Source organism: Cibotium barometz, chromosome 9 (assembly GCF_041138505.1).
Source record: "Cibotium barometz isolate CiBa-2024 chromosome 9, ASM4113850v1, whole genome shotgun sequence".
Taxonomy (NCBI): Eukaryota; Viridiplantae; Streptophyta; class Polypodiopsida; order Cyatheales; family Cibotiaceae; genus Cibotium; species Cibotium barometz.
In genome coordinates, this window is record NC_141054.1 from 30,913,076 (window position 1) to 30,985,164 (window position 72,089).

Below are 72,089 nucleotides of genomic sequence, written 5' to 3' on the forward strand. Positions count from 1 at the left end.
AAAAGATAAGGTCACTAGAAATGACTAGGTTTCTTCTTTACCAATCTTGGTATCATAGTCATTCGTGATTTCTAATCTATTGGAAACACTCCATTGTTTTTTCTAAAAGCTTTGTTCTCATGTATGCATATATATATATATATATATATATTATACATATGTGTATACATATATTATATATATGTATATTATATACATATGTATATACATACATACATATATATATATATATATATACGTATCTAATATATATGTATATACATACATACATACATACATACATACACACACACACACACACACACACACACACACACATATACATACATTCATATATTATACATATAATATATATATGTATATACATATATTATATACATATGTTAGTATATTTTTTTTAAATCTAATTAAAATTTTTAACATAGTTAGCATTTTTAATATGTATGTATGTTTTTAACATATGTATATATATGTATATATATATATATATATATGTATGTATATACATATGTATATATATAATAAAGAAACTTTTGTGTCCACTTTTACTTCGCTTTATGAGCATAAAGCAACTATTGTGTCCACTTTTATTTTGAACTATTATAATTATTTGTGGGCCTATCTTGGCATCTCCTATGTAAGTGCTAAAGATTCCTAGTTTTGAGAGTGGGTTGGTGATTGGAGAGCATGAATGGATATAGAACATGGAGTGAATCAAACCCTTAGCTAGACCACTAGAAAGTGCCAAAGCCATAGAGAAATATTCACAAGTTCTATCCATATTTGGCAACCATGCCCTAAGTCTTGATTTAAATCAGATAAGAGAAATCCCGAGGAATCATAACAACAAAGCTTTTAGAAAAAACAATGGAGTGTTTCCAATAGATTAGAAATCACGAAAGACTATGATAGCAAGATGTTAAAGAAGAAACCTAGTCATTTCTAGTGACGTTATCTTTTATCATCTCAAGATTCTATAAGTGAAAGGACCAAGATAAGTTCTATGAGCTCTTCTTAACCCTTATGTGATCTTATGTGCTCGTAGGAAGTCTTATGGATCTTATGATCTCATTCAATCTCTAACAAGATTTTAAGAAATTATATTAGCTCTTACATGAATTATATGAGCTCTTACATGAATTATATGAGATCTTACATTAATTATGAGATCTTAAGAAAGATTGTGAGCTCATGTATGGTCTTTGAGATCTTAAGAGCTTCTACCATACATATGTGGTCATAAAAGCTAATCTTAGACATTAAAGGGTGATCACATTGATCTAGGAAATTTCATGACCTCATATATGGTCTTATGAGATCTTAAGAGCTTCTACCATATGCACTATGTGGTCATAAAATTTGAGCTTAGACATTATAAGGTGATCACATTAATCTAAATTGTATACATGCAAGCAAAATCATGTTAAAGATTTCCACCTTAATATGGAAAGGAAGAAGCATAGTGGCAAATGTATATTAAGTTTAAAGAACTCTTATGAGTATAAAGCAACTCTTGTGTTTACTTTTACTTCTCAAACGATTCCTAGTCATGCAATAAAAATCATGTTTATGACTACCGCCTTAATATGGAAAGGAAGAAGCACAGTGGCAAATGTATATTAAGTTTAAAGAACTCTTATGAGCATAAAGCAACACTTGTGTCCACTTTTACTTCTCTTATGAGTATAAAGCAACTATTGTGTCCACTTTTATTTTGAACTATTATAATTATTTGTGGGCCAAGCACTCATGGCATGATATCTTTACTTTAAGACTCAAGTCTTTAAATATAATTCTGTTTCCTAGCAAGTTCCTTGCTTCTCTAGCTTGTCACTTGCATATGTGTTTTTGTAAGGTTTGACTTGGGCAGCATAATAACGTTTTTTTGAATGCTAAAAACTTATTCTCATCTAAGTCACACAGAGTCATTAACAATTGGGGGCAAAAAAATATCACTATTAGAGCTATAGCTGCATTGGTTTTGGTGGATTAATTTATCATGGCTATAGTTATGCTAGTGTAGCGCTAGTTGCTCTCCTATCTTGGCATCTCCTATGCCAGTGCAAAAGATTCCTAGTTTTGAGAGTGGGTTGGTGATTGGTTTAGATGACACAAGAAACATTGTATCTCCACAAAGTAGCAATCTAATGAGTGGGACACTGGCATCACTCTCTCAATGTTGTTCTCACAGCTAGCATACCTAAGACTAGGAGAAAATCTATTGTCTGGGTACAGTCCTAGAAAAGAGAGATAAAGGCTATTGTATACGTTTTTATTATTATTTAAATTTACATTCTAAGAGACGTTTGACACAAAGTGAGAAAAAGAGATGGACATGAACACACTAAGAGGGGGAGAGAGGGAGACATTTTCGCTAAGGTGTAAAACCTTACTATAATCATTAATTACTACTGCGACACATTAGAGAGACATAATGATCTAAGGTTTTGGATTACGTATGAGAGGGAGAGAGAGAGAGAGAGAGAGAGAGAGAGAGAGAGAGAATATCTGTCTATTTGATGAGGAGAGAGGATACCTTAGTTTCTAAGGTAGGTGGCCGTTTAGCTTGAATATGGGCATGCTAGTATTGGTAAAATAATTCTCTTACTTTTTGATATAAGATGAGAGGACATACCTACATTTTAACATACGTTGCATTGAGTTTTGTGTGTGTGTGTGTGTGTGTGTGTGTGAGAGAGAGAGAGAGAGAGAGAGAGAGAGAGAGAGAGAGAGAGAGAGAGAGAAGAATTTAAGTATTTCAATTTGTAATAATATTGATGCTTGAATAATTAAGTATAAAAGTTTCAAAGTAACCAATTTTTTAAAAATAACTTACTCATTTGTGGTTCAATTCTCCACATATGCAATCCATTCTCTATATAAGAAATTGTATTATCTAGATAATAGCCTATATTTCTTATTCATTCTCTATATAGGAAATTGAATTACCTAGATATTGGCCCATATTGTGTATATAGTAAATTGAATTATCTAGATTTTGGCTCATACTCTCTATATAGGAAATTTAATTACCTAGATACTAGCCCATATTTCCTATATATGAAATTGAATTACCTAGATATAAGCCCATATTTCCTACATATAGAGGATTGAGTAAATGGGGTGAGTAAATGGGGAATACAATTGTCTAGATATATATAGGAAATTTCCATCAACATAACCAAGAAATCTCTCAAAATTTCCTATATATGGTAAAGTTTACTTTATAGGAAACCACCAAAAGTTCCTTGTGTGATCCTCGGCCCATCTTTCTTGATTCCTGGATCTTGGATCACCCTTCTCTCCTTGAGCAAACCATTTCATTCTTTCGCTCCTATCACGACATGTTCGTCTGGTCCTACAAAGACCTAGAGGGTGTCCCAGTTGACATTGATGCTCACACCATTCCTCTCCAAGAGGGAACCCACCCAGTACGTGGCCACGCCTACAAATTGAATCCCACCCAGTACGTGGCCACCCACCTAGTACGTGGCCACGCCTACAAACTGAATCCCAAATATGTTGAGGCTATCAAAGTCAAGCTCGACAAAATGGATGCAATCGACATCATTGCTCCCGCCAAGCATTACAAGTGGCATTCCCCTATGGTCATCTCGCCCAAGAAGAAGTGCAACAAGATCATAGTCTGTGTGGACTTCCGCGCTCTTAACAAGGCCACCATTAAGGATGGTTTTCCTAACCCCTTCATGGATAGGGCCCTAGAAGATGTTGCCGCTCACGCTCTGTATAGCTTCATGGATGGCTTCAGCGGTTACAATCAAGTAGCCATTGACCTTGCAGATAAGGTCAAAACCGCTTTCATCACTCCATGGGGCACCTACAGATATCACAAAATGCCATTTGGGCTTTGCAATTCCTTGACCACTTTTCAGCACATCATCACAAGCATCTTCAAGGATTATCTCCTCAGCTTCTTGCAAATCTTCGTGGATGACTTTACCAACTTCAACGGCACATGCCTCTATTCTTGCATAGAGGCCTTCAGTGCGCATCTCTCTCAATTGGCGCTCACCTTCGTGGATGACTTTACCAACTTCAACGGCACACACCTCTCTTCTTGCATAGAGGCCTTCAACGAGCATCTCTCTCAGCTTGGCGCTCATCTTCGACAAATGGAGAGCCTCTCAGTTACGCCTCAATGCCAACAAACGCCACTTTCTTGTCATTCAAGGTACGTTGCTTGGTCACATCATTTCAGCTGAGGGTCTTGCTCCTGATCCAGAGAAGATCGTGGCTATCCTTTGTTGTTCACCTCCGATCAATCCCCAGGGCACACACAGCTTCATCGGCCACACGGGTTACCATCGTCGCTTTATCCGCATGTACGCCAACATAGCCCTTCCTCTCACCAAGCTCACTAGCCCCTTTACTCCTTTCATCTGGTCCCCTTCTGCCTCCAATGCCTTTTCTTATCTCAAATGTCATCTCACAGAAGCCCCTACCCTAGTGTTCCTAGATTGGTCCCTCATTTTTCATGTACACACAGCCGTGGGTGATGTACTAGCTCAACTAGACAACGTGCACAATCTTGCTCGGCCCATCTACTATGCCAGTCGCCTTCTGACTTCAGTATAATAGAATTACAGCACTACAAAGAGGGAAGGACTAACAATAGTCTGCGCGCTTCAGAAGTTTGCCATTATCTCTTGGGCGTCCATTTCATTGTCATCAGTGACCACCATGCCCTAAAGTGTCTCCTCAACAAACCTCAAGTCACTGGTCACGTATGGCATTGACTCCTATTCCAGGAGTTTGACTTCGACATCCTTCTGTGCCTCAGGAAACATCATGTTATGGCCATCTTTGAGGCATCGACTGCGGTGATCCTGCTTCAAGTATTTCTGATTATCTTCTGGATAGTGTCTGATTTAAGGTAGATGTTGCCCCCGATTGGTATGGGGATGTTCTTCAATTGCTAGCTACAGGCTCCTACCTGTCCATGGCTACACCAAGAGATAAACGCTGCCTCCTAATCAAGAGTAGGCCCTTTCAATTCATCGGAGGACAACTTTACAAAGCCGATGCAGACAATGTTTTGGCTAGCTTATGTTCTTGAAGCAATCTCACCATTTAAATTTAACCGAGGCTCTACTCGTGTTGGCATCACAAAGTTCCCTGGCTTTGCTATCGCATGTACAGTATCCCGCTTATCATGCCTAGAAGAGACCAGACTCTTGGCAGCCCAAGCTTTCAGTGCTAAGAAACATCGCCGCAAAGCCTAACATGATTGTCACCTTTGCAGACTATTGTTCCAAGAGGGAGACCAAGTACTCCTGTACCAGGCCAAATTTCTGAAAAGGGCCAAGAAGCTGGTTCTGGTTGGCAAGGGCCATACATTGTCAGAGAGATTCTTCCGCGAGGCGCTGTTCAACTAGCCCATCTTGATGGAACACAGCTTGGCAAGGGCCATATGTTGTCAAAGAGATTCTTCGACAAGGCGCTGTTCAACTCGCCCATCTTGATGGAACCCTGCTTCCTTTGATCAATGGCTCCCGCATCAAGAAGTATACTTCTCACCCCAATTAATCCTTTTCTTTTCTCCACTTTTCTATTATTTCTTATATCTACTTTTCTTTATATATATAAAAAAGAAACCCTTTTAGCTCTCCCCTTTACCATTATTTTCAGTTTATTTTACCCCCCCCCCAAAAAAGAAGCAAAAAAGCAGCAAAAAACGAAAAAAAAACCTAGCGCCATCATTCTCACCCGCCTACCCCTCGCCCTTGCCCCCATCGCCTTCGCCCACCCCGGTCTCGCCCACCTACTCACCTACCCCATCCCTACCCCCTCTCGCCTACCCCATCCCTACCCCCTCCCCTCTCTCCAACCCCATCGCCCCCTCTCACCTACCGTCAGCCCCACCCCCTCTCACCTACCCCCCTCTTGGGCTCGCCCTACCCTCACCCACGCTTGCCCTTGCCTTGAGCCCCGCCTCACCCCTCGCTTTCGCCTCACCCTTGCTCATCGCTCTCACCCCACCGCTTCGCCACTAAAAGAAAAAAAAACAAAAATCCTCGCCCACCACGTGTCCCTGCCTCCTTCCTCACCAATAAAAGCTTTACGCCCACTTTAGTTTAGGTGTTCTCGGTCCGCGCACCACCCTTGTCGTTGGACACACACAGCTGCCCAGGCATGAACACAACTCCTGCTGCTAACCATCCCTCCTCAAGGCGCAATCGTCGAGGCGGATGGGACAGGAGCTGTAGCATAGGAGAGGTTTGGAGCAGAATAGGAGGGGGCAAAGGTGCGGACCTCCCGATGATATGAAAAGGGCGCTCGTATAGAGGGAGTTGGGCGAGCCGTTGAGGGGTGTCCTAAAACACCTTGGAGCTCTTGTGACGTGCGGAGGTTGCTGACGAAGAGGCTGGTGCAGAGGGTGTGGAAGTGGGTACTGATGAAGAAGTTGGTGTAGAGGGTGTAGCAGTGGTTGCAGGGTGGGCGGAGGGTGCTGACGAAGAAGCCGGGAAAGGGGGTGCTAACGAAGCTGGGGGAGAGGGTGTAGAAGTGGTAGCGGGGCGGGTGCGACGAAGTGTGCCCTGCGGTGCCGAAGCTCCAGGAAGACGAAGGAGAAAGGTGATGAATGGAGCAGGAGGGAGCGTGAAGCGAGAAGTGGCCGACTTTTTGAATTGGGTGGTGAAGCGCTTGCTTCAATCCTGAAGGTTGGTGTATATGAGTTTGGGAAAGGGATGGGGTTTGACTAAGCAAAGGCGTAGAAAAGCATCTGCAAGAATGGGGTTGAGGATGGATGGTAATGAGGGGGGTTCTCTAAGAAGAAAGAAATAATGAAAAAGGCGGAAGATTTGATGAAGCGAAAATAATTTGAATGTCGGGGATCAAGGTAAGCCTTGCACTGATCCATCAAGGCAATCAATGGTAAACCACAGAAGGAAGATGCCGTAGGTTGAGGAACATAGGGAAAGTGTAGAGCATGAGAAAGACTATCAAGGGTAATGTAGCCGACGGAGAGGTGAGGAAACTGATGAAGATAGACACAGAGAAGGGGTTCATCAATGGTGGGAAAGGCTAGAAAGACTATCAGGGGTAATGTAGCCGACGAAGAGGCGAGGAAATTGATGAAGATAGGCACAGAGAAGGGGTTCATCAATGGTGGGAAAGGCTAGAGAGACAAGGGCTTGACAATTTAGGGTAGTGATTTTAGGAGAAGAAAAAATAGAATTGAATGAGGGATCGTGATTTTAGGAGCAGAAAAAATAGAATTGAATGAGGGATCGGGAGAAAGGTCTGAAATTTGAATTGTGAAAGGGGGAAGGGATGTGCATGGAAGAGATGGAGATGCTAAAGTGATTCGAGAAAACTTACTAGGAGATTTGGATTGGCTACGAGAGGGAGCCTTCTCAGATGCAAAGGAATCAGATGTCTATCAAGAACTGGAGTGGCCTCCATGACTTGGGCGATAGGCCTCGTTAGGAAGGAATAATCACCAGAGTCGGAGGTTGAGGAGGGGGCTTACATTAAATTTCGGGGTGCCACGATATTTGGCACCTCGCGGGCCCGATCACCCGGTCAATGGCCGGTGACGGGCCCATGTCTAGACATGTGTCCATAAGATGTTATGGACATGTGTGCATATCACGCGTTTCTGGTGGGAGCATATATATCACATCCTCATCATCAGTTTTGTATCTCATCCTGGAGCACTTAGCCCCCTTAGTTTTCCTCTGTAGCTGTAGTGATTCTGGAGCACTTAGCCCCCTTAGTTTTCCTCTGTAGCTGTAGTGATTTCTCTTACAGTAGTCTAGCTTGGTGCCCTCCCTACGCATCCCCCGGTTTCCCTTCAGCCATTGGTCTAGCTGGTTTGTGCAGAGACAATGGCCACTCTTGTACTCTTTGGGATATATAGTGGATTGTCTTGGCTTGGCTATTCTCATTTCTTGCTACTGTTCATGGTTGTTACAGTTCACTATTGTTTTAGTACTTGTGCACTTATGTTCACTCATGTTCACTTATGTTCACCTAGGTTCACTGAGCACTTGCATGTGAGCACCTTGCATTTCTCTCTTCATCACAGGCTTGTTCTCACTACGCACTTTGTAGGTATTTGAGCAATTCTGGTGAGTAGACTCCCTAGCTTGACATACTGTCATCTAAGAGAGAGAGAGAGTCCACAGTGAGTAGGGACCTGAGCCACTCAGGCTAGCTACAAGTACACTAACTTGGCAAGTAATCGGCCATTGATGGCGATACTCAGTTGGCCATTGATGGTGATGCGCTTAGGCCATTGATGGCGATACTCAGTTGGCCATTGATGGTGATGCTACTCAGTTGGCCATTGATGGTGATGCGCTTAGGCCATCTACCCATGGACTACTGGAGTCGGCTACTCACATACCATTGACTATTTTGGTTGACCTCTACCAAGGGCTACTACACACGTTCCTGGTGGGAGCAGATATATATCACATCCTCATCATCAGTTTTGTATCTCATCCTAGAACACTTAGCCCCCTTAGTTTTCCCAGTAGTTGTAGTGTTTTCTCTTACAATAGTCTAGCTTGATGCACTCCCTACGCATCCCTTGGTTTCCCTTCGCCCACTGGTCTAGATGCTGGTGTGCGGAGACAAAGGCCACTCTTGTACTCTTTTAAATATATAGTGGATTGTCTTGGCTGGTGTCAACTCTCCTAGCCCTGACTTCCACATTGCAACACTTTTCCACACACGTTGGCCTTCATTAAGCATCACGCTTTCTACCCTAGATAACCAAGCGTTGCATCATTCATATGTGCATGAGAGAGAGAGAGAGAGAGAGAGAGAGAGAGAGATCCATAGAAAGATTTGTGCACCAGTCTACAAACTATCCCTTGCTTGATCTCCTATAAAAAGGCTGGGAAAAACATAAGCCAACATGCCACCACAACACACAAAGAGAAAAAGGAAAGGGAAAAAGAGGGGATGGGGTGCATGCGTGGGGTGTAAAAGGAAGATTAGATCTCATGAAATCTTGTAAAAGCTTAAAACAATTGCATGCATCTATTGAAGAAAAATCGAGCACCAAAAAGTTGTTTTACCTTTTCATTAAATATATTTTGTGAGTTTCTCAAGGATAAAAGTGTTTTATAAAGTTTCATTGTAGTATGTGATGATAAATGCTTTAAAAAGTAGATGAAATGATGACCCTCCTTCCCTTTCTATTTGCATGCATGCACCCACATTCTTTGTATTTAAAGTTTCTCTACAAAAGACCTCAAAGGGCTCATTCTGAGTCGAGGGAGGGAGAGAGGAGGAAGCGAGGGATGGGATTGGGGGGAACTCATGTACTCAAGTTGCATTAATTAAATGCCATGCCAATAGCATTTAATTAATACAAATGCTTGAAAAAGTCGATGAAATGATGACCCTCTTCCCTTTCTATTTGGATGTATTCACCCACATCATTTCTATTTAAAGTCTCACAATTCTCTACAAAAGGCCTCAAAGGGCTCATTCTATGAGTAGAGGAAGGGAGAGAGAGGAGGAAACGAGGGATGGGATTGGAGGGAACTCATGTACTAAGGTTGCATTTATTAAATGCCACACCAATGTCATTTAATTAATACACCTACAAAAAGTTTTGAATATATACCTACAATTATGTTTGGATGCCCAAGGTTTTTGCATACAGAGGCCCAGATCTAAGAGAGAGAGACAAATGAGAAAATTATAATTACCATAAGCTCTCGCTTGGCACTTGCAAAACAATAATACTTTATTGAAGGATCAACGACTATGGTCGTTCATCAACCAAGGGAAAAAAAAAGGGGCTAAATGGATTGCAAGTGCTACAAATATATACAGTCCACCTGGAGTAGATGTTTTCAGAAACAAAAAACAAAGCAACTGCAAATGTTAGAAAAGAGAAATTACTATGTAAGCAAAGGTTATTTGGTTAGACAAAGGGCACCCTTATTGAGGATGTAAGGCCCATCCCAATAAGTGTGGACCTTTTGGTAAATAATGGCCAAAAGAAATTTCAAGTCTCCTCTAGAGGTAAGAGAAAGTTTAATCTCCAACTCACGTGAACATAGGAAAATTAATAGACTCAGGTTCCTCCTAAAGTCTAATGGGCTTTCCACACATACCAACCCCATCCACTTTTTGTCAGTGAAAGCAAGGGGTGGGGAATCGTCCGCCGAAAGTTGCGTGGCACCTATCCCTTCCAAGTGTGTAAAGCCCCTAAGTTAAGAGGCTTGTAGGGTGCCATTCTTATCAAATCATTCCTGCTTGTAAGTTGTAACAATAAGCTTCTTACAAAGAAGCCTTATGAGGGTTTGGAAAAGGTGGGGGGATGGTTAGTTCTACTCTTCCAAAAAAGGGCCTTGGATATGTATCAAGGTAGGCTAAGGCTTGAAGTCAAAGCCTTATAATTTATCAAAGCTAATGACGATCTCTTCCTTCATCTATGTTAAATCATTCCTACACCATTCAGTTATCTTTCACATTGAGTTGCTGGTGGGCAATTTTGAGGTGTCTATTGCCAGTTTATTTCTACATCAGCTCCACCACCATCAACCCACTGAACATAGTGCTCTGCTACCACTTAACCTTACCACCAAAATCACACCAACTCTGTCAGCTGGATTAATAGGTATGCCCCATGTATTCATGCATCCTCTTTTGGGCTACCTTGGAGATTGTTGTGGTCACTAGCTCCATCGTTGGAATTCCGGAAGATCTACCAGTCAAGTGACTGTTTAGTGACATGACCAGCAGGTTGCCTGTGGCAGAGTCAAGGTGCTTCTTGTTGTTTTTTTTTTCTTCTTTAGTTTTTTTGTTCGTTTTCTGTTCAACCATACCATCCAAAACAATGCTGATGGTCACCCCCATCCAATCATGAATATGTTTGTACACGGATAAGGAGATGGGTTGGCAATTTGAAGCATCTTCCGTTACACTAGTTCAAGCACCAACTCTTCCATCAACCGACTAAATATGGTGCTCTCTACAACCTCAGCTACCTCTTCAGCCTCACAGCCAAAATCCTGCCACCTTCCCATGGTGGCATTCATCTCTTTCTCAACCATATCATCCAAGTTCATGCTGATGGTCATCCCCCTCCAATCATCAATCTGTTTGTACACTCTACTGAGGACATGGGCGGCTGATGAATGCCCAGAAAGACGAGAAGAAAACCCATATAACTGTCCACCCACGCTCTTGAAAGCCTCATTGATGCAATCAGAGAATAACTTTCTGTTCTGAACTGCAGCCTCTTCACACTGGCTTGTGAAACTTGATTCCGTTTCTGACCTGTATAGGCTGTCTGCATCTTCATCTTCAGCTGACAGGTTAGTAGAGGAGATGGAAAGTCCCCAGTCCAAGTGTTGGGCCTGCTCTTCTAGCTTGTCAAACAAAGCTGGACCAATCAACGGCCCAAGCAAACCTTCACCAGACATGCTAGCAGCTTTTACTGTCTCCTTGTCATGGTCATGATTCTGGCGCTGTATTGCTCTTACATTCAGGCCAATGACATCAGGATCTATATGATGTAACCTAGATATGGTGTCCATGAGTGTGTCACAATCCACAACACCTATACTCTCGGAAGAATCTTCATCCTCCAGTTGGCTTCTGGCCATGCCTGTCCTGTCCACAAAATCACCATCTGCTACTTGGGTTTCAGATATGCTTGTGCAATCCATGCTCTCAATGCTGTTAGACTCACATTGTTTCCTTCCTGGAACAGGCATCACCTTGCTGTTAATGAACATCAACTTGAATTCCAAACAAGCTGACACATGCAAATGAGGCCTTGTTTAAGTGCACTTTGTGAAGGCAACAAGGGATTGTCTGGACAAATACAATATGAAAACCTATCTATGCTCTAGATATGATAAAAAGCAATGTGGACACTAACCATGTAGACAGCATGTAGCACACATACATCTGCTACATTACGCCACCTATGTGAAGAAGAGCATGTCCTACCTTGTGAAGTCTCGAAGCTGTCTGACGAGTTGGAAGAAGCCGAATCCTGGAAGGGAGACTCTAGGGTGGAAATCGGGCTTGGCTGCTCACCTTCGGTGCTTAGAGAGTCCCTAGTGTACTCAGAATGGCTAGTCCTCGAAGTCTCAGGTTCCTCAACCTGTCTACATATGCCAGATTCTGAAGAGCAAGACTCCGTGCACTTGATTCTAGAATCCTCAGACTTATCATCAGATTGGAGTTGTGACCTGGATGAACTCAATGCTATGAGCAACTCTTGAAGAATGGCAGCAGTATTCTTCCCAGAGTATGAGACCAACTCGGACCTCCTGCCACCAACATCTGACTTGGCAAGGGATGAAGGCATGTCCCCAGAATCTCCAAAGAAAGATTCACAGCTGCTTCGCGTAGAATCCTCAGGCATGAATATATCTGAGACCCTTTCATGCTCTGCACCACTGCTATGACCAGTTTCCCATCTCGCCCGGACTCTTTCAGGTCCTATGACATCAGCTACTGCAAGGAAGCTTGAATGTTCTTCTGAATTGCTGGTGAATTCAGATAAAGAAGGGTCACTCAAAAGTGCACTCTCCATGCTGCTCATATGGTGGCTCTCTGTGTGAGTTGCAGAAGAGGTTGATCCATCATGACTACAAGAGCTGTTGTCTACTTCACCATTAAAATGCCCTTCCAGTGATACTGTAACAGATGAGTTTTGAGATATGCTCAGATTCTCATGTGGTACATCTGCTCTTCCCCTATAAAAAGGCTGTGTAGGCAGTGCCACTTCCACACTATTGCTGCTCTCTTCAGTCTGTGCTAAACATCCATTCATAGACAAGCTCGTTTGCCTTCTTGGAGACCCAGAAGGAACACTATTGCTGCTAGCCTGTGAGATGATTGGTTGAGATGAAAGTGTACCCTCATAGGATGAAAACATACTTTTGGATGCTAGAGAAGAACTAGGACCACTTCTTGAGTCCTGTAGATATTTACGAGGGCTTGGGTGCCTGAACTGTTTAGCTCCCAATGTTCTTGAGCTTTCAATTTTTATGCTGCATGCCCCCGGCTGACTTAGCCTCCTGCTGGTTTCCTCTTGTTGGCGCCAATCTAGCTTCACCTTCTCTTGCATATTAGCTTGTTGATAGCTGTGTTTCCTCTTAACAGGGGCTGTCTCACGTATCAAACCTTTGCCACTGCCAATTAGTTGTTGCGAGCTCCCACAAGTGACCTGTGGCCTGCAAAATTCCTGGCTTGATGTAACAGGTGCACCTCTTCTTCTGTTCGCCATCTCACTGCTGGCCTTTTTTGAGCCAATTTGGTTCTTCGCCTCTTCCCGCCTGCTGCTAGGAGCTTGAGCCACGCCACCAGTAAGCTGCCAAACAGCTTGCTTTTTGGAATCTGCAAAGGATCGCTCTCTCCCAGCTTGGCCTTTACAGCTTCTGTCGACATGTGATGAAGCATTTTTGGTCCTGGACAAAGCACTTTGACTATGGAACCCTTGACTTCTAGCTTGAGTGCTGTGTTGCAAGTTCGGTTCAAGTATCTTAGCTGCAGCTTTGAACATGCCAGTCGTTCTTTTGGTGGGCATGGAGCTCTTATTGCTGGGAAAACCTGTCTTTGATGAGGGTAAAACTGATGGGAATGAAGAATCCAGTTGATGAGGAGGCAATGGAGGACACTTGGAGAAAATCACCGATTCATGGACCTCATCCTTAGCGTTATTTTTCCAAGACATAGGTGCTTTCTGGCGTGTTGGCAACATCTTAAGAGGGTTTCTATCAGGTCCTTTTGTTTTTGCCCTATATGATGGAGTGTGTGGCTGCATAGACACACTGTTTTTCTGGGCCTTTTCCATTGAGTACTGCAATTCCTGCAACACATCATTTGTGAACTGGGATTCCATATTCTTCCTGTCCAGCTCAACTTTCTTCCTTTCGCCAGAAGGAGGTTCTGGAGATGGCATTGTTTCAAGGCCCATGAGCCTTGCAACCACGTTCAGGGTTCGCTTGCAGGGTTTCTCTTCACAAGGCTCATCCTTTGGGACAATATCCTCTTTAGGCTCTCTTGATGTGCCGCCCTTTGGAAATACACCTATATTCTCATCTGCAATCTGCAGTCAAACCCACCTTAGTTCTTATTGCCTATTAGCAAAGCATGATCTTCTAGTGCATTAAACAAAACTGAGGCACACTACATGTGTCGTGCATCCTAACACACGGATTGATTGAGAAGTGCAAGGACTTACTAGTAGCAACTTGGCCATTGGTACTTTGTCATCGGTGTGATTTATTGAGCCCTGTTTAGGTCTTTCTGCAATCCAGAAAAAGCCATGAAGAGACATTTGACAATGATAGATATAAAACTACACACTCATGTTTCTGCTTCAAGTTCACCCTTGAGGTATAATAGTGTTTTTGAAGTATGAACTTACGTACATATATATGTATGTATGTATGTGTGCATATATACGTATGTGATAAGTACATACGTACATACAAAAAAAAAGTATGAATGTATCATCAGGATCACCCTTAAGGCATAATAGTTTCTTTGAAGTACTAATGTTGTGTGTACATATGTATGTATGTATATGTACATATATTGTATAGAGGTATGCCCTGTATGTACATATTTATGTATTTATAAATGCATGGTGTTTGTAATGTATGTGTGTATGTGTGTAAGAATACCTGCTGGAAGTGATTTGCGAGGAAACAGTCGCTTTCCATTGAAGATCTGGAAGAAAACACCTGCGCACCCACCGATTTTGGAGCTTCTTCGCTTATTAGAGGATGCAGGAAGACTGGAGAGCAGCTTCCCTGGAGTATCAGACATAGCGTGCTAATGCAAAATGCAGAGAAAAGAGGGCACTCTTCATTTAGGGAAAAATCTGCTTTTAAGATGTTCTGGGTATGGAGGAAAAGTAGAAGTGGATCTTCTGCAGAGTGTGACCTTCCCTATCGCCATCGCCATCGCCAGAGCTCAAATATTAGAAAATCTAACGATAACCAGAGCTCAAGCTTTATCTGTTAGAAAATCTCACGAGGAAGGGCATTCTGCGCGTCTCCTTCTTCGCCACAGCCATATCTCAAGCTTTATCTATTAAAAAATGTCAAGAGGAAGTCTCCTTCTTCGCCATAGCCAGACTTCAACAAGCTGAGGTGCAGTAACAGATACTCGAAAGGTTACCCATAGCAATCATATAAAATTTTACTTTGATCTAAGCTTAGTGTCCCCACCAACCCACGGCCGGCAACGCCCAACGTCAGCGCCGCTGAAAACGACCTGCTAATCCCCGTTGAAAGAATAGCAAGAACCGGCCATCACCAGTAGCTCTCTGAGAACACAATCCAAACGCCCTGCCACCTGTCGGTCCGCGTTGCAGCATGTTTTCCCAACCGTTGTGTCAAATTTGCCAAATAAATCTTTTTTTAATCTATATATTAAAAGGGAAAATAATGGAAAAAGGAGAGAATTGACACGTCAACCAAAAAAGGTACAAAGAGAATTGACACGTCAACCAAAAGGTGCCAACTCAGCAAAGAGAAAGTGCTTGTGGGTTGGCACTTCATCTTGTGTATGGGAGTAGCTGCTAGCAATCATCCTAGCATAATGAAGTTGTTGTAACTTAAGTGACAAGCATATTGCTCATTATACACGAAAGTGTAATGTATCTTGAATTTCCACATAAGGTGATTATTGGCAACCCTTACATAAATGGTATCTTTGCCAAAACGTAAGTACATCAAGTCTCAAGGGCATAGCTTAGCCATGTTAAAGTTAGTATGCTTGTTCTTGGAAGGAAGTAAATTTTTCTTTTTAGAGAGCAATGGTCTAGAAAATGTTGTTGATGAGCCATGAATAGGAATTTATAGGAAATTTGCCGGGATCTTCCACAAGGAACGTGTCCTTTTGGCGATCATTTTTCAGCAGCGAATTGTTTTCAAAAGTGGCGAGCGATTTTGAAACTAACTTGCTCTCTCTCTCTCTCTCTCTCTCTCTCTCTCTCTCTCTCTCTCACACACACACACACACACACACACACACACACACACACACACACACACACACACACACAAGTGTTGACCTATAAACTACCTAGAGTGAGCGTAATCACAATGTTTAAGAAGTCTAATTAGTCATAGCTTCAACTACAAAAAGCTAGTCTAGAGCAAAAAATATGTTGTAATAAATATACAAGAATGGATTGATGTAGTTATAGCCAAGTGGTGATTTTAGTGTGAACACACAATTTATGGTTGCTAACCACCACTTATAGCCAAGCGGTGATTTTAGTGTGAACCAACCACAATTTATGGTTATAGAGTAGGTTACCATCCTCCATTGTCCAAACCCATAATGGTGGCATCAGCATGGAGTCTCTTGGTTCAATGATAGTAAGATTCTCAAGCTTGTAGATCGCAATGATGTTGTGGATAGATTTTTGAAAGTTGTATAAAGTAGAGTCTTCTTATATGTGATGGGGAATGTATAAAGTAGAGTTGTATAAAGTAGAGTCTTCTTATATGTGATGGGGAATGTATAAAGTAGAGTTGTATAAAGTAGAGTTTTCTTATATGTGATGGGGAATGTATTCTAAAGAACATCATAATATATTTACTTAAAGTTTATAATATTAAGTGTAACACCATGCTACTTAGTAAAAGTATCCTAAGGTCAAAATTATATGAGTTAGCTTGAGAGATGTTTAAGATGTTTATGTAAGCTTGTGTTTGCAACAATCATATCATAAGAGAGATGTTCATGTAAGCTTGTGTTTGCAATAATCATATCATGAGAGAGAAGGCTATATTGAAAGGTCAAGCATAGAGGCTAAGGGCATGATAATGAGATCATAATGTTGTATGATTTTATAAGAAAATGTAGTGCTATAACCGATATAAGAGTACATCACTATAACAATCATATCCAATAGTATCAGTTTTTGATATTAATCCAAACTCTTTGTAACATGCCCATCTTCATTAATTAAAAAATGTCCCCATAATAGATGAATTTATGAGTTTTTATGGTGTAAAAATTAGTGATTTTATTAAATGAGCCATTTTCACTTAGAATCTTCAAATTTCGAGTCCAAATTTGGAATCTGCGCACAATTTTACCCTAATATATGTTAGAAAACATGGGAGCTCAAGGATGGATTGAGCACATGATTAGAGCAAGGATTAAGAATTAAGAAGCAAGACTATGCTTAAGCATGGCAAGATTAGCTAAAGACAAATCATATGAGCATAATGACAATGTGAATAGGGCAAAAGCTCAGTGTAATCTTCATTAGATGAGGAGCCTTTAAATAGGCTGAAGTACAAAGGATTAAGGAAGAGATTAGGATCTAATCCTAATCAAGATGCTTATCACTTGCCTAGAAGTGAGCACCCAAAGCCTAGAGTAGAGTGCAAGAAGTAGAGATTCTCCACTAAGGCATATAAAAAGCTGAAAATAGGACCATCCAAAAAAGGAGCTACTAACCCTTAGAGAAATAAAGGTCCACTACTAAACCCATGTAGAGGGGCCATAAATTACAATACCCTCCCTGGACCTCAACATGGCCTGAAAATAAGGCAAGAGCATCCAAGAAGTGTGAAGGAATACCAAAATACCCTCCCATGTTCCAAACACTAACTATGGGACTAACCAAGAAGATTTGCCCTCCCAGGAGACAAATGTCTAAAACGTTACATGAGCTACATCATGTGGTGCTCAGAGGTAACCATACAAAAGTCCCACTACTACTACTAAGAAAGTTACATGAGCTACATCATGTGGTGCTCAGAGGTAACATACAAAAGTCCCACTACTACTACTAAGAAAGTTACATGAGCTACATCATGTGGTGCCCAAAGGTAACATACATCAAAAAGACTTCAAAAAGCCCAATCAGAGTCAATAGAAGCAAAATTTGCTTCTTCTTCCTTTGCCAAAACTTCTTTTTCCTCAACCAAGTGTGCTTTATGCTTCTTTTTAAGGCAAAAATTCTCTGAATGACCTTTAAGACCACAAAAACTGCATATCATCTTCAACCTACATGTGTCAACTTTGTGTCCTGACTTTCCATAATGGGAGCAGGATACTTTTGATTTGCCTATCTACTATCATTGCATTGTCAACTTGAAAGAGACCTTCTTTGCCCATATTTCTTTCTTCTTCCAGGATAGAAGATTCTACCTTTTTCAAGGTTAGATCTGGTACATTTTTTAAAGTGGTGATCAAAATGCTGTAAGTGGAAGGTAAACTTTTAAGCAAAACAGCAATGACTATTTCATCTTTCAAAACTTCTCCTTCACCGAGGCAAGCTGAGAGAGAAGGCTTTTAGCCTTATTGAGGTGAGTTGAGAAACTTTCATTAGCTTGCATCATTATCCCAAAAAAATCTATCATGAGGTTCATTAAGGTGCCTTTCCCTTTGGCTCCAAATAACTCCTCCAATGTATCCCATGCTATTTTGGAGGTGTTGCATGCACTAATATGATGATCATCCATACTAAGCACTAGAAGGGCAAGTGCCTTTTCATCTTTAGTTATCCATTCTGCTTTCTCATCTTCTTTGTCTCTGCCGTTTGCACATTTGTTCTTACCATTGACAATATTCCAAAGTCCCTTCTTTATGAGAAGGAATTTTGCCTTGACTGACCAAGTAAAGAAATTAGTGCCATCAAACCTAGTAAGCTCTTTATCCTTGTGTTCTGACATACCGAAAAAACGACTCACTCAAACAAATTACATGCATGGGAAATCAAAGTTGCATTCCCCATATAAGTGTAATACTTCAAGATAGGATGATGGAATCCGAGAAGTGGGTTTGTTTTTGGCATGAACTTTGTTGATAGATTTGACTTTGGCTTTCTTCATGGCTTTAATATATTTGACATACTTTGCATTGTTGGACTCACATGAAGAGGGCATGTTGAGCTTACAAAAAAAAGTGAGTAATGTCCACTAATCACTCATTAGTGATTGAGTTCACTATTTTGAAAAACCAAAAAACCGGGCCACATTGGAGTGAAAGAATGGATGCCTTCCACTAAACATTTTCAAAAAAGCTTCAACATGCTTCAATAGCAGTGTGTCCATATGATAATCATCACCCTAAACACTTGATTAAGCAAAGAAATCATTACTTAATCTCTATAAAGTACCTTTTGTAGTTGCCACAGTGCTGGAGGAGCTACAAGCAATCGTTTTCAGCCAAATCTGATGCTACAGGCGTGTTCGCCATGCCCAAAAACCCCCGGAGCTAAGGGGAATTAGGTCAATTCGTAGAGGTTAGCTCAATTTTTGCAAAAAACCAGATTTTTCCCTTCACAATGGCGATGGCGATTCCGCCTACGTGAGCTCTGCGTTTTGGTTCGAGCCTCCACGTAGAGGGTCGCCTAGGGGTGAGCTTGAAGCCCCTAAGAGGGCTTGATCATTGTTGAAGTGGTTTGTGCATAGCAAGGCAACGTTCAGCTGTGGGTGCAGCCGGGCTATGGTGAGAAGAGGTAAAAGTGACTTAATTAATGAGGGATGATTAGCAAATGAGATTAGGAACTACACACAGCTTGAGGGTGACTTACATGGCTCTGATACCATGTTAGAAAACATGGGAGCTCAAGGATGGATTGAGCACATGATTAGAGCAAGGATTAAGAATTAAGAAGCAAGACTATGCTTAAGCATGGCAAGATTAGCTAAAGACAAATCATATGAGCATAATGACAATGTGAATAGGGCAAAAGCTCAGTGTAATCTTCATTAGATGAGGAGCCTTTAAATAGGCTGAAGTACAAAGGATTAAGGAAGAGATTAGGATCTAATCCTAATCAAGATGCTTATCACTTGCCTAGAAGTGAGCACCCAAAGCCTAGAGTAGAGTGCAAGAAGTAGAGATTCTCCACTAAGGCATATAAAAAGCTGAAAATAGGACCATCCAAAAAAGGAGCTACTAACCCTTAGAGAAATAATCTACTAAGGTCCACTACTAAAGCCATGCTACTAAACCTTAGAGAAATAATCTACTAAGGTCTACTACTAAAGCCATGTAGAGGGGCCATAAATTCCAATATATAGGATTTTACAGCATCCAAAACGGACACCGGATCAAGCTTATACACGAACGATGACCTTTAAACCTTAATAAATGCACGACCGGGCATTAACGGATGGTCTGCATCCCAACGACCAGGGGAACATCCCGGACATTTTTCGCTGAAAAAAATTTCACCTCCGAGCGCTTTGGCACGCAAATCGAGGCTGGCATCCCAAATTTGGGGACCCTCCCCAAAGACCGTACACACTCACTAGGGCTCCCGGTACAATGACCGCGTAAGGACCAAAGGCCGACCACCCATTGTGTGGTCCACACGTACCGCCATGTGGACGTCCATGCTGCCTCTGGCCAAAAGGGTACATGCGCACCACACCTTTGCCTGTGCACCGCCATCGTACCCTTCCCCAAGCTCATGCAGACCAGTGACCGGGTACACCGTCCCTTCACCCGTACTTTGCTCTGTACCCGTACGTTGCACCTATATAAACCCCCATGTACTCCATGGCCACCAGTAGCACATTGCGTAGAGTACACCCTTAGGCTGCACTCGACACCCAGCACGAAGTCGCCGTACCGCCAGTCCGTGCGCGAGACTGTGCAGTAGCTGCAACCCTAGCATCAGCATGCATACTGTGTAGAAGGTGTTGCCCGATTGTGCTTACTGTACCTGCAGCCGTGCCTTACAGCCCCCTCACTGCCTTCCTCTAAGCACCCCCTAATCAGCCATCTCTCAGACAAGTCCTTTTTCAGTCACCCCACCCTTGTGAGGAGAGGGTGTCCTTAACTCTTCTCCCCCCGTGTGAAGGGACTTACGACCCTCACCCCCTTGAAGCAAAACATTTTTGCCCTTTAGGACATCTAACAATCCCCCCCTCCCATTTGCATAGACTTTAATAAGAGGTTTTTGAGCTTAGAGGAGGTTTACACGCTGCGGTTTTTTGCTCATAGAGTGAGCAAATGATCTCGGAATCGAGATCCAACTGAAGCACTGCGATTGCAACATCGAGCATTACGAGGCGGTTATCAAGATGGCCCCATCTCGGAAACACCAAAATGTCACCTCGAGAGACGCATGCAACGAGATGAGACTAGAGAAAATGCTCCTAATGCGGCTCCAACCCTCTCGTTACAAGCTCCACAAGGGGACGGTGGCCAAGTTAGCTTGGTCATCATTTAAAAGGAGTTTTAAATTATTCTTTAATATTAATATCAATAAATCAAGAAAGAAGATATAAATTTTTTCATTGAAAAATGTTAGAAATTCTATGAAGGTATTATTTGAAATGATGTTATATTTTAGTATTGAAATTGCTATTTTTAAGAAAAAGAGTACATGTATTTTCTCCTTGCTTCGACGCTAACTCCGTTTCTATGCTCGACCAAGCCCCGGGTGGCATCGTTAGCAAGGCCCGGAGTTAGCCCATGGTATCCCTCATACCATTGGGACAATGAGGTTCGCCGATTGAGGCGAGTAATTATGATGTTGCCTAGTTCTGAGGGCCCAGGCTAGTGCAGTGAATAAGCCCACCCTAGAGCGTAGACATCTCTCTAAGGGGAGGGAGGATCGAGCGACAGAGCTTGAGGGGGCGACATGCCGGCTTGAGTCCTCTTTGTAAGAAAGCATTATGGGCCCAAGGCCATGGACAACTAGTAAGTAGGTGTGAACTCTTGGGTGGAGTATAAATACCAATGTAAATGGGATTATGGGTCATTCATGATAATGTTATCTGTTCCAAGAATCAATGGTGAGCTTCTCCCGTGAGATGCTAAGTGGTGACTCCTTCATGAGCCACTCCCTTGGTGAGGGACTAACCCACCCCTGTTACTTTCTTTCATTGGTATCAGAGCCTGGCTTTTGATCCATGATTTTTAATTTTTCTTTTCTTCTTCTCATTTCGTGAAATTTCTGCTTCATTTGATTCATGGGGGAAGGGGATATGGCTAAGGTAGAGTTTGTGGTTCAAATCTGAGCACATGGACCTTTTTTTTTGAATGAGTGGACTAAATTGGGAAAAATTTCTAATCTTGATTAGCAGTTGTTAATCAAAAACGTTTTTTTTTTTGGAGCTTTCTTGCAAACCCTAGCCATGGAATCTCAACATGAGCAAAGGGCATTGAGTCTCTCATGTATCTAGCAATGTTTTATGAAGTATTTCACCTATTTTCCATGAGGAATGGGGCTCCCAATGTGGGTGAAAATCACTACCAAAGCTGCCCACGTTTTTCACCAAAGTGACCCTAATCTTCATCTCCTTCAACAAATTCAAGCATTAAGGCTTCCCAGGTGACATTGGTGAGTTGCTCTATCACTTCCTTACAATTTTGAAGCATTCTTTCAAGCTATGGAGTGAATTAGGGTTTTATTACACATAAAACCCTAATTTTCAGAAATTGGACTTTAATCATGGCCATTCATGCTGCTCTTTATGCATTATGAATGCTTGAATGCTACACATAGCCATTCAATGCTATGCCTTGCATATTGGCATAAGTGAGCATAGCTTTTGGCACATTTGGGGGATTGAATAAAATGTTTTGGGTTGGAAGCCCACTTTTTGGTGACACCGTTTTCCATTGCCGGTTGCACGTTTTTGGTCATAACTCTCTCATACGAACTCCGTTTTTGGAGTTCTAGTACTCAAAACGACCGGCTTGTCGTCCTCTTCGAGACGAGCTATAGGTCTTGAGGTGCAGGATTCAGCAAGTGCTCTCTGTTTTCACTTTTGTACTGGATTTTCTAGTCCCGAGCAGGAACTCGCGCCCAGAACACGACCCGAGATCACCGCTCCGTGACACTTGGATGTTGTTGATGTATGTGGAAATGTATTGACATTGCCATGAGTGGATGTGATGAAGGAAGCACTATGAACCATGTATTATGATATGAATGAGCATGAGTCATGCTATAAATCAATTCTAAGTCAACTCTACTCATTCATTTGAGCTTGTAACTCACGATTTTATTCCTAGAATCTAGAATGAAGTAAGGGTACCTTGGCATTTGGAGGAGAGGCCAAGGGGAGAATGTCTTGAATCTTCCTTGCCGTTAGTGCCGGGTAACGCGGTAAGGAAGAGGATTAGGTACTTGGTGGTAAAGAAATGGCCTCAACCTTCACCTTGGATGTAAACTTGGTGAAGGGGTGAGAAGTGCTTGGCCGGGAGATCGGCAAGCATCGACGCGCTTCATCGACCACTTCATTCGACTTGAGCAAACAAGCAAATCCTCTACATCGACTTCTTATGTAAAAGAACAAAATTGATGCCATAAGGTCACATGCTCAGATGGAAAAATGACTGAGGATTGATTTGCTTACAGTGGTCAAATGCATAAGGATTTTAATACTTGATTGAGATGCTTTGATTTGATTGAGATTTGGTGCAAAAAGAGGGGAGACCATGGCAAAATTTTTGTAAAATTTGCCTACTTGCAGCCAGGACAAATCCTTGAATTTCTAGGGTTTTTCAAAAGCTTTTCAAATCTGTCCTGAAAGCTCTTCAATCTACCCGAAAACCTCTTTCAAACAAGCTAAAGATCACTCAAATCGGAGTAGTATTGAGCGGTCAAAGTTAAGAGTTGACTTTCAGCTAGAACAGTTGACTGGTCAAAGGCTGTTGACTTTTTTAAATCTGTTTTTGGGGATCCTTACTCGTCTCATCAAGAGCTTCGCATCGATATAAAGATCACCCAAATCGGATAAGAATTGAGCGGTTAACATCAAGAGTTGACTTTCAGTCGATACAGTTGACTGGTCAAAGGTTGTTGACTTTTTCAGATCTGTTTTTGGGGATTCTTATTCGTCTCATCAAGAGCTTCGCATCGATATAAAGATCACCCAAATCGGATACCGTTTGAATAGAGAAAAAAAAAATCAAGTAAGTGGTCTTTGCAAGGAGGGATCAATTACGCGCATGGAAATGACTAGAGGAGGTCAAAACAAGGGAGCCCGGAATGAAAATGATCAAAGACAACCGGAAGCAATGAGGGCAACGAGTTCATCAACGAGGAATGAAGAAAGTTCAACCATAAAAGCACCATCTCCAGATGAATCTCAGCCAGTGGAAATGCCTCAATCTTTGGGAACTACTCCGCTAACAGTGGACATGATGTTAATGGCTATGTAGAGTATGTTTCAAAGGATTGAAAATAACCAAACAAATCGGCAACAACAATTTGGTGAACACCTCATGGAACGGTTCGACAAGCGACACCACTAGGTGGATGACGTGATGCAAAGAGGGTTAAAAGACTTGGAGAAAGCCATTAGTGCATTGGCTCCTCTCAAGCTCAACCAAGAAGCCGATATGAATGCAATGGATGGTGTACATTATGATGCCAAACATGATGGAAAGCCTTCTATGCCAGAAGAGAACAAAGTAAGACAAATGATGCCACCTCAAATGATGCCACATTCTTCTTACATGGACAAGGGCAAGAGACCTATGGGTGATGCTTCTTATGAGAGATCCAATGCCAGTATTCCAAGAACTTCATCCTTTATGCAAGATGCAAGAAGAGGGTATGAACAGAAGGGATTTAAAGATGCAGGTGATTGGCAATTGGAAGATGAGCAAATGCATAGATACTTGGATGAAGGAAGAGGATTTGATGATCCAAGAGCACGGCAGAGGGGTTCAAGAATGCATGGTGATTTTGACAATGCTGTGAAGGACAAAATCATATTTAATAAGTTCAAAGGAGAATCAAATTCTATCGAAGACTTTGAAGAGTGGGCAAACAAGATGGATCTCTACTTCGAAATCAGCCCTCAATCAGCCCAAGGAGCGAGATTGCCAAAGTCTACTTCGCCTCACTTCATCTTGAAGGTTTTGCTCACACTTGGTGGAGGAGGAAGCAATCTCATGGTTATGTCATCACTACTTGGGAAGAATTCAAGAATGACATGGCAGAAGAGTTTACTTCTCGCATGCAAAGGGACAATCACATTGTGGAATGGGACAAGCTAGAGCAAATCACTACCGTGAAGGAATATTCTCATAAGTTTCTAAAGCTTCTATTATACTTGGATGACTTTGATGAGCATTATCTTGTTGTCAAGTATATAAGGGGCTTGAAAGCTCCTATTGGTGGTGATGTCAAGTCTCATGAACCCGCCACTTTGAAGAAGGCAATGATGCTTGCAGAAATTCATGAAGAGAAGTACTTGACAAAGTGGGCTAGCAAAGGGAATATCAAAGGGGAAGTGATCACAAGGACTGACATGGGTTCTCATGCAAACACAAGACCTAATCTTCCAAGATTTCCTACTGTGTATGGTAGAGGGTCTAATAGACTTCCATTTAAACCACCATTTATGTCCAACAAAGCTACATACAATGAGTCCAAGCCAGCAAATGGGGGTTCAAAAAGCAAGGTTATCAAGGAGGACCGTTTGCATGAAATGAGGCTCAAAGGTCTATGTTTCAAATGTGGAGAAAAATGGAACAAGGATCACTTCAAAGTATGCAAATCCAAGGATATTTCCATAAGCTACATTATCACTGAGGACAATGCTAATCATGAGGAGGAGGAATTCCTTGAATGCAATGATGCCTTAGGATGGGGAGATCCTCATGAGGGTGGAGGTTCTCATGATGATGGTTTTGATGAAGAAAATCCCGAGTTTCCTTTTGATCTGGGTGGGAAACTAAAGTTTGCTCATGATAAAATGGATGATGGGATGCCTCTATGCGTGTGGAATGAAAACAATAGTGCACATACTACCTTGTGTACAATCTCTCATGATGCTTATGCAGGAAGTAAGGGTGCCAACACATTGAGATTGAAGATCAAGGTGAATGGGAGAACAGCATATGCACTCATTGATACTGGAAGCACGCATAGTTTTGTCAATAAAAGGTCTTTGAACACTCTCAAAATGCAACCAACTTCTTTACCAAACAAGCACATGGTGCAAGTGGCCAATGGTGATTCAATGGGTTGCAATATGAAGTGTCAAAGTACAGAATTGGAGTTGTCCAAGAGCTACTCTTGCAAAGTTGATCTTTTGGTGATTGAGTTGGGACCAATTGACATAGTACTTGGATGTGATTGGCTGTCCACTTTGAACTCTTTTACCATGAACTTACAGAAAAGTTTCATGAGTTTTGTGCATCATGGAGGGGTTATTACATTGAATGGAATGCAAGGGTCCAAGCTCTTCATGATCAATGCTACTCAAATGAAGAAAGAGTTCAAGAAAGAGGGCTATGTTTATGTACTACAGCTTTGCAAAGAGAAAGATAATAGCAAAAAGGATTGCATCGAAAATGTGGACATGGTTAAGCTACTCAAGGATTATGAAGATGTGTTTACCATGCCAAAATCAATGCCGCCAAAGAGGAGTGTTGATCACGCTATTGATTTGGAACCAAATGCCAAACCAATCAACAAGCCTCCCTATCGTTTGTCAAAGGTTGAAAAGGAAGAGGTGGCAAAGCAAGTCAAAGAACTCATTGACATGGGATGGGTTGAACCAAGTCAATCTCCTTTTGCTTCTCCGGTGCTACTTGTGAAGAAAAAGGATGGTACTTTCTGCATGTGCATTGATTACCGTGATTTGAATAAGATCACCATCAAAAATCGTTTTCCAATACCAAGGGTGGATGATCTTTTGGATAAGTTGAAGGGTGCCACATGCTTTTCAAAGATTGATTTGCGTTCCGGATACCATCAAATAAGGATGAAAAGTGGTGATGAGTTCAAAACAGCATTTCGTACAGAAAGGGGTCTTTACCAATTCATGGTTATGCCGTTTGGATTATGCAATGCACCGGCAACTTTTCAAGCATTGATGAACAAAGTGCTTCAACCTTTCCTCTACAAGTTTGTATTGGTCTTTTTCGACGACATACATCTATAGCAAACATGAGGAAGTGCATTTGAAGCACGTGAAAGAGGTTTTGGAGGTCTTGAGGCAAAACAAGTTGTATATTAAGGAGACAAAATGTACCTTCATGGCACATGAGGTGGAATATTTGGGTTACATTGTGAGCAAGGATGGCATTTGTGTGGATCCAAAGAAAGTGGAATGTATTAGGAATTGGCCGGTTCCTTTAAACACTACTCAATTGAGGGGATTTTTGGGGTTATCTTCATTCTATAGGCGCTTTATTGCCCACTATGCAGAAATTGTAGCCCCAATGACGGACAAATTGAAGAAGAAAACCTTCTTTTGGGATGCCATTGCCAACAAAAGCTTTGAAGATATGAAGAAGATGCTCACATCAGCACCTATTTTGGTATGTCCAGACTTCACCAAACCTTTCACAATAAGGGCGGATGTAAGTGGAAGAGGGATTGGTGCGGTACTTTACCAAGACCATGGAGTCATTGCTTATGAAAGTAGAAAGCTGAATGACAAAGAAAGAGAACTCCATGTGTATGAGCAAGAGATGATTGCTATACTCCATGCTATCAAGAAATGGCACCATTACTTATATGGGAGTCATTTTTATGTGAGAAGTGATCATAGGGTGCTGAAGTATTTCCTCACACAACCCAATTTGTCTCCTAAGCAAAGAAGGTGGGTAGCAACACTACAAAACTATGATTTTGAAATCACATACACAAAGGGCAAAGAAAATGTGGTTGCCGATTCCTTGTCTCGTATGTGGGCCTGCTCATTGTATGCTATTTCTGAGGTGCATAAAGATTGGATCATGGAGATACAAGAAGAGTACTTGTTTGATGAAGAAACCTCACAAATAGTGCAGAAATTACAGCAAGGTGTATGTGAAGAGTTACCCCATTATGAGCTGAAAAATGGTCCCCTCTACTACAAAGGAAAAGTCTACTTGGTTCCTACTTCATCATTTATCAAGAAGATCATGGAAGAGATGCATTGTACTCCTATGGCTGGTCATTTGGGTGTCTACAAAACCTTTGATGCAATAAGGAAAAGTTTCTTTTGGAAGGGGATGTGGAAGAGCATTCATGCTTATGTAAGTGGGTGCCGGTCATGTCAATTGAACAAGGATCCTACACATAAACCGGGAGGTTTGCTTCAGCCATTGCCCATTCCCGAAGGCAAATGGAGTCATATATCAATGGATTTCATTACTAACCTTCCGCGCACAAAGAAAGGGTGAGACAGCTTGTATGTTGTGGTGGATAGATTGACCAAAGTGGCCCATTTCATTCCTTCCAAGGTCACATATTCAGCCCAAAATGTTGCCAAGCAATTTGTTGATGGGGTTTTCAAGTTGCATGGTATGCCGTCACAAATTGTGAGTGATCGCGATGTCAAATTCATGAGCACTTTTTGGAGAACATTGTTTGAATATATGGGAACCAAGCTTACTCCAAGCACCGCCTATCATCCCGAAACCGATGGTCAAACAGAAAGAGTGAACAAATGGGTGGAAACATATCTACGCCACTATTGTCATGATACTCAAAGCACATGGGATGATTGGTTACCTTTGGCTGAGTTTGCTTACAACTCAACATATCATGTGAGCATTGGCATGTCACCCTTTGAGGCTTTATATGGTTACAAGGTCAATTTGCCTATGTTGGTGGGTACATATGAGACTTCTAACCATAATGCCAAGGAGGAAGCTGAAAGGATGCAAGCTTTGTTGCAACAATGCAAAAGTAATTTGAAGGTTGCACAAGAGAAAATGAGACAATATGCCAATGTTCATCGAAGACCATTGGAATTCAAAGTGGGAGATTGGGTTCTTTTGAGAATACCAAAGTCAAGATATGCGTCTTTGAAGGGAAGCACCAACACCAAACTAGCTCATCACTATTATGGTCCTTATCAAGTGATACGAAGAGTTGGGGAGGTTGCATATCAACTCTTACTTCCATCTACAACAAAGATTCATGATGTGTTTCATGTCTCTCACTTGAAAGGATATGTGGGTATGATCGATCAAATGGTTGATGAGTTACCTCCAATGAATGAAGAGGGAATGATTGAATACATTCCAGAAGCTATCTTGGGTACAAGGAAAAAGGTACTTCGCACTCGTACCTTGGTGGAGTATCTTGTTCAATGGAAAGGTTTACCTAAGGAAGAAGCTTCATGGAAACCTATTTCAGCATTGGAGGGATATGAAGCATTGATAGAGCAATATGGGTTGGTGTAAATTCAGCCACATGGAACATTCTTCTCCGAATTTGGGGTATTCAATTGAGGTTTCGAGGACGAAACCATTGGGGAAGGGATGGTTTGTAAGAAAGCATTATGGGCCCAAGGCCATGGACAACTAGTAAGTAGGTGTGAACTCTTGGGTGGAGTATAAATACCAATGTAAATGGGATTATGGGTCATTCATGATAATGTTATCTGTTCCAAGAATCAATGGTGAGCTTCTCCCGTGAGATGCTAAGTGGTGACTCCTTCATGAGCCACTCCCTTGGTGAGGGACTAACCCACCCCTGTTACTTTCTTTCACCTCGCCAGCTACCGATGACAAGGTGTATGGTCCCGTATATGGTTTGCCCAGTCTATAGAGGCTGGAAGGCCGAATTCTAGATCATTGGCAGTATAAAGAAAAAGAATAAGAGAGCCGATTTGGCTTGTATGGAGTTGATTCTTGTATAAACTTTATATATTTATATATCTTGTATTTAGCATTATTATACTGTGGAAAGAGGTTGTTTTGAAAGGGCTTTAATTAAAGAACATGTTTATTTATGTCAAACAGTGTGGTAGGATTAATTAGGAAACAAATTGACGCGTGAGAGTAGGGTGGAAAGTGGGAGGATGGAATGTCCCGACGGCACCATCCTATGGACGGGTGGACCCGATTAGTCAGGTAGCTTTCTAACAGATTAAGTGAAAGCCCTACGCTAGATAAATAGGTTCTCCACTGTGGGATCCCTCTGCCCCCTCCGCGCATCGGATTCCCGGTAGCTGACAGCAGCGGAAGCAGTCCCCTCATGCGCGGGCACGCTTTCTCACTCGGGGCCTCGCCCACGAATGTCCGGGCACGAGACTAGGCTGGTGGTCACTCCGAAAACCGAAATCAAAAAAATTTTCCATGCCCGGAAAGCGGGGACGATTCCACCTTTTTGAATTTGTCTTAACGAGTTTTCTAACGAGATCAAAATCTAAATTATCCTCTACTTGAATAAACCAGATAGAAGGAAACTATCACTGATATAATTTGATCATCTGAGCAATTCAATGCTTTTTTTCTAATCAAGATTAGGCACAGCCGTTGATCCACTCAATCGAGAATTTTATCAGGGCATTAACTATCTACTCGAAGGCCTAGCGTAATCCTAAGATTTTTCAGTTTGATTATTAAAACCCCATCCGGCCCATGGGTTAGCCACCACCCTACCACTGGAATCGGTGGAACCAAACAAGTACTCACCCACCCATAATTGAAATGCCTTTCTTAACTTTAGCTTTAGAAAACAGATACGCACACACTCCTCTTTAAAACTTTAATAAAAACAATCCATTGACAAACAATTTACTAGTTACACATGTCATACTTCAAAATTTCCATTGAGTCTTTGTTTCTCATAAAACAGTATCACTCTGGACTCTCCGTTGAGACCAGCGAGTCAACAATGAGATCCAATGATAGATTACAATAACATTGGTCTGTCATACAATATCTTCCTCGACATACGAATGGGTGTCCTCGGCACCGTGAGCCCGTGCATCGCCTGGTCAGAATCCTCCAGGATCCTCCTTAGGTGTCCTGGCACTTCACTCAGGAACCGCTTCGTCGACCCTTGCCCATCGTACCGGAAGCGCACCATTTTAACCATACCGAGGCTAGTCAAGACCTCGGCAGGCTTTGCCACGTGAGCTGTCCCTCGAACACTCCCCGCCAGCTGTTGCAACCGAACTTCCCTTAGATAAACATATATGCCAAATGCTCCCTCGAACATTCTGGCGTAAGATAGTCTTTTAAGAAAACAGGGTTTCTATGCAAGTTTTGTTTTGATTTTTGTTTAAAAACCATGAATAATCTTAAATCCGTATTCCAATACTTCTAGATCTAGGTCTGAATTCCAAATAGAATTCCTCGAATTCTATTAACTTGATCCTCAGATCAAAATCAAAAATCTTAACTAGTTTCAGATTCGGTAGGTGTTTTGAGTGCATTTTTCTTGAACTGATCACATCGTCATTGACGAAGGGATTAGGTCTTGGTCAATAGTCTGAATCAGAATTTGGGTGGTCTGGAAAGGTTCTTCCTAAACTATCTTTCTTAAAAGGTACTATTTCAATTTCTCTTTTTCTAAGATTCGTTCGACGAATATTTGCTTACAGATTCTAAAACATGGATTTCTTAAAAGAAATAAAATAATCATTTATCTCGATCTCCGACTTCGATAGTTTAATTGAATTTTCTTATTACCATCTTAGTGAATATGAAATGGTAGAATTTCCTCTCACATATTATCTACCTATTCATTTTTCTAATTTTTACGAAAATTAACAGAAGATTAAAGAGAACCCTTATTTAATTATAAAGATTCTATATGCATCTAATTATGCATAAAATCCAATTCTGATGAAAGTCACACTTTTATCATCATAAAAAAATCATTTATGGTGAAAATCACTCTTTTAATAAAAAAATATCTTTTATGCACCCATTTATGCATAAAAATTATTTTTGATGAAAATCACACTTTTAATATAAAAATATCTTTTATGCATATGTTTATGCATAAAAATCGTTTATGATGAAAGTACACTTTTATAATAAAAAAATCAATCTTTTATGCATACTTCTATGCATGAAAATCAAATATGATAAAAGTAACACTTTTATAATAAAAAAATATCTTTTATGCATACTTCTATGCATGAAATTCACATAAAAGTAACACTTTTATAATAAAAAATATATCTTTTATGCATACTTTTATGCATGAAATTCAAATATGATAGAAGTAACACTTTTATAATAAAAAAATATCTTTTATGGATACTTTTATGCATGAAATTCAATTATGATAAAAGTAACACTTTTATAATTAAAAAATAATCTTTTATGCATACTTTTATGCATGAAATTCAATTATGATAAAAGTAACACTTTTATAATTAAAAAAATAATCTTTTATGCATACTTCTATGCATGAAATTCAAATATGATAAAAGTAACACTTTTATAATAAAAAAATATATTTTATGTATACTTTTATGCATGAAATTCAATTATGATAAAAGTAACACTTTTATAATTAAAAAAATAATCTTTTAAGCATACTTCTATGTATGAAATTCAAATATGATAAAAGTAACACTTTTATAATAAAAAAATATCTTTTATGCATACTTCTATGCATGAAATTCAAATATGATAAAAGTAACACTTTTATAATAAAACTAAATTTCTTTATACAAATAATCAAAATGCATCTTCTATGCATGAAAATGATACTTTAGAATATAGAAACCATAAGGATTACTTTTTTAGAATAATAAAAGATGAAATTTATTTCACTAATTTTCAAAAATTTCGCCATAACCTCCTTTGTATGGCTGACCATTTTTCAATTTTTAAGTCTTTAAAATTAATTAAAAGTGCACCAAGAGTATTGAAATTATTCTAAAGTAAACATTTTTCTACTTATTTAAGACAAACATTATAAAAAACTTGACTTTAATCATTAATCATTCACCTAGGATAGAGAATGGTTGGATTTACTTAGAGAAGAAGAGAGGGGAATGCCTTTTGCAATGAAGCATAACATCACTTGTAACTTTAGAGAAGACAAAAAGCATAAAAAACCATAAAAAACCATAGAAACCATAAAATAAATGGAAAAGAGAAGAATCACCAACTTACTAATGAATTTTGAGAGCTTTCCTTTGGTTTGATGGTTTAAGGGTTCAACTCTTGTTTGAGACAAGAGTGGCCACCAATCTTCTAGAAGAAGGAAGGTCAAAAACTAATGAATTATGAATACAATTCACTGTTTTAAGCACTTGGGAGAGACAGGGTAACAGTGCAAAACACTATTGAGTTTCAACAAAGGGGAGGGCTTCTATTTATAGGAAAAAGTGATCTTCTAACCAAGCCAACTGATTCTAGAATTTTTCAGATCAATTTGGTCAGTTTTTGACCATTTTTAGGTCAGTTTTGCTCACTTTTTGGATCTAGTTGAAACAGGAGAGAGAAGAGATAAAAATATCCCATTATTTGGGAGTTTAAAACTCATTCAAGCATGTGAAATAGGCACCTCCTTCATGAGGAGAATTCCCCCATGCAGAGGTGTCAAAAATGCATCATTTCACCTAAATATCTCTTTTTTAACTATTAACCTTGTCCTTAGTCAACTCTTCATCTTATGTGAGTATTTACTCATTTTTGGAGGATTTTTCTTTTATTTATTCATTTATCTCCTCCCTACATTTGGATGAATCTTATTGGTCCATAGGAACCTTAATTTAAAATTTCAAAAAAATCTTCACCCCCAAGATAATGCCTCTTAAACAGATTATACTTAATATCTAATGCACCTTCTGGAAATCTTTTTGAACTTCTATTTCAGGGGAACTTGTTTTAATACGATGAGATATTTTTCTATCCAAAAATATTTAAAAACTGAATTACCACTCTCTAGAAGATTTTCTCTCTCTAGGCCAAAACTGGTAGAAACAAGATCTTTTAATTTCTGAAGAGGGATTTGATTACAGGAGAAGATGCTGGATATCTTGAGAGGCTGGGGAGGAATCTTACACTCTCCCACTTGAAAAACGCGAGATGTCCTCATCTCGCAAACTGGGGGTAATCCCGTAACAACAGATCGACTTCATTCTCCCAGGTGGCATCTTCAAAAGGATAGAACTTCCATTTTACCAATAATTCTCTGAGAATTTTATTTCTGAGAATCTTTTCTCGAACATTAAGAATTTCTTCAGGTTGGAGTTCCATCTGCCCTGTTGGAATTAGGGTTGCAGGAAAGCACACAAAGCTTGGAGAAGAAGAAGCAAGAATGCACACAACACAAAGTGTATTAGATTGTGTCAATGTACAAAAGATAAGTTAGCCCTAGAAGGATGGGCGTATATACAAGCCGGGGGAAAAAACCTCCTAAAGAGGGAAAAAGTGCCCCGACGGTCCTAAGTGTGTTCACACACATCACTGCCCATATATATATGGCAACAAATCCCCCATGGGAGTGATGGTGTGAACGAGAGCTGGCACTCATGTATAGGGGAGTGCCATGCCCGAAGTAGATCAGTCCACAAAGGGGAGCAAGCCCAAAGCTTTGCGAAAAGCTTTGAACTTCTCACGAGGAAGCGCCTTTGTGAAAAGATCGGCGAGGTTGTCCTGTGTTGGCACATAGGCCAAGCTGATCTCTCCTACTAAGAGTCTCTCCCTGACATAGTGATAATGCACCTCAATGTGCTTTGTGCGAGCATGAAAAACTGGGTTTCTTGCAATTGCCAATGCACTCTGACTATCAGTGAAGATAGAGGTGGCAGACTCCTGTCCAACACCCAAGTCAGCCATAAGCCGTCTGAGCCACACACACTCAACCGTAGCTGTGAAAGCTGCCCTGTACTCAGCTTCACAACTAGAAGTGGCCACAGTAGGTTGCTTCTTGCTCAACCAAGATATGCATGAGCTACCGAGCATGAAACAAAAACCACTTGTGGACACTCTTGTTTCATAGCAACCAGCCCAATCTGAGTCCGAAAAAGCATGTAAATCTGGCGGCAACGATCCCCCCTTGGGATAAAACAACCCAAGATATATGGTGCCACTCAAGTAGCGAAAGATGCGTTTAACTGCCTTCCAATGCTGAGACCCTGGGCTATGCATAAACCTGCTCACCTGTGAGACTGCAAACTGAATGTCCGGCCTCGTAATGCATACATAAATGAGGCAACCAACAGCTGTCTGATAGAGTGTGACATCAAAGTGATCTCCAGCATTATGAAGACTCAACTTCAAACCTGTCTCCATTGGAGTAGCAATAGGCTTGCAGTCTTCAAGGCCAAATCTCCGCAACAATGTCTCAATATACTTTGTCTGACACAAAGCAATACCTCCATCACATTGCTTCAATTGTATCCCCAAATAATGATGCAAATGCCCCAAATCTTGACATCTCAAAAGAGGCATTCAAGTCAGCCTTAAAATCAGCAATATGACTCTCATTTGGTCCTGTGAGCAGCATGTCATCGACATAGAGAGCAATGATTAGATGTACATCATCCACACGTTTAACATACAAAGTGCTTTCTGTTGGACTATTCTGAAAACCATGTGCAGTCAAATATGCATGTATCTTTTCATACCAAGCTCGTGGAGCTTGCTTTAAACCATATAAAGCCTTTTTCAACCTGCACACTTTGTTTTCCTGCCCTCTTTGAACAAAACCACGAGGTTGCGATACATACACCTCCTCATGCAAATCTCCATTCAAGAATGCAGTCTTTATGTCCAACTGATGTACATTCCAACCATTATGAGCTGCCAATGCACAAATGCTACGAATGGTAGTCATACGACAAGTGGGAGCAAAGTTCTCATCAAAATCAATGCCCTTTTCTTGAGCATAACCCTTTGCAACAAGTCTAGCCTTATAGCGATCAACACTGCCATCTGGCTTTCGTTTCAATTTAAAAACCCACTTACACCAATGGCATTTTTACTAATAGGCAAATCACACAAAGACCATGTACCATTCTTCATTATAGCATCATATTCACTTTGCATTGTAGCCAACCAATTTTTTGACTTTTGTGCTTCATCAAATGAAAGAGGTTCTTCCTCTTCACACATACTAGACACAGCCAAAGCATAACAATCTGATGCATAAGAGGCATGCTGAAAACCTGAACGAGTACGACTAGTCATAGGTGCATCAATTTTACTATCACGCAAGGTTTGCACCAGTCATTTAGGCATACCTCTAGCCTGCTCATTTTCAGCCCTATCCTCAGAAATTACATCCTGTAAATCTGCATCAGAAATAGGCTGATCTATGATGTCGTTTGAAATCTGCATAGGCTGAATATTTGCCTCATTAGGACTTACATTTGAATTTCCACATGTAAACAGAGGCAACAATGTATCAAATACATCCGGTGAGCTCACACCTATCTCTTTGGTACATGATAACAAAGGCTGCACAGCATCTTCCACAAAAACAACATCTCGACTAATCAAGATACGCTTTGACTGCGGATGATACAATCTGTAACCCTTGCTCTCAGCACTGTAGCCAACAAAAATGCATTTGACAGCCTTATCATCCAATTTTCTGCGTTGTTGCACCGGCACTAAAGCATAGGCCAAGCAACCAAAGACACGCAAGTGACCAATAGAAGGCTTCCTGCCATGCCAAGCTTTGTATGGAGTAATAGACTGCAAGGCCTTAGTGGGACACCTGTTGAGTACATATGCAGCACACATGACAGCCTCAAGCCAAAACGCATGTGGCAAAGCTTGGCTCTTGACCATACATCGTGCCATCTCCATAAGTGACCTGTTTTTCCTCTCAGCAACACCATTTTGCTGAGGGGTATACGGCAATGTACATTGGTGTTTTATCCCACGACTAGCCAGAAATGCATCAAACTCTTTAGACATATACTCCCCCCCCCTCGATCAGAACGGAGGGTGCCCACAGTACAATTGGATACATTTTCAACCATAAGAAAAAACTGTTTGAAGCACAAAAACACTTCGGACTTTGCCTTCAGTGGATATACCCATGCATGCCTTGAGTAATCATCAATGAAAGTCATGAAGTACAAGTGTTTACCAAATGACGGAGTTTGCATAGGTCCACATACATCACTATGTACAAGTTACAATTTGCGAGTGGCCTGCACAGAACCATCCTTTGGAAACGCAGAACGCTGCATTTTTCCCAAAATACAGCCTTCACAAACATGTTTCAATGGTGCCTCAAGAGGGGGCAATGAAGCAACCATATCAAATTTCTGCAAACGCAGTAAACTAGCAAAGTTCAGATGACCAAAACGAGCATGCCATAGTTTTGAATCTGAAACTGTCTTTTCATCAGAAACTGCATTTGCTGAATCTTCCACACACTTGTCATAAGAATTGAGCCTATACAGCCCACGAAACAAGGTGCCAGATGCAATAATCGTATCACCAGAAGTCAAATCATGAACAGGACATCTGTCATCCACAAATTTGACTACAAGTCCAAGTCTAGCAAGTGCAGAGACAGACAATAGATTCTTCTTTATCCCTGGCACATACAAAGCATCTGAAAGTGTGAAAGCGCTGCCATTTGCAGCAGTAAGCATAATTTTACCAATTCCCTTCACTGGGGATAAGAAGCATTATTGGCACATGTGACAGTATTCCCATTAGAGACAGCCTCAAGACAAGTGAACATATCACGATGCGAGGTAATGTGCTTTGTAGCACCACTGTTAAAATACCATACATTAGAGTCAACAGAAACTGCCAAACATGCATCATGTACAGATGGGTCATACTGGCAATACACGCTAAACGCCCATTTTGTATCCTGCACAACATTTGCAGAATCTGCATTTGTAGAAGCATCCGCTATTGTGGCTGCATTTGACTCTTTCTTCTTTGCCTCTTTAACCTTTAGCTTAGGGCAATTCTTAATGACATGATCATTTGCCTTACAATAATTGTACCTGGTCTTTTTCTTGCCTTTATCAAGAGTCTTCTCAGACTTATTGTTGCTACCTGTGGAAGGAGAAGAAGTTGCAGACCTACTAATAGGAGAAGAAACAGTGGAAGGGGCTGCCTTACCACTTCTTCTCTGCTGCTGGGGAGCAGTAATAAAGACTTGAACAACTGCACGCTACCTGGCCCTGTTTTGCCTAGACTGCACTTCTTGCAAGAGTTTGTTGACTAAAGTATCATACTTAACAGCATCAGGTCTGTCCTCATTAAGAAGTCTCCACGTGGAAGCAAAAGTTTGATATGTCTCAGGTAAAGCATCAAGAACAGTCTGCACAAGAGAATGATCAGGAATAATCTCACCTGCAGAAATCAACTGTTCTTTGAGATCTTTAATCTCAGCAAGAAAAACATTCATGTCATCATCTTCCTACATAATCTTCAATTCTAGCTCTTTACACAGGTAAGCGATTTTCGCCTCGTTACGACCTGCATACAAACCAACTAGAATATCCCAAGCCTGTTTTGCTGTTTTAGCTGAACAAATATGTGGGGTGATGTTACGTTTAACAGAAAGTGCAATGAAGGCATGAGCCTGCGCATCTTTACCATCCCAACGAGCTTGTTCAGTAGTGGGTAAAATAGCAGCAACAGTAGAGCTGCTAGATCCTGCAACATCCTCAACAGATCCTATATCCACAGAACCTGGACGTACATCCATACCCTGCACAATGTTCCACACTCCTTTTGCAACCAAAACATGCTGCATCATGTATGCCCAAAGTGGGCAGTTGCTGTCTCCATCCAGTTTGTCTTCAGCAGACAACATGCGAAATACATCATTGCTGTTATCAGCCATGGCCACTGACTGAAACTGATGCAAAAGCTACCTGTAATGAAGCAAATATTGAACAAAAGACAACTTGTGCTATATAGCACGGTCCACAATAGAACACGTATGCCTGTTTTGCAGAAAATTGTAATGTCAAAATTTCTGCAAAAAATGATGAAAACACCTGTGCAGAACTTGAAATGCAAAAACGGAGCCCGAAACAACCTCAGAAGCAAATTCTGAGAACGCCAAGCCTTTAGGCTTATTTGCAGAGTATAGGGACCTGCAAGCGCTCGTGAAAACTCACCTCAATCGGAGAACGTGAGTCGGAGGGTGCTGGCGGCGTAGCCCTGGGAGTCGATGCCTGCTCTGATACCAATTGTTGGAATTAGGGTTGCAGGAAAGCACACAAAGCTTGGAGAAGAGAAGCAAGAATGCACACAACACAAAGTGTATTAGATTGTGTCAATGTACAAAAGATAAGTTAGCCCTAGAAGGATGGGCGTATATACAAGCCGGGGGAAAAAACCTCCTAAAGAGGGAAAAAGTGCCCCGGTCCTAAGTGTGTTTACACACATCACTGCCTATATATATATGGCAACATGCCCTTGGGTTGAAGAGGTTAGGATTTCATCATCAAGCACATGATTTGGGCTTGGCATATATTTCTTTAGAAGGCTTACATGAAATACATTATGAACTTTGAGATGAGGAGACAGAAGAAGCTCGTAGGCTAAGTCACCTACTTTCTTTGTAATCAGATATGGCCCACAATATCTGGGGGATAATTTCTTGTACTTCCCCCAAGAGATAGAGAACTTCTTTTGGGCCGTACTCGAATGAAGACCATATCTGCTTCTTTGAATTCTCTGTCTGTCCTCTTCTTATTTGCATATTGCTTCTGTCTATCCTGGGTAGCTTTTATATCTTTACGAATTGCCTGCATCTGTTGCTCCATGTCGTCTCAAGCATCTGTCTGGACATCTTGACCCTAATCAATGGGTCGGACTAAGTTAATGGAGTTAAGCAATCTTGTCCATATAGAGCTTTAAAAGGGCTCATCCCGATACTTCAGTGATAAGAAGCATTGTAGGCAAACTCGACTAGGGGTGCAGATAGCTTAACCACTTCTTGGGTTCCCTGCCAACAGCATGACCGAAGTATATCTTCAATTACTTGGTTTACTCTTTCAGTTTGACCATCGGTCTCAGGGTGATAAGCTGTGCTGAGATCTAAGAAAGTTCCCACTGCTTCGAAAAATGCAGTCCAAAACCTAAATTTGGGATCTCGGTCACTTACTTTTCTCCTGGGTAGGCCATGCAATCTGAAGATTTCTTTGAGGAACACTCTGGCCACATCCACTGCAGTGTAGGTTTCTTTTAACTGGGATCAGATGGGCAACTTTGGTTAATCTGTCAACCACCACAAAAATGGAGTTGTAACCAGATTGCACTGAAGGTAATCTAGTAATAAAGTCCATACTGATGCATTCCCACTTCATCTGGGGAATGTCCAATGGATGTAACTTCCCAGGCATTTTTACTCTTTCAGCTTTGACTTTCTGGCATGTCAGACATTGACGTACATGATTCAGTACATCCTTTTTCAGACTAGGCCAAAAGAAGCTTTTCTTTACAGACATGTAGGTTTTGATGAAACCTGGATGTCCTGCTATAAGGCTGTCATGGGCTTCATTCAGAATTTGACCCTTGGTTCCCTCATCATTGGGAATGCATAGCCTGCCATTATAATACATAATGCCATCATCCAGGCTGTACCCTTGAACTCTGTTCAACTCCTGTGGAGTTTTGCTTTCCTGCATAAGTAGGGTAGCAATAGGGCCAAAGAATCTATCCTGCATGATCTTCTCACTTACTTCAATAATCAAAGGATTTGATATCACAGTAATTGCAAGCAAGGAGGCATTTCTGCCTGAGGGCATCTGCTCTACCACATTTTCTTTGCCTGGGCGGTACTTGATTTCAAAATCAAATTCCTACAGGGTCTGCATCCACCTTCTTTGGCGCATGTTGAGGTCCTTCTGAGTAAAGATCCACTTTAAGCTGTGATGATCTGTCATCAAAGTGAATCTTTTTCCCAGTAGGTAATGTCTCCACAACTTTAAGGCATAGACTATTGAAAGTAATTCCAGGTCGTGGACAACATAATTCCTCTCATGCATTTTGAGCTTTCGGGATTCATAGGCCACTGCATGACCTTCCTGCATAAGTGCACCTCCCAAGGCAAAACCACTGCATGACCTTCCTGCATAAGTGCACCTCCCAAGGCAAAACCACTGGCATCAGTTACTACCTCAAAGGGTAGAGAGAAATCTGGCAGCTTCAGAATGGGACTGGTTACCAAGGCGGTCTTCAGCTTATCAAAAGCACACTGACACCTAGCAGACCACTGAAACGAGATATTTTTCTTGAGAAGATTAGTCAGTGGGGAAGCTATGAGAGCATACTTTGGTATAAAAATCCTATACGAACCAGTCAATCCCAAGAATCCTCTGACTTCTTTCACTGTCTTTGGTTTCGGCCAATCTATAACTGCTTGGACTTTTACAGAATTTGGAGAAATTCCATCTTTGGATACCAAAAAGCCCAAGTATTCAACGTGGTCGGCAGAGAAAGTGCATTTGCTCTTTTTGGCAAAGAGTTGGTGCTTCCTTAGAATCTCAAGAACTTTTCTAACATGAGTCTCATGGTGGTCAGCTGCATTCCTTGAGTAAATCAGAATGTCATCAAAGAAAACTAGAACAAAATCATCCAAGTATTCTCTGAGGATGTCCTGCATTAGGCGATTGAATGTAGCAGGGGCATTAGTTAATCCAAATGGCATGACAGTAAATTTATAATGCCCATAGCGAGTATTGATGGTTGTTTTTGGTATATCTTGATCATTGATCCTGATCTGGTAATACCCGGATTTGAGATCTATCTGGTAATACCCGGATTTGAGATCTATCTTTGTGAAGATCTGGGCTCCATTTAGCCTGTCCAGAAGCTCATCAATTCTTGGGATAGGATACTTATTCTTAATTGTCAGCTGATTTAGACCTCTGTAGTCCACACAGAGTCTAAGCGTTCTATCTTTCTTTTTCTGAAAGAGAACTGGCGCACCCCAAGGTGAAACACCGGGTCACAATGTATGTCAGCTTGATTTTTGTGGAGCCAATCCATTCCAAGGATCCCGTCAAAAACTCCCAAAGGTAAGACTTTAAACTGACAGTCGGTTACATTACCATCTAGATTGAACTGGATAAGATCTGTCTCATGGTGAGTGAAAAGAGTCTTCCCACTGGCCAATTCAACTTGCATAGGTTTCCCTGATTTCTGTTCTAAGACTAGCTTATGCAAGCATCCAGGAAAAATGAATGAATGAGAACTGCCTGAATCAATCAAAAGCTTAAAAGGCTTACCCTGATACTCTGCTCGAGTATCAATCAAAAGCTTAAAAGGCTTACCCTGATACTCTGCTGGAGTATGGATGATGGAGAATTGCTGGTTAGGCCCTTGATTTTCAATTGCAGCATAGATCTGTCCTTTTTCCTCTTCTACTACATCTGAAATTGTGACTGCTCTGGCTGCTGCAGTTTGAGGTGGAACTCTTTCTCTTTGGTTGCCCTAGTTCTGGGAAAGAGTTCTGAGGTTACTCTGGACAGAGGCAGATGGCTGAGTTGGAGTTCTTCTGGGGTTTCCCTGGCTTGGGCGAGACGCGGACCCTAATTAGACTGGTATGAAGGGGTTGGTCTCTGAACTCGGGGTCCTTGACTTCCCTGTCCCTTTGACATGGCAGGAGTCGGCAGTCTTTTAACTGGTGACCAAAACCTTGGCACCCAAAACATCGGTTTTCAGTTTTGAGCTCATCCCTCTGATTTCTTGAAAGAGGTGGGACTCCTGAGAAAGTATTATGGGGGAAGGGTCTTCCTTCACTTCGGAATCTTCCTGCATCCTGATTCTGATTCGGGCCTTGCTTCCTCTTTGGGGGTGGAAAGTTTGAAGTACTTCACTGGGCTTAGAATCTTTTAAAGTTAGAGGGTGCAGGCTTTGGTGGGATCTTTACTACAAAGGCTTTGGCAAAATCCTTCGCCATTCTTACTGCTTCAGCCATGGACACTGGCTTGGCATTTTTGACCAGTGTGTCCAAGGGTTCGTTCATTCCCCGAATGAACCTAGCCATGAGTTGTTCTTCATCTAGAGGTGGTGAATATTTGAGTAGAAGAGCAAAGGCCTGGTGATATTCCTCGATGGTTTTGCTCTCCTGCTTTAGCTCTAAGAATTCGTTCATTTTGGTTTCCAAAAATCCAAGAGGACAAAATCTCTTTCTTAGATAGGTTTTTAGATCATTCCAGGACTGAGTATTTCTGTCCAAACGGTTGGTGTCACAGTGGTTCCTCCATGCTACCCTAGCTGTTTCCACTATTTGCAGCCGGGCAAGAGCCATTTTGCTCCGCTCATTGTAGCTTATGACGTCAAAATACTCTTCCATGGCTTCCACCCATTTCTCCACAGCCTCGCCCAGGTTCTCCCCTTCTCCTTTGAAGGGTCCTGGCTGAGTCCTATGAAGAGCCTTGCGAACATCAGGGTCAAGCTCGTCATCTTCAGAGACAGGGTCTGGCTGATGGCCACGGTTTTCTCGTCTCATGATTCTTCCAAACATTTATATATTATTAAATTTTTATTTTGATATTATCCACAAGATCCTAAGACTTAAGAGGTTTGGAAAACAATTTCTTAAACAAGACAATGATCTTATTGGAGATCTATGACATATGTTCGATAACAGATTTTTCTTTATCAGATCGTCCGTAAAACAATCACTTATACAATAGGAAATTTTTCTCCGAAAAACATTTCTTTATTTATATAAAAGTTGCAATATATACATAGAGCAACTCGGCTCTAGAATCACCGCCTCAGTCGTAATCGCATAAAGAAGCGAAATTGCGAAGAAGACATACCATGGTATACACGATTCATTACACAAAGAGGTGCTCTAATTCTATTTCTCGGGATAAAGAGGCTAAGAAGTCTAAAAAATCGGCATGAAGTTCTGAAGTTCCTGGGTGAATGATCACAGAGTAGAACGTGCTGAACAAGCCCTAGTCTTATCAGAATCATGGCCAAGGAAATATTTTGCCTGAGCCTCTGATGTTGACTGGTACTGATGTTAATACACTGTCCTCCATAGAACCACATATACCGACATCGCTCAAGAGGATCAGGAAAGTAAAGACTCTCAAAATGGTGAGCGGGTCTCACTTTGCTCATTCGGGTCGTAGTAGCAGAGTTGATGAGGTGATCAAATGCAAAAGCTATCATATCCTGACTCTGAGAGAGTCCAAGAATTCCAGATAGGTTTGGGGTGGCCATCTATAAATTTCCAATTCAATTTATAAGTTTTTAATTTTTGAAGTTTATTCACGTAGTATTAACAAGTGAAAAACATTTCTTTCCCAGATTTCTATTAAAAATTTTTTAGGCAATTTCTGTTCTGATACCAACTGTGGGATCCCTCTGTCCCCTCCGCGCATCGGATTCTCGGTAGTTGATAGCGGAAGCAGCCCCCTCATGCGCGGGCAGGGTTTCTCACTCGGGGCCTCGCCCACGAATGTCCAGGCACGAGGCTCGGCTAGTGGTCACTCCGAAAACCGAAACCGGGAAAATTTCCCATGCTTGGAAAGCGGGGACGATTCCACCTTTTTGAATTTGTCTTAACAAGTTTTCTAACGAGATCAAAATCTAAAATATCCTCTACCTGAATAAACCAGATGGAAGGAAACTATCACTGATATAATTTGATCATCTGAGCAATTCCATGCTTTTTTTCTAATCAAGATTAGGCATAGCCGTTGATCCACTCAATCGAGAATTTTTTCAGGGCATTAACTATCTACTCGAAGCCTAGCGTAATCCTAAGATTTTTCAGTTTGATTATTAAAACTCCATGATTCCAGCCTAACCCCATCCGGCCCATGGGTTAGCCACCACCCTATACTGGAATCGGTGAAACCAAACAAGTACTCACCCACCCATAATTGAAATGCCTTTCTTAACTTTAGCTTATGAAAACAGATACGCACACACTCCTCTTTAAAACTTTAATAAAAACAATCCATTGACAAACAATTTACTGGTTACACATGTCATACTTCAAAATTTCCATTGAGTCTTTATTTCTCACAAAACAGTATCACTCTGGACTCTCCGTTGAGACCAGCGAGTCAACAATGAGATCCAGTGATAGATTACAATAACATTGGTCTGTCATACAATATCTTCCTCAACATACGAATGGGTGTCCTCGGCACTGCGAGCCCGTGCATCGCCTGGTCAGAACCCTCCAGGATCCTCCTTAGGTATCCTGGCACTTCACTCAGGGACCGTTTCGTCGGCCCTCGCCCATCGTACCCAAAGCACACCATTTTAACCATACCGAGGCTGGTCAAGACCTCAGCAGGCTTTGCCACGTGAGCTGTCCCTCGAACACTCCTTGCCAGCTGTTGAAACCGAACTTCCCTTAGATAAACATATATGCCAAATACTCTCTTTAGCATTCTGGCGTAAGACAGTCTTTTAAGAAAACAGGGTTTCTATGCAAGTTTTGTTTTGATTTTTGTTTGAAAACCATGAATAATCTTAAATCCGTATCCCAATACTTCTAGATCCAGGTCTGAATTCCAAACAGAATTCCTCAAATTCTGTTAACTTGATCCTCAGATCAAAATCAAAAGTCTTAACTAGTTTCAGATTCAGTGGGTGTTTTGAGTGTATTTTTCCTGAACTGATCACACGTCATTGACGAAGGGATTAGGTCTTGGTCAATAGTCTGAATCAGAATTTGGGTGGTCTGGAAAGGTTCTTCCTAAACTATCTTTCTTGAAAGGCACTATTTCAATTTCTCTTTTTCTAAGATTCGTTCGACGAATATTTGCTTACAGATTCCTAAAACATGGATTTCTTAAAAGAAATAAAATAATCATTTATCACGATCTCCGACTTCGATAGTTTAATTGAATTTTCTCATTATCATCTTAGTGAATATGAAATGGTAGAAATTTCTCTCACATATTATCTACCTATTCATTTTTCTAATTTTTACGAAAATTAACAGAAGATTAAAGAGAATCCTTATTTAATTATAAAGATTCTATATGCATCTAATTATGCATAAAATCCAATTCTGATGAAAGTCACACTTTTATCATCATAAAAAAATCATTTATGGTGAACATCACTCTTTTAATAAAAAAATATCTTTTATGCACCCATTTATGCATAAAAATCATTTATAATAATAATCACACTTTTAATATAAAAATATCTTTTATGCATATGTTTATGCATAAAAATCTGTTATAATGAAAGTACACTTTTATAATAAAAAAATTAATCTTTTATGCATACTTCTATGCATGAAAATCAAATATGATAAAAGTAACACTTTTATAATAAAAAATATCTTTTATGCATACTTCTATGCATGAAATTCAAATATGATAAAAGTAACACTTTTATAATAAAAAATATCTTTTATGCATGAAATTTAAATATGATAAAAGTAACACTTTTATAATAATAAAATATTATTTATGCATACTTTTATGCATGAAATTCAAATATGATAAAAGTAACACTTTTATAATAAAAAAATATCTTTTATGCATGAAATTCAATTATGATAAAAGTAACACTTTTATAATTAAAAAAATAATCTTTTATGCATACTTCTATGCATGAAATTCAAATATGATAAAAGTAACACTTTTATAATAAAAAATATCTTTTATGCATGAAATTTAATTATGATAAAAGTAACACTTTTATAATTAAAAAAATAATCTTTTATGCATACTTCTATGCATGAAATTCAAATATAATAAAAGTAACACTTTTATAATAAAAAAATATCTTTTATGCATACTTCTATGCATGAAATTCAAATATGATAAAAGTAACACTTTTATAATAAAACTAAATTTCTTTATACAAATAATCAAAATGCATCTTCTATGCATGAAAATGATACTTTAGAATATAGAAACCATAAGGATTACTTTTTTAGAATAATAAAAGATGAAATTTATTTCACTAATTTTCAAAAATTTTGCCATAACCTCCTTTGTATGGCTGACCATTTTTTAATTTTTAAGTCTTTAAAATTAATTAAAAGTGCACCAAGAGTATTGAAATTATTCTAAAGTAAACATTTTTCTACTTATTTAAGACAAACAGTATAAAAAACTTGACTTTAATCATTAATCATTCACCTAGGATAGAGAATGGTTGGATTTACTTAGAGAAGAAGAGAGGGGAATGCCTTTTGCAATGAGGCATAACATCACTTGTAACTTTAGAGAAGACAAAAAGCATAAAAAACCATAAAAAACCATAGAAACCATAAAATAAATGGAAAAGAGAAGAATCACCAACTTACTAATGAATTTTGAGAGCTTTCCTTCGGCTTGATGGTTTGAGGGTTCAACTCTTGTTTGAGACAAGAGTGGCCACCAATCTTCTAGAAGAAGGAAGGTCAAAAACTAATGAATTATGAATACAATTCACTGTTTTAAGCACTTGGGAGAGACAGGGTAACAGTGCAAAACACTATTGAGTTTCAACAAAGGGGAGGGCTTCTATTTATAGGAAAAAGTGATCTTCTAACCAAGCCAACTGATTCTAGAATTTTTCAGATCAATTTGGTCAGTTTTTGACCATTTTTAGGTCAGTTTTGCTCACTTTTTGGATCTAGTTGAAACAGGAGAGAGAAGAGATAAAAATATCCCATTATTTGGGAGTTTAAAACTCATTCAAGCATGTGAAATAGGCACCTCCTTCATGAGGAGAATTCCCCGATGCAGAGGTGTCAAAAATGCATCATTTCACCTAAATATCTCTTTTTTAACTATTAACCTTGTCCTTAGTCAACTCTTCATCTTATGTGAGTATTTACTCATTTTTGGGGGATTTTTATTTTATTTCTTCATTTATCTCCTCCCTACATTTGGATGAATCTTATTGATCCATAGGAACCTTAATTTAAAATTTCAAAAAAATCTTCACCCCCAAGATAATGCCTCTTAAACAGATTATACTTAATATCTAATGCACCTTCTGGAAATCTTTTTGAACTTCTATTTCAGGGGAACTTGTTTTAATATGATGAGATATTTTTCTATCCAAAAATATTTAAAAACTGAATTACCACTCTCTAGAAGATTTTCTCTCTCTAGGCCAAAACTGGTAGAAACAAGATCTTTTATATTTCTGAAGAGGGATTTGATTACAGGAGAAGATGCTGGACATCTTGAGAGGCTGGGGAGGAATCTTACATTCTCGGGCAACTCTATTCTAGAAGACTAGGCCAGCGGCTGTGCCTTGCATGGATGAGGAAAAAAGCATTGTCTCTGGGAATCAATATTAGTAGTTGCCCAAATTATGATCAATTCCCTATGGGTGATTTGATTTTTAGAAGACCACGCTCCCCCCGCGGGTCTTACCTACAAATCGTATCCTTGAATCTTTGCATGGTCAAGGTGTTGAGACAAGTAGGAAATTTTCTCCAAGTTAAGACTTAGGAGACTATCTTAAGTGTTTCCCCTATTTTGGAAGGGGGGAACCTTACACTCTTCTATATACAAGGAGAATATTTTTTTGAGAGCTTTTGCATCATGCAAGCTTTTTTTAAACTCTAGATCATTGTGGGAATTTTTTTTGTGATCTTAAAAAAAAAACATTTTTGCATGGTTTTTTGCATCTAAGATTTACAACAAATTCTTGGAATAAAGCATTAGAAAGCACATGAGTTACATATGGAGAAATATGGGGTAGCCTAATCTACACTACCAATATGGGGTGGCCTACTCTATGATACCAATGTATATAGAAACTCTAGCATCAACAACATCCTATGCTTCTTTGCTTTCAAGCCGACATGAACTTAGAACAATATCTCCATGCGCTTAGAACGATATCTCCATGACCCTCCACTTCTTTGCTTTTAAGCCAACATGCACTTAGAACGATATCTCCATGACCCTCACCAAACAATGATCCACCATTGTAGATCCATTTTATTGTCTCAATGTATTATCTCCATGTCTATAAACATTTAAAAGAAAGAAGAAGCACACTTTTAAAAAGGAGGGCTCAAGGAGTCCATAATTCCATCGTTAGATTTAAAACTTTTTTGGGTGTAGAATTTGGCACTTTTGACATCATAAATGAGCTTAAAAGACCCAAAAATAATAGAATTGAATGTAAACACGTCTATGTTTGACCATATTTCTTTGGCTAATGTTTAAGAAAGGGGGGTGCCTCTTGCCTTGTCATTATCATGTCATTATGCTTCATCTTATCAATAGCATTATCATTAGTGTTATTCTCTTTCTTGCTTTCTAGCATGCTAAGATGATGAGTTTAATTCAGTTTTACACACCCTAATCAACTCTAGATGCAAATCTCAAGTTCTTATCAGAGCCATCCATCATCCCTTGAGTAGCTATGCACCATAGGATAGGTTAGATTAGGAAAATGATTAGATTTCTTAAATAGTTTTACCTCTTTTGCCAAGCTCAAAATGATCAAGAATCAAGCATTTGGTTGCCCACTAGAAATAGTGAGCGATCAAGATACACATTTTACTAATGAAGTGATAGAGCTCTTTCTCAAAAAACTTCCTTGTGATGCATAAAAAGTTGACACCTTACTACCCACAAGCAAATGGCTAGGCTAAGAGTACAAACAAGACCTTATGCGCTATTCTCACAAAGATGATATAAGCATCAAGGAGCAATTTGGGAGTACAAGTTGCACTAAACTCTATGGGCCTATCGCACGATACACAAGGTGACTATTAACAGCACATCTTTTCACTTTGCATTCGGGCTTGACTATTTTCTTCTAAACAAGTCTAAGCTAAAATCAAAAACATCACTAGCAATTTAGATCACACATTCTAACCTAAAATGGTCTACCACACCTCACACTACAACCACATGAGCAAGTATGAAATATCCCACATGAGCTAACAAAGCCAGGTTGTACCCACCTCATATAAAAGGAGTCATTTTGAAAAAATCAAATAAAAAAAGCTCTCAAGTCTTTCTATGAGTACGAATCTCAATATCTCATATAAAAGGAGTCATTTTCAAGCAATCAAATCAAGCAAGCTCTCAAGTCTTTCCTATGAGTACAAGTCTCAATCTTGTAACCTGACTAAACTTAAGTGTAAGCTTTATTAGTGCTAAACTTTCATCATTATGAGTGTACTTAGGATGGTACTCATATTTCTTAACTTGGTATCAGAGCTAGAATAGCTAGGCTATCATGGCATAATCATTCATAGCTTGTTAGATCAGGATTGTAAGGTTAGTTTCAGTTCATTGACATTTATCAATTGATTGAGGGAAAGAGGGACAAGTCTATCAGTCATCAAATCTCCAATCTTTCTTCAAAAAAGAGAAGAAGGAGGTGCATCATCAAGATAGAGTCTATGCTGGCCTGCTACACCCAAGCTAAGAACTAACAAAGAAGCCATTGAATAAAGAGGCTCCACAAAGTCCATGGCAAGTAACAACAGATCAAGTAACATAAGTTAAAGGGGGACACAACATCAAAGTTGGTCTTCTATAGTCAATTCTCAAGATAGAGAAACAACCATCACTAGCACATTTGAAAGAGAGAGGGAGGGTGCACTTTGTCCAGTAAAAAAATCTGTAACTAAGAAGAAGCCTTCCACAAAACCAAAGTGGGTAGTGAGAAGCATTAGGTGCACATGTCGAGCAAAGAAGGTGTATCCCACCACGAGTCCCTACATAGCTATCATGAGAAGCAGTAAAGTAGATGAGGGCGGCTCTCATTCTATCACCACTAGTGACGTGAGCTCGTCAACAAGTGAAGCATCCCATTTTTTGTAACAAGTAGGTTGAGAGAGAGAGAGTAGATTAACAATATCCCTCCTTTGGTAAGACTAAGAGCAGTAGCCACATAGTCATTTTCCTGTAAGCATAATTAATAAATGTTATCTCCTTCTTCATTTTTTTTGTGATAAAAAACCCTAAAGGTTATCTTTTAGAGCCTTAGTGATAAAGTGCCCTCCTTAAGAGACAGTTCACATGACAAACAAAATACACATGGCAATATCATCTCGCAGAGGAAGCAAACACCTAGGCAATGCACCTCATCATCAAAGAAACATTCATCAATTAAATCAATGTTCAAACAAGTCAAAGAAGAACATGACGAAAAAAGAAGACGCCATGCAACAACAACAAGAAGAATTATATGAACAAGCTAGGAATTGACATCAACATGAAGAAGAAGCATGAAGGGTATGGGACACGCTCAAGTGGGGTTACTAGTTTGTACTTGACCACTTGATCTAGCACTAGCTCTAGTTTAGAATGCACCTTCCTCACAAGATCTTAGGCTTGTTTCATTCTCTCTTTCACTTAACATACTAAGTTAGGGTACTCCTTGATTTTCTTTGGAAGGTTTTTGTAGTCTATGGATTTCTTTTCCTTAGGAAGACCTTTAATCAAGAGATTGCTAGCTATCTCCATAAGGGAGGCAACCTCAAGGGAGATTGGTAGCTTAAGGGAGGCAACCTTAAAGTTCTCGTTAGAGCCACTTTCAATGGTCACAACATTGTTTCCTTTGACAATTGATTGTGCGTTGCGTTCATGCATTCTATTCAAGGTCTGTCATCATACCATACTTGGATAATATGTCCAAGCCATACTACCTCTGTGATAACAAAATGCCATGAGGTGATCTCACCACCTCTATACCTAAGAAATATTATAGCTCACCCAAATCCTTCATCGTAAGTGTAAACAACCTTTGTTTTTTACTTTAATTCCATACTCCCAACCTTGCCTTTGTCACCGTACATTTTAGCCCCATAAAGATGTCCATGTTGAGAAATATTGGTATCCCAATCATATGTATGGCTATGGTGAGGGTGAATTAATCCTACACTAACTACAATGTGATTAGTGCTAAGCTAAGGTGGGTTATAACTAAGTTCAATCATAATTATGAATTAACTAAAATAATTAAGCTCTAGACTCAAGAACAATTAGGTTAGGACTTCCTCATACTCACTCCTACTTCAAAAGCATCCTAACATCATATATGTCAGCATCACTATCACCATGATAATCAAGTCATTCACATAAATGACAAATAGCATGATCCCTCTATCTATATTTTTCACAAAGTGAAAATTCGATATCTAAACTTTAATGGTTGTTTGACCATTCTTTGGGTGCTTGCTTCAATCCATATAAGGCTTTGTGTAACCTTCACACAAAATTTCGGTGTGCATCACTCTCATAACCTAGTGGATGCATCATGAAGTCTCAGGCTTGTAAATCACCATATAAAGAAATAATTCTTTATATCCATCTGATGTGAAGACCAACCCTTCTATAGCCATAGCAATGACAACTTTGGCCTTTTTACAACCAAGCTGAATGTTTCCTCATAGTTAATGCCATAGGTATGTGCATAACCCTTGGAAATGAATCTTGCCTTATACCTGCACATTGATCCATCCAAATTATGTTTAACCTTATACACCCACTTACGTCCAATTGCCTTCTTTTATTTAGGCAATTGCACTAACTCCTAGGTTACATTTGCATCCAATGCTGCTATCTTCTCATCAATGGCATCTTCCCATTTTTTATTTCTAAGTGCCTACTAAAATTAAGTGGGATCCACAACTCCTATATTGCTTTAACCATGTAAGTATAGTTATGGGTTGTATATCCATTATATCTCAATTTGTTAACAGGATTCTAACTCTCATAGACCTACATACACTGGATCAGTGCCAGCAGGTGTCCTCAAAGTAGCTCTTGTTCTCCTTGCACAAGAGTAACCATTGAGGAAATGCCAAGCTCCTCATTAAGACTCTACTCGTAGCCAATAGCATCCACTACATATGAGTGACCTCTATTGATAGATCAGGCACAAAAGGTTGATCTACCTTTTCCTCCCTTTGCATAATACACATATGTCCTCAACCTGCCTGACCTTGGACTAACATTAGATCCATTGCTAGAGGACTCTCCAGGTCCACTAAAAGCACCTGTGATTTCTACTCTACATGTGAGGTAGCATCATTACTTCTTACATCTACATCTTTTGTTGCCTTCACTCTAGTGCATACCAATTACTCATCTCATCAAAGATAACATCTCTACTTACTCATATCTCATGAGTGGTAGGGTTATAATATTTATAACCTTTCTGCTTAAATCATAAACAATGAAGATTTCCTCTGGATCCAACTTTGTTCTCACTTTATTGGAAACATGCATATATGCACATATGCAATACACTCAAACACTTTCAAGTAAGACACATCTGGTTTTATGTCTTTACACTTTTATTTAGGTGTCATACCATAAACAGCTATAGCGAGGGTCATGTTCATGATGTAAACAAAGTAGTTGCTTGGTGCTTCTACCCAAAAATAATCTAGCACATTCTTTTCACACAACAAGCAATATGCCACTTCTGTAATAATGTGCCTATTTTTTCTTTCTGCAACACCATTCTGTTTGCAAAGTGTATGTGCATGTAAACTATCTCTTGATTCCCTACTTTTCAAGAAATCGTTGAACTTATTAGAAAAATACTCTCTCCCACCATCTAATCTTAGGTATTTTATTTGTATACCTTTTTTCGACCAAGGCTTTAAATCTTTGAAAGTGAGTAAACACCTCATTTTTCTCCTTCATGAAATAAACCCACACTTTTCTAGTGTGATGATTATCAATGCATGTAACATAATATCTACAACTTGCAATTGTTGCAGTCTTGGTCACTCCCCCTATACATCCAATGGTCTTGCATTGATGTGCTTTTCATATGGGAAGGTATGTTTGGCATGCTGACATGCTTCACATAGTTTATGCATACCATTAACCGTAGACTTCGATAAACCTACATAATATTTTAGGCCTGCATAGACTTCAATCGTTGTATATTCACATAACCAATGTGCTTGTGTGTCATATGTCAATATATGTAATGACACCTATTCCACATACAAACATATGGTTGATCTCAGGCATGTTAACATCCAAATAAATATCCTGCCATTTCTATTACCCTTTGCAACCAAGAAACACTAATTTTTGAAGTCTTTCACAAACACCCTTAGGGATTGAACCTCACTTGTAGAATCTTCTCAACCATCTATCCAATAGAAACTAGGTTTTTTAAAATATTTGGAACATGAAGTATATCTTCCAAGTACTTCATTTTGTCATCCCGCATAGACAATGACACTTTGCCTACATGCGTAATGGGATGCACAATATCATCACTTGTTTCTACATATCCTATTTTTTCCATTTTCTATTTATCTTTAAACCACTCACATGTGGTTAGAGGCACTAGAATCCACATACTAAATATCTCCTGATTCTGACTTGTCATGAAATTGATTGGGCACTTCTATCATCACCGTGTTTACTTGATGATGCATAGTTACCTTCAACTTCCCACTTTTGCTATCATTATTCTTTTTATAGTAGTCCTTTGCCACATGTCCTAGTTTTCCACAATAATAGCACTCTATGTTATTTTCATTTTGATTTCTTCAACAACCACCTCGATCTCTCTGGCTCTCCCCTTGCCTTTAGAGTGGCATCTTCCACGTGTTTGTACATTAGATTTTCATTGTTGTTATTGTTCACCACCATGATTTTTGTTTCTAAAATGGCATGCATCTTTGTCTCTAGATGATGATCTACCTCTATCTCCACCTATAGTATCTAAATAGAAGGCCTACTTGTGTGAATCTCCAGAGGATAAACCTTCCCCAATATTCATCTCCTCACTGATGAGGAGAGCAATTGGTTTTTAAAAATCAAGAAAAGTCCTCTCAAGCTCCAATGGAGGTTTGAAAGTGGCTGTATTATTTGCCAATACCAACATTCAAGGACACCGAAACCATACCATCATCTATTGATGATCCAATAGAAGCAAGGGCATCTATAAGCTCTTTAACCTTCACTAAATAATCAACTTCCCTTTGGTCACATTATGCAGCTCTTTCTTTAGTTGTATCTTTCGAGCTTGAGTGTTTGTGATGTACATCTTTACCAAGGTGTCCCAAGCCTCCTTAGGTGTTTGTGCATCCTATATATTCACAATCATAGAGTTTGACATATTGATAGACAACCAATAGAGCACCTTTAGCCCTTTCATACCATGCTTTTATATGCCTACTGAGAGGCAAGTTACATTTTCTTCACCAATCTCTGGCTCCTTTTTATCACCTATGATGAACTCCCAATATCCTTTTTCCATAAGGAAATTGGTCATCCTGAACTTCCATGCTTGGAAGTTATTCTTGTCTAGCTTCTCGTTCACAATCTAGGATAGAGTGTCAGACATGATTACTTGTAGCAACTTACCAAATGGTGCTTTCAAAAAAAATTTGCACTTGTAAAATAAACTTGCAATCTCCAACACAACGGTACTATTAACCCGTCATACCGCAACTATATGTGAACTAGTTATATAAAATACATCCAACACTTCAAACACTAAGGTTTTCTTTACATACTATCCCGCAACATAAAATACTATCCTGCAACATAAAATACATCCACCGACACCTGCAAAAACAGACTATCCTACCACCAAATTTCTGGTACAACTTTGAACCAAACTAGAAATCGGACATACATACTCAAAATCAACATTTCACACTGTGTCTACTACGAAAAACTTGCAGAGCCAAAAAAAGCGGACCCAAAATGTGCCCAAATTGCACCGAAACACAAAATTTTAGTTCACAAAGTTTTCAATTAACAAAGTTAATAGTTAATAGACCCTATTGTGGCACATAGAAATAGGGTCTTCTACCTTCACCTAGGAGGAGTCTCAATGTGGAGACAGTGACTTCCCTGTCTGCCAAATAGCTCTCACAACTCTACCAAAGCTGTTACTCCCAAACCAAAGAGGAAAAGAGATGGAAATATCCTTACGTGTGTATTGATTCCTTACTTACCTTGTTCTTGCTTGTCTCCTTAGCTCTCACACAAGCTGAAGCTCATGATAAAGAGAATATGAGAGAGGGGGGGAAGCTTGAGTCCTTACAAGTAAAAAACACACACACAAGAGAGAGTAAGACACAAGAGAGATGGATGGCTGAACTTTCTTCTATCTTCTCCTCTTCTCTACGACCATAAACTAAAGAGATAACAGTACATACTATATGGGAAAGTAATCTTCTCTACAATCATAAACTAAAGAGATAAGAGTTTATACTATATGGGAAAGTAATCTTCTACTATAACATACAATGGTCAATTCATAGTGTGAACATGACTATATAATCTGGTGCTATAACTATGCCATACTCTAGTAATCCAAATATGGTTGTCACATAGCCTATCATCCACTGATGGCATATATATCACCAACCACGCCAGTTCCATAAAAGTGCAATAGCTATCACACCCAAGCAAGGCATTAATATATCCACAGCACTAGTTGAGCTCCATATCTTAACACCTTAGATATTGGTAGGTCCTAGTCCATCGTAAAGTGAGTATGAACTGTAACGTCCCTCCCAAGCCATGTATGTATGTGTCTCTTTTAATATAGATTTCAATAAGAAAAGAGAGTGTAATTAGAAAGAGTGAGACAATAAGGCTAGAAACATTAGAAAAGTGTTAGAATAAAAATATTAGCTCCAAAAATCCTAAAAGAAATAAGAACATAAGAATAGTTCTATTAAGAGATAAGTATCCCCAAAAATAGAATTTCGATTTTAGGTGATAAGAGGTCATATTTAGAGTACTTTTACACATTTAGAGTCCATGCATACTAAAAAAAGGAAAAACAACGCGTTTCTAAAGATGGTACGTTTGCGGCTATATACAGACGTTTTTGCCTATTCTGCCCGCCTTGGCTTGTAGACCAAATGCCTTCCCGTTCTTTTGACTGGTTACATGACCATATTCTGAGTTTTTATCAGAGAGTTATGGCCGAAACAGTTTGCTGTTTCTGTCAGGGTCTCTACATAGAGAAAACTGTGAGAAGACAGCAAGTAGCCTCAAGGTAATCCTAGAGTTGAGATGCTTATATCCCTTCATTCTTATCTAATATCTTAGAAAAGAAGCTTATATTTCTATGGTCTTTCGAAGGAAGAGACCAAAACTCCATAGCTTTTCTTGTAGAGAAAGAATAGTAGACCGTAGTCCTGTTAGAGAAGGCTATTTTGCCATAGACCTTAGAAAGAGAGAAGAGTCACAGTATGAGTAAGAGAAGATAAAGCGTGGAGATTATTGGATGATTTCAATCGTAAGAGAAGGTATTAGAAGACTCTATATTCTAAAGCTCTTGTTATAATAACGAGCAAAGGCAACGATAAACGACAAATTTCTATAAGGTATATACATATTTTGTTTTTCAATTATATATCATTCTTAGGGGTTGAGGTATGGCCCCGGCTTCTCTATTGATTGTTACAGTGATCTATTTGATTGATTTACTATTTAAAGTTTGTATTCTTTTAAGCAATAGCATATGCCTTAATAAAGAATGACTTATCGCAATCTCAAGTTGAAATGCTAAAATCTTTGTGAAAAAGATTGTTTTCTTAAAGAAGGTGACATGGATCCTAGTCATATGGTTTAGTGAGTAAATGGATTGTTATCTTCATTAAATTAAGGTACAGGTACAACTTCTCCCTGCCTTGACGCTGCCCCGTTCTTGTGCTTGTGTAGCCGGACGGCGGAGACGTTAGTAAGGCCCGGAGTTGGCCCATGGTATCCCTCATACCATTGGGAGAATGAGGTTTGCCGACTGAGGCAAGTGATTGTGATGATAATGCTGCCTAGTTTTGAGGGCCCAGGCTAGTGCGGTGAATTAGCCCACCCTAGTGCGCAGACATCCCTCTGAGGGGCGGGAGGATCGAGCGATGGAGCCTGAGAGGGCGACAGGCCGGCTTGAGTCCTCGCCCAGCGGCCGACGATGAGGTGTATGGTCCCGTAGGGTTTTGCCCAGCATGTGGAGGCTGGAAGGCCGAATTCTAGATCATCGGCGGTATAAAGGAAAAGAATAAGAGAGCCACTTTGGCTTGTATGAAATTAATTCATGTTTAACTTTGTTTTTATAAATCTTATCTTTGGTATGATTGTATTGTAGAAAAAGGCTGTTTTAACAAACCTTGTGAAAAGGGTCTTAATTAAGGAACATGTTTGTTTATGTCAAACAGTGTGGTAGGATTAATTAGAAAACAAATTGACGCGTGAGTAGGGTGGAAAGTGGGAGGATGGAATGCCCCGATGGCACCATCCTACGGATGGGTGGACCCGATTAGTCGGGTAGCTTTCCAACATATTAAGTGAAAGCCCTACGTTAGATAAATAGGTTCTCGGGCAACTCTATTCTAGAAGACTAGGCCAGCGGCTGTGCCTTGCATGGATGAGGAAAAAAGCGTTGCCTCTAGAAATCAAGTCTTGTAGTTGCCCAATTTATGTGATCAATTACCCTATGGGTGATTTGATTTTAGAAGACCACGCTCCCCCTGCGGGATAGAACTAGGTCTTACCTATGAATCGTATCCTTGAATCTCTATATGGTCAAGGTATCGATGAGTAGGAAATTTTCTCTAAGATAAGACTTAGCGGACTATCTTAAGCGTTTTTCCCTATTTGTGGAAGGGGGGAACCTTACAACAAGTGGTATCAGAGCGGATCTTAGTTCCTAGGATTTGTTTTTCAAAGGTTAACTATCAAGGGATTAAAACAAGTGATTGTTTATCATATGAGGACGAATCAATCATCTCTACTGGCCATAGAAGTGATTTGAATATCCTCACATGTTGAGACAATCATCTTATGAAATTGTGCTTATATCTTGGGGGTGCACACGCAAGATATTTGTACAATAAATTTGAGAAATAAGATTGGGGAGAAAACCTTTTGTGAGGAAAAATATAGGGTGATCAAATTAAGAAACTAGTGAGAGGCTGAATGACTAGAAGGATAGACCGAAACTTGTTTAGAGAAATTTTCAGGATATATCTCATTAACTTGCATATTATAAATTATTAAGATTATAATTCCATTAAGGTTTGAATAGTTGACGTGTGAATGCTATCCATTGGATGCTTTACACTAGGACAATCATCCAAGATTTTAAACCCATCTCAGACAAACATGGGTCTCGGATGTGTAATTCCTAGAGGATCATGCTCTTAGATGTGTTAATCCCAAGATACTAGATGTGTAATTTTTAGAAAACCAATCATCTTAGATGTGTCAATCCTGATAATCTTTGGATGTGTCAATCCCAAGGCACCAGATGTGTAATTCTCAAAAAAATGAAGATCTCACGTATATTAATTCAGAGTGCCTTTAGATGAGGCGCTATGATAAGTATTTGATAGTTTTGAACTTTTAATGGATACAAAATGAACGAAGCAAGCTCACCCTTGCTTGCGTCTAAAAATCGTAAGAAATGCCAAATTAGTTGGAAGCATTGTTATCAATCTAACCATTGGAGCTAGAAAGTTGGAAGCATTGTTGTCAATCTAACCATTGGAGCTAGAATCTGTTATGAGATGCCATGAAATTACACCTTCGTGAAAGGCTTTGTCCTCCAAGATTTCGAGAGGATAAAATGAACAAATTTTTGGAGCTAACCCAAGAAAGAAAGACCCCGAAAGAATACCACAAAACCTTTGTTAAACTTCTCCGATTTGCTCTAGAGATGGATGAGGTAACTCTTCTCCATCGATTCATTTGGAAGCTTAATCTATCTTTGAATAACCTCATCAAGAATGTGAAACCATCCTCTATTTCAGAAGCCATAAGTATAGCCAGAGATTGTGATAAAGTTTTTTTTTGTATAGAAAGTGTCGAGAAGGACATGAGTCCTTCCATGTTAATCAAGAAGAGGTCTCCTAATTCAACAGGAACGTCAAGCCCACCCTTGGCTACAAAGAATCATGAGCTAGAGTAAAAATTAGGTCAAAAAATAGAGATAGCAGGGTTAAAGATAATCGAATTCAACAAGTATTTCTATGAGTAAATAGAAGGGGATTGGTGCAAGATTCATGTGAAGTAATGTGCATGATGATGAATAGAGCTATTCTACAAGACGATACTAAGATTATGAAATTGCCATCATAGGTTAAGTTGCGTAAAGAATTGATTTCCTTACGTTTTTCCATGATAATTTGTTAAGTACCATATTATATGGGGGTATAGAATAAGAAATTCGAAGGTTCATACCATATGAGAGGTATATGGATACATGAAATTAGAATAATAAAGATCTTTTGGAGGCATGACAAAACGAGCCAAGCACATGAAATAAACGAATCTTTAAGAACAATATTTAGATAAAAGAAGATTTTTCCCTAGTGGGGACACCACTTTTAAAGAGACAAGAGGATTTACTTAGATACTACTCTGGCTCGCGAGATGAGGACATCTCGAATCTTTTAAGTGGGGGAGATTGTAACGTCCCTCCCAAGCCATGTATGTATGTGTCTCTTTTAATATAGATTTCAATAAGAAAAGAGAGTGTAATTAGAAAGAGTGAGACAATAAGGCTAGAAACATTAGAAAAGTGTTAGAATAAAAATATTAGCTCCAAAAATCCTAAAAGAAATAAGAATATAAGAATAGTTCTATTAAGAGATAAGTATCCCCAAAAATAGAATTTCGATTTTAGGTGATAAGAGGTCATATTTAGAGTACTTTTACACATTTAGAGTCCATGCATACTAAAAAAAGGAAAAACAACGCGTTTCTAAAGATGGTACGTTTGCGGCTATATACAGACGTTTTTGCCTATTCTGCCCGCCTTGGCTTGTAGACCAAATGCCTTCCCGTTCTTTTGACTGGTTACATGACCATATTCTGAGTTTTTATCAGAGAGTTATGGCCGAAACAGTTTGCTGTTTCTGTCAGGGTCTCTACATAGAGAAAACTGTGAGAAGACAGCAAGTAGCCTCAAGGTAATCCTAGAGTTGAGATGCTTATATCCCTTCATTCTTATCTAATATCTTAGAAAAGAAGCTTATATTTCTATGGTCTTTCGAAGGAAGAGACCAAAACTCCATAGCTTTTCTTGTAGAGAAAGAATAGTAGACCGTAGTCCTGTTAGAGAAGGCTATTTTGCCATAGACCTTAGAAAGAGAGAAGAGTCACAGTATGAGTAAGAGAAGATAACGCGTGGAGATTATTGGATGATTTCAATCGTAAGAGAAGGTATTAGAAGACTCTATATTCTAAAGCTCTTGTTATAATAACGAGCAAAGGCAACGATAAACGACAAATTTCTATAAGGTATATACATATTTTGTTTTTCAATTATATATCATTCTTAGGGGTTGAGGTATGGCCCCGGCTTCTCTATTGATTGTTACAGTGATCTATTTGATTGATTTACCATTTAAAGTTTGTATTCTTTTAAGCAATAGCATATGCCTTAATAAAGAATGACTTATTGCAATCTCAAGTTGAAATGCTAAAATCTTTGTGAAAAAGATTGTTTTCTTAAAGAAGGTGACATGGATCCTAGTCATATGGTTTAGTGAGTAAATGGATTGTTATCTTCATTAAATTAAGGTACAGGTACAACTTCTCCCTGCCTTGACGCTGCCCCGTTCTTGTGCTTGTGTAGCCGGACGGCGGAGACGTTAGTAAGGCCCGGAGTTGGCCCATGGTATCCCTCATACCATTGGGAGAATGAGGTTTGCCGACTGAGGCAAGTGATTGTGATGATGATGCTGCCTAGTTCTGAGGGCCCAGGCTAGTGCGGTGAATTAGCCCACCCTAGTGCGCAGACATCCCTCTGAGGGGCGGGAGGATCGAGCGATGGAGCCTGAGAGGGCGACAGGCCGGCTTGAGTCCTCGCCAGCGGGGCCGACTATGAGGTGTATGGTCCCGTAGGGTTTTGCCCAGCATGTGGAGGCTGGAAGGCCGAATTCTAGATCATCGGCGGTATAAAGGAAAAGAATAAGAGAGCCACTTTGGCTTGTATGAAATTGATTCATGTTTAACTTTGTTTTTATAAATCTTATCTTTGGTATGATTGTATTGTAGAAAAAGGCTGTTTTAACAAACCTTGTGAAAAGGGTCTTAATTAAGGAACATGTTTGTTTATGTCAAACAGTGTGGTAGGATTAATTAGAAAACAAATTGACGCGTGAGTAGGGTGGAAAGTGGGAGGATGGAATGCCCCGATGGCACCATCCTACGGACGGGTGGACCCGATTAGTCGGGTAGCTTTCCAACATATTAAGTGAATGCCCTACGTTAGATAAATAGGTTCTCGGGCAACTCTATTCTAGAAGACTAGGCCAGCGGCTGTGCCTTGCATGGATGAGGAAAAAAGCGTTGCCTCTAGAAATCAAGTCTTGTAGTTGCCCAATTTATGTGATCAATTACCCTATGGGTGATTTGATTTTAGAAGACCACGCTCCCCCTGCGGGATAGAACTAGGTCTTACCTATGAATCGTATCCTTGAATCTCTATATGGTCAAGGTATCGATGAGTAGGAAATTTTCTCTAAGATAAGACAGTGGACTATCTTAAGCGTTTCCCCCTATTTGTGGAAGGGGGGAACCTTACATGAACCCAGTGAATACGAGTAGTGAGTGAATATATCACTCGTGGGACATAGTAGGCCGCCTCATAGCCTTCTTATCTTCAAAGATCCAAGTTTTAATAGGTTCTCTTCTGCAAGGAATTTTGTAACTTTGGAGATACTTGTTGGACTAGATGAATGGGAATTCAAGAGCCCACACAACTGAATTTTAACCCTGAGGAGGAGGAGGAGGAGAATGAGCCCTACCCCATTGAGTATCCTCCCTCAATAAACCAAAACTAAAGTTCCTAGCCCACACACCTTAAAGTGAGTATGAACCTAGTGAGAGTAGTGAGTTCAAATATTACAGATGGGACATAGTAGGCCTTCTCATCAAAGGTCCAAGTTTTGATGATAAGTTCTCTTCTACAAGGAAATTTGTAACGTTGGAGAGACTTTTCAGATTGGATAAATGAGAATATAAGAGCCCACAAAACTTATTTAAACCTGAGGATGAGGAGGATGAGAACCCTCCCTCCATAACCAAAACTAAAGAATAGCCAAAAGTGCCCATGAACAAAGCTAGGATACTATTTTGAAAGTAATGAAATGAACTTCGTGTTACCTATTATGTGCAAGGAACTTATGGTCTCTCCATGATCTTGGATGGTGGTGGTGTTAGCATGATCACCAAGGATTGCTGGGAGTCTTGGGGAAGCCCACCACTCATTAGGCGCACAAGCTTCATAGTGAAGCTTGACCATGGGAACACAACCAAACCCCTAGGCATCCTATAAGATGCAAAAATCAAGACCTTGGGATTAAGCTTCTACCACACATTTATGGTGATGGATTTTTAGAGAAGAGTATTATATACAATGATCCTTGGCCTTACATGAGAGAAGCATGGATGGGTCATAATTGAGAGACCAATCACATTTATTTATGTAAAGACTAGTTCTTCAAAATAAACTTGAAGATAGGGAAGACTCATCCCATGGGTCAAGGAATTCTTGCCAATGAGTTTGACACAGCTGTCCAAACTGCTTTTGATCAATATGTGTAAATGTTACCAAGTTATTGGATAGTGAAGATGAGGATTAGGTCCATGTCTTGGCCCATGGACACACTACAAAATCTTAGAATTAGGTTTGCATGACTAGGAGTGCTACAAGACACTGAGCAAACATAACCAAGCAAGCCCCAAAGTCGAGCGATTACAAAAACAATACAATGCTCTAGGTGATGGATCCCCACATCCATCCAAACCACCAGGTCTTCTAATAGCTTCTAAATGTATTAATACATATTATCATTTATAAGAGTTCTCAATTCAACATGTAATTATAAAAGGCGAATCACGCAACATACTTAGAGCACTAAAATTATTACAAAAATAGACAAAATAACCAATGCTTCCTCACCCTACAACCATGTGGTTTTCAAGCATGTCATGACAACAATGACCTCGAGGATACATGGGACTGGACAATTAAAGAGAGCAAGAGTATTCATTCGAGGGGATGGTTGTTTAGCACACTATCTAACCCTCCTCATGCTCATCATCCATATAAAAGCATGATACTCAACGATGTAATGCATGTAGTACATCAACATGAGCGAGGCCTCAAATGAGGACACTTGGTGCGCTCATGTGATTTTGCCGACATACTTACTGAGTACCATACCAACTCTCGTTGATGATATAGATGTTGGTTACACATCCCTTACCTCTTTTAGCTTTATCTTATCTAGAAGAACAGTGCTTAGCTCATCTAGAGTCGTATCCTTTTTTTGTCTCTCTGAGGTTATCATGCATGTTCGGCTGATGCGTGCGATGGAGCTACAATAGTGACAGATTTGGTGATGAATTTGGTGTCATCCATTTGTGGTAGCTCAAGTCTGTTATCCTCAAAGTCGATGGCTATCTTGCAATAATCATCAAGCAATGTTGGTTTGGCCAATGAGACAAATAGTCATGCTTCTTCGTATCCCTTACACCCTTACACAGAAGCATGGTGGCAATTACTTATCTGTTAGCCTCTCCCTAGGCTTACAACTTGAGTTTAGGTTTTTCAAGCGTGAGATGTAATCTCTCATAATAGACTCATGCTCCTCTTGCTTGATGTTATATAATTGAGCCATAGGGCTCCACTTATCTCTTCTTCATGCAAAATTAAGTATAAACATGCTCTTAAGTCATGAAAAATTAATCCTATCATCTGGCTTGTGCAATTGATACCATTGGTGCACTTTCCCTTCTGGTGTAAGGGAGAACATAAATATTTTCATTTGGTCATTCAAATAAGTTCCTGTACTGATACCCCTTTTGTAACTATTTTAGATGTATATTTTACCAAATTGTCGAGTTATGTCACCATGATTGGAGATGTGGCAATCATGACGTGATCAATGTGATCAGGGGCATGATTTTAGAGGTGTGATTTTTGATGTGGCAATCATGATTGACAATTATAGGCCATGATCCACAATTGAATAAGTTGAAATTTATTAGAGATAAGCCACCTTTAATGCGTAATCTCGGGGTAGGTGGGACAGTTGGATTCACAGGCGTGATTCTATAGATTGTAAAATCACAGGCAATGTGATTCCACAGGTTTCGACCAAAGATCACGGATTTGGGGGTGCAAATCTCAATTTTTCTAGTTTAGATTTTTCAGATTATTCCTTTGCAACATGAATGTTCAAATCATATTATGCAAGAGGATCAATGGCTCTTTTTTTTTCAAAATTTTAAGATTTTTTTAAAATGTAACAAATGGGTGTTCCCTACATAATTATAGTGTTATTATACAATTAACACCATGTAAGTATTGATGAAAATGCTTGTTTTTTTGCTTTCTTAACTCCTAAACAATGCAAATAATAATTTACAATGCTAAAACAATGAAAGAAGCCCTTCTTTATCTTTTTTTCTCTCTTCTTCACAACCTTATCCATAACATCTCCTCTTCTCTACCAATCAGACAACTTCAAAGAGCCAAAGTAAGGAAAAAGAGACTTGTAAGAAGATGACAAGGGTGCAAATAGACTAGAAAGAGACTGGTGGCTCCCTGGCACCAGCATAAGTAGCTGGCTATGCACTAAAAATGCTATAGGTTACACCATCCCTCTCCTAATGCAATGGACAATGCTTACCTTAACTTGTCGTGGAACTTGCCGACATCCAAGCTTATAACTCCAAAGACTCCAAACTATGCTAGTGGTAGCTAGCTCCACTCTCTTGGCTCCTCCTCAAGCTCTCAGCACCATGAGGTTTCCTTTCTCCATACAAGGACACTCACTTCTCTCTACTCTCCCACTCATAAACACGAGCATAAGAGGAACATGCACCAAGAATGTAGCTCTCAACTCTCTCTCTCACACAATAGACACAAGAGAGCAAGGAGATAAGACTAGACCCGATTGGCACAAAAACGGGAATTGTGTCTTGCATTATAAGAATGTTATTATCTATAAAGCTAGCCCTTATTCACACTTGGGTGCTCAAAACTTAATGAAAGATGAACTAAAAGATTACAAGATACATATTTTGTGGCATTGCCAACAACCATTCTCATAATTACAATGTTTATAGTGTTGTTTCATGCCACTTATTATGCTAGATGCAAGGTTAACCACAAAATGGGGTTAACAACTATCATTGATGAGTGTTGCCCATGAGGCAATATACCTAGTAGAAAATCTCCAAGACAAAGTCCAAGTCAAGGATGTAGAAGTCATCCACCCAAACCAAGAGATAGGGATCACATCATCCAAAGCCTCAACGACTAAGGGTGCCCCACCACCAACACCAATTAGAGTTCTAGTTAAGGACATGAGCATGGATGAGTTAGCAAAGAATCTGCTAAACCATTTAGGGGCCAAAAATTATAGGGATAGCCCAAAGGAAAACCTCAAGGCTAGCCCCATCCAACAGTGGAAGGGATAGCCCAAGGGCTACAATGATAGGAATAACAGAAACCTCAAGGCTAGCCCCAGCAGCCAGCACTTCAAGCATGAGACCATCATAATTTACCACCGAAATCATATAAGTATGGAATGTCTAATGCTAAGGCCTAGATAATAGTAATTTGTGCGCTTAATTCTAGTACCACTAACATGGGAACCATGATACAACCCATTTTTGGTATCAAGGAAACCTAGAACCATAACCTATGCTCTCGGTGCCAAAGCAACCACTAGTCCTTCTGCCCATACCAAATTTTTCTCAACCGACATATAATAAAGTGCCAAGTTTATCATATGCCTATAGTGAGAGGTATGTACATACTGCCATCAATGCCATACTCACCTTCGGTATTACCACCCCAATTGATTCCTCTTGGAATTTCACCAATACAACAGTATTCGATGATATCACCAATGGATGCAAAGAGTCCATAACATGAGAGCTATAAGTCATATAAGCAATATGAGTCATATGGATATCCAGAGTAGCCATATGGATACTGCTCATATGTCATATGAGCAGTATGAGTCATATGGATATCCAAAGCAACCTCTAGTCATAGACTACACCTCTCTGTTCAACGCTGACAAAGAGCAAGAGACCTCAATAATATGGCATACAGGCCACTAATGCAATCTTTCCATTATAAGGGCCTGCACTGTATTACTAAATGTCTTCATAGAGATGTCGTTGCACCCAGTACCCCAACTCTATCTTCGAATTTAGTGCCAAACCCTAATATCATCCCATACAAAGGCACATGTTACAAGTATGGGATTCGAACATACCTTTAAGGATTATCTTAATAGAGTGATAATCACCCAATTGGGATAATTGACTACTTTTCAGTGAGTCTTAACTTATTAATTGTATAAGGCGGACTTATTTATATAATCCCCCTTAATGTCATTACAAGGCTCAAGGGCAAGGAAACATCCAAGGGAACAAAGAAGTAAAATGCTAAAGCTTCAACCTTGTTAATCTCATTTTGGGTTAACAAATTTGCTCCTCCCATTGAGGACATTAATAAGTGTTATGTCAAGGCACTATAAATGTTGTACATTATGAGATATTGGCCAGCCAAGGCTTTAGTTAGTAAGTTTTGGGTGCCTAAGTCTGAATAAGGGCTAGTTGTATATAAGGTAATTTCTCATAAATGGAAGGACACAATCCCCCTTTGTGCTATGAGAGATCTTATCTTGTCTTGTATACGAGAGAAAGAGAGAGACATAGAGTGTACTCTAGTGCATGAGAGAGAGATGTGGTGTGAGCAATTCCACGGTGATGACAGAGTGGAGGTGGATATTAGAGGATTGGAGCTTCTACAAGCGAGCTTGGAGAACCTCAAGGGACATAAGCTCAGGATATACGGTTAAGTACCCTACGATGGCTGTTACCTATTACTTCTTCCATTTGTGAATGTGTGGAGTTCTCTTGGGAGGTTTAGTATTCCATAACATTTTTGGTGCCACTGGGGATACCATTGTTTCTTCCATCTTCTTAGAGCTCCAGCTCCTACTATGCAAGATTCAATGCTGCCTTTGCATTCTAGAAGTGCATTATGAAAAACTGTGTGGATAAGGTTTGTGTGGAAGTGAACGAATTAGCTTAGTTGTGAAAATGTGTGTGTATTAAAGTGTGTGTGAGTACTTGGTAATGCTTGGAGAAAAGCTACACTTGGAATTTCGTTTGATTTTGTTGTTTTTGTCACCATTTTTTATATCATGAGTTAGCAATTGGTGACACGCTTTTTTCTATTTTTTTAAAATCATAAAAATCACAAAAATAAGGAGCCATTGATTGTATTGGTAATTTGCATTACATTCATTTTTCTAGACACAATCATTCTGGATACATTGGGCAACGAAAACGCACTTTAAATCACTGAAAAAATCATTCTATTGGCTCGACTCACAAACGCATGAAAGTGCAGGAAGGCATTTAACGATGTGAAACTCATTGCATTTCACGACGTGAAACCCTACCCACCATCCATTTTAGCACTAGAAATCTCGAGATTTCCTTACTAAAGTTAGTGAAACTTATCTTGACACAACACTGACAAAAGAAAACGGAAAAGTCTTATCTTGTGAAAGTGCAAGAAAATATTTTCACGACGTGAAACACAGTCTACTATTTCACGACATGAAAAGTGTTGTTCACAGATTGAAGAATTGTCATACCAAAGGTAAGAGAGGGCCATAAGTGGACTATAATAGTCATCGTGACTCAAATTGATGCAATTCTAAATAGGAATTTTAAAGCATGAAACACAAGTTGTTCTTCATAGCATGAAATACATTTCACGTGAGGCATTGTCTACTATTTCACAACGTGAAACCCAATCTGTTATTTGACGACGTGAAACGTCAATCTGACAGAAATCTAAGCAAAAGAGTTGGAGTAGTGAGTTCGCATGCTAAACTTTTTTCTCTCATGCACTTGAGGTCAGGAAAACTTATTGGAGACAATCCTACCCATAATGAAAGTGCATCTAACCACCCAGGAACTTCCTACCAAAAAAGCATTGGTTTAAGTCGCTCGGCAAGAACTCGATTGAGTGTTGCAGCTTGGAGAAATTTGACCACTGTAGAGACCAGTAGTGAAGAATCCATGGAAGAAGGGCTAAGGTTCTTCGAAGTTGGAGAGGAAGGGAATCTTTCTTCTCTTGCGAAGTCCAACAAAATCTTTGATATGGCTAGGGGATTCTTTGGTCTCTAAATTGGTACAGAGAATGAGGCTCAATATGTGGGCAAGGGTCCATCTCAACGAGCGTGGGACATGGTCCAAAACCGAACTTGCTATAGCACATACAGCCCTAATGTCTAGACCCAGGAACACTAACCCTTTGAGACTTAGTGGAATGACTCCTAGGGTTAGACGAGACAAGGAAAATGCTACCAATACGAGTCAAATCTTCTTCCCCACATCTGAGGAATTAGAGGTTGACATAAAGATGGAAAAAGTAGAGTGTCAATTCGGCTTCCGAGCTTACAAAGACAAGAGCTCGATACGTGAAGAATGATGGTGGAACAGAGGGAAATTGATAATTTGAATCTGTTACGACCATGTGGAAAAAGAAGTAGAAACATCTAGAGAAGCCATGGATAACATGGAGATGGGAGTAATAGAAGGAGGGAAACCAGCCCTAGAACCCATAAATGAGGAGCCCAAGGTTGAGGAAGACCTTGAATTGCAAGAAGAAGTGGAAAATCTACCTAGGGCATCTACTGGAGGAGAGGATCGGCTCTACACAAGAGAGGAGATAAATGAAATGATCAATAATCCCACATTATTGTAGAGAGCATGGAACTCTTAATTCAACAAAGGCGGATTGAGGTCGCTAATGAATGAGCCAGATGATGAGGAATTTCCTAGACCTAGCCAAGACCTGTACTAGATAGATGGACTTACACAGGTAGAGGACGAGGTCTAGGTAGGGGGAATAGCTCCTCAGAGGCCTAAAGTGGATCCCCACGTAGATCTAAATATAGCAACAAGGATGGATTTGTTGAATATGGCCACAAAAATGGGTAGAGGCATGGTTAAGGAACTAGGCATGGCCCTTGAATCCAAACCATCTCAGATGAAGCCACACATTATTTCAAAACTCGTATAGAAGTTCTCAGGAGATGGGGACTCATTCCAACACATAGAGATCTTTGAGTCAACATGTGAAACATGTGGGCCGGTGAATGATGTGATCATGATACATGCCTTTTCTCTAACTTTAGAAGGGAAATCCCACCAATGGTATCGAACCTTAAAGCCTGAAGAGATAAAGTCAACTTCACACGGCTTAAGAATGTGTTCATACCAAGCTTTTCTCGAAGTGGTGATAGTCCTGTGTCTTAACTCCATAACATCAAGAAAAAAGAAAATGAATCCATGCAGGATTATGTGTTTTGACTCAAGCACCTAAACTCAAGATACAAACTAAGGGAAAGGCTAACTGATGATGATAAGTTATTGCCTTGCTTTCGGAGAGGATTCCGAGATCATTAGATGCATGATTATCTAGTGTTAGCCTAACCAACTACTATGGATACGTGCTGTAAGTTGGCTATTGAGTATGAAGATAACATGCTTGAGTTGTCGTAACCAAAATGTCAAGGCAATTTTGGTGGTAGCGGCATCACGAGTCTTTAGTCATTAGGACACGGGACCCAAGAACAAGCAAGTTGGTAACATAATAGTTCAAGAACTCAATACTGCCATTTTGGGAAAGTTAAAAGTCAGGGATGGGAGAGAAGTATCAGGGAATTCCCATCTGTAGATACCCAAGGATCCAATCTTTAGCACAATTTCCAACACCCAGAGTGCCACTAGCTTTACTAGCACCACCGATGCAACCCAATGTGGCTGCAGGGTAGCCGAATACATCCTACTTACCAACAAGAGGAATGTTCAAGATGTAGGACATTGTTGCCATTAATGCCACCTATTCTACCACCACAGCCACCACAAGCCAAGATCAACCAAGTGTTGGTTGAAGAACCCTTGGAAGAGGGGGAAGCTATGCACAAAGTAGAAGTGAATAATGACTACTACGAGGAACCAACTGAGATTACACCGGAATATTATGTCTTACAAAATAGCATGCCAGTACCAGTGTTTCAAACCACGGTATAGTGGAAGGGAAAAGACATAAACTCAACTATGAGAAGGGGACCCATACAGTGTTTTTGTTGGAATTAGGGTTGCAGGAATGCACACACAACTTCAAGAAGATGAGGAAGCTTGAGCACAACACAGTAGTGTATTATGAGTGCCAAAAAGAAAGATAACAAGCCCTAGAAGATAATGGGCGTATATACAATGCACGGGGGAAAAAACCTCCTAGTGAGGGAAAAAGTGCCCCGGCGGTCCTAAGTGTGTTCACACACATCACTACTATAATATGGTAACAAATCCCCCCTGGAGTGATGCGGTGAACAAGAGCTAGCACTCATGTATAGGGAAGTGTCTAGCTATGTGGACGAATCCACAAAAGGGAGTAAGCCCAAAGCTTTGCGAAAAGCTTCGAACTTCTCACGAGGCAGAGCCTTTGTGAAAAGGTCTGCAAGGTTATCCTGTGTTGGCACATAAGCCAAACTGATCTCTCCTGCAGAGAGTCTCTCCCTGACATAATGGTAGTGCACCTCAATGTGCTTCGTACGAGCATGGAACACTGGGTTCCGCGCAACTGCCAATGCGCTCTGACTGTCAGTGAAGATGGTGGTGGCAGATGGCTGCCCAACACCCAAATCAGCCATAAGGCGTCTGAGCCACACACACTCAACCGTAGCTGTGAAAGCTGCCCTGTACTCAGCTTCACAACTAGAAGTGGCCACAGTAGGCTGCTTCTTGCTCAACCATGATATGCATGAGCTTCCAAGCATGAAGCAAAAACCACTCGTGGACACGCGTGTGTCATAACAACCAGCCCAGTCAGAATCTGAAAAAACATGTAAATCTGGCGGCAATGATCCCCCCTTGGGATAAAACAACCCAAGATGCCGAGTACCACTCAAATAGCGAAAGATACGCTTCACTGCCTGCCAATGCTTAATGCCTGGGCTATGCATAAATCTGCTCACCTGTGAGACTGCAAACTGAATGTCTGGCCTCGTAATGCATACATAAATGAGGCAACCAACAGCTGTCTGATAGAGTGTGACATCAAAGTGATCTCCAGCATCATGAAGACTCAACTTCAAACCTGTCTCCATTGGAGTAGCAATAGGCTTGCAGTCTTCAAGGCCAAATCTCCGCAACAATGTTTCAATATACTTTGTCTGACACAAAGCAATACCTCCATCACACTGCTTAAATTGTATCCCCAAATAATGATGCAAATGCCCCAAATCTGACATCTCAAAAGAGGCATTCAAATCAGCCTTAAAATCAGCAATATGACTCTCATTTGGTCCTGTGAGCAGCATGTCATCGACATAGAGAGCAATGATTAGATGTACACCATCCACACGTTTAACATACAAAGTGCTTTCTGTTGGACTATTCTGAAACCCATGTGCAGTCAAATATGCATGTATTTTTTCATACCAAGCTCGTGGAGCTTGCTTTAAACCATATAAAGCCTTTTTTAACCTGCACACTTTGTTTTCCTGCCCTCTTTGAACAAAA

General features: G+C 39.9%; 1 protein-coding gene across 1 annotated transcript; it reads right to left on the minus strand.

Moving 5' to 3' along the window:
• Positions 1-9,709: 9,709 nt before the first annotated feature.
• Positions 9,710-15,148, minus strand: LOC147635455 (uncharacterized). The gene is made up of 4 exons (XM_086802734.1): positions 14,637-15,148; positions 14,192-14,256; positions 11,947-14,056; positions 9,710-11,695 (listed from the first exon to the last, which is right to left on the minus strand). The coding sequence occupies exons 1-4, from the start codon at positions 14,779-14,781 to the stop codon at positions 10,908-10,910; spliced, it is 3,108 nt and encodes a 1,035-aa protein (XP_086658860.1). The 5' UTR covers positions 14,782-15,148; the 3' UTR covers positions 9,710-10,907.
• Between the last annotated feature and the right edge of the window lie 56,941 nt (positions 15,149-72,089).

Bases quoted from the DNA above. Each gene is read 5' to 3' on its own strand.
- LOC147635455 (XM_086802734.1), bottom strand. From the start codon at position 14,781: ATGTCTGATACTCCAGGGAAGCTGCTCTCCAGTCTTCCTGCATCCTCT. The intron at 14,257-14,636 runs GTATTCTTACAC...TCTGGATTGCAG, and splicing joins TCGCAAATCACTTCCAGCAG to AAAGACCTAAACAGGGCTCA. The intron at 11,696-11,946 runs GTAGGACATGCT...TGCCTGTTCCAG, and splicing joins CAGCTTCGAGACTTCACAAG to GAAGGAAACAATGTGAGTCT.